The sequence below is a fragment of the Gopherus flavomarginatus genome, chromosome 3, assembly GCF_025201925.1.
Source record: "Gopherus flavomarginatus isolate rGopFla2 chromosome 3, rGopFla2.mat.asm, whole genome shotgun sequence".
In the NCBI taxonomy this organism is placed as follows: Eukaryota; Metazoa; Chordata; order Testudines; family Testudinidae; genus Gopherus; species Gopherus flavomarginatus.
The window spans coordinates 140,794,238-140,865,463 of record NC_066619.1 but is presented as its reverse complement, the minus strand read 5'-3'; the positions used below and the strand labels follow the sequence as shown (position 1 = coordinate 140,865,463).

General features: G+C 47.9%; 6 non-coding genes across 6 annotated transcripts; 2 read left to right on the top strand and 4 right to left on the bottom strand.

Moving 5' to 3' along the window:
* Window positions 1-3,614: 3,614 nt before the first annotated feature.
* Window positions 3,615-3,687, bottom strand: TRNAK-UUU (transfer RNA lysine (anticodon UUU)). Its single transcript has one exon. It is a non-coding gene; the product is annotated as a tRNA-Lys (tRNA).
* Window positions 3,688-4,978: 1,291 nt separating this feature from the next.
* TRNAM-CAU (transfer RNA methionine (anticodon CAU)) lies at window positions 4,979-5,051 on the bottom strand. Its single transcript has one exon. It is a non-coding gene; the product is annotated as a tRNA-Met (tRNA).
* A 6,147-nt stretch (window positions 5,052-11,198) lies between these two features.
* TRNAC-GCA (transfer RNA cysteine (anticodon GCA)) lies at window positions 11,199-11,270 on the bottom strand. The gene has a single exon. It is a non-coding gene; the product is annotated as a tRNA-Cys (tRNA).
* Window positions 11,271-19,938: 8,668 nt separating this feature from the next.
* Window positions 19,939-20,012, bottom strand: TRNAT-AGU (transfer RNA threonine (anticodon AGU)). The gene has a single exon. It is a non-coding gene; the product is annotated as a tRNA-Thr (tRNA).
* Window positions 20,013-35,312: 15,300 nt separating this feature from the next.
* Window positions 35,313-35,394, top strand: TRNAS-UGA (transfer RNA serine (anticodon UGA)). Its single transcript has one exon. It is a non-coding gene; the product is annotated as a tRNA-Ser (tRNA).
* Window positions 35,395-62,475: 27,081 nt separating this feature from the next.
* On the top strand, window positions 62,476-62,547 carry TRNAY-GUA (transfer RNA tyrosine (anticodon GUA)). Its single transcript has one exon. It is a non-coding gene; the product is annotated as a tRNA-Tyr (tRNA).
* The last annotated feature ends 8,679 nt before the right edge of the window (window positions 62,548-71,226 follow it).

Genomic DNA, 71,226 nt, shown 5'->3' with positions numbered 1-71,226 from the left:
AGCACCTCCTTTACCAGCCTTTTTAATTATGATGTCAGAGTTGTTTCTCAAATAAATTTGTTAGTCTCTAAGGTGCCACAAGTACTCCTCGTTCTTTTTGCTGATACAGACTAACATGGCTTCCATTCTGAAACCTATTAATTTATCTAGTTCTCTTTTAAACCCTGTTACAGTCCTAGCCTTCACAACCCCCTCAGGCAAGGAGTTCCACATGTTGACTGTGTCTGTGTGAAGAAGAATTTCCTTGTATTTGTTTTAAACCTGCTGCCTATTAATTTCATTTGATGGCCCCTAGGTGTTATATTATGGAATCAAGTAAATAACTTTTCCTTATTCACTTTCTCCTCACCACTCATGATTTTATAGACCTCTATCATATCCCCTCCTTAGTCTCCTCTTTTCCAAGCTGAAAAGTTCTAGTCTCTTTAATCTCTCCTCAGATGGGACCATTCCAAACCACTAATCATTTTAGTTGCCCTTCTCTGAACCTTTTCTAATGCCAGGATATCTTTTTTGAAATGAGAAGACCATATCTGTACGCAGTATTCAGGATGTGGGTGTACCATGGATTTATATAAAGGCAGTAAGATATTCTTTTAGTCTCCTTTTTTTAATGATTCCTAACATCCTGTTTGCTTTTTTGACTGCTGCTGCACACTGCGTGGTCGTCTTCAGAGAACTATCCATGATGACTCCAAGATTTCTTTCCTGATTAGTTGTAGCTTAATTAGCCCCCATCATATTGTGTGTATAGTTGGGGGTATTTTTTCCAATGTGCATTACTTTACATTTATCCACATTAAATTTCATTTGCCATTTTGTTGCCCAGTCACAGTTTTATGAGACCTCTCTGAAGTTCTTCACTGTCTGCTTTGGTCTTAACTATCTTGAGCAGTTTAGTATCATCTGCAAACTTTGCCACCTCACTGTTTACCCCTTTCTCCAGATCATTTATGAATAAATTGAATAGGATTGGTTCTCGGACTGACCATTGGGGAACACCACTGATTACCTCTCTCCATTCTGAAGACACCAATGGGCAAACCTGGAGAGAGAGGTGGCAGCCCTTTGATAGGTCAGCTGGTAGAGCAAAGGACTGGAGCCGGCACTCAGGAAGTCATCCTGACTTTGCCTTTCTGACTCCAGCTTGAAGGAGAGCTTCTTTTTCTTCTCCTTGCTGACAAAGAGCAAGAGAAGAAAGAAAGGTCAGTTGGGCCAATTTGGTGCACAAGTCCGTGCTGTCTTTTCCTGCTTGGGAGCCTGAAATGAGGGACTCGTGGTGGGTCAAGGCACTGCTGTGCTTCCAGAGAAAAGCCAACTGCTGCACACAAAGAGCATACCAAAGCATAGGAGTGAACCAGGGACCTCTAGATTGTTAATCTAACACTCTCCCAACTGAGCTGTCAGCACCCTAATGGTACTTTTTGGGCCTGCTATTTCTCTGTCTGGGATGTTTTTGTCAGCCCTGGCACACAAAAAGGGCATCATTGTGAGCGCCCATGAAGGCAAGATGAATTTTTGCCAGCCTTGCTCAGCTTGACTTGCTTCCTCATCCCATTCCTGCCTTAGATCCTGGGTTACCTGGTGGCTGAAGATGGTCCATGGTCTCAAGCAGTGCCAAAGCCTGACACAGTGCCCCAGGCAGCCTTTGCTCTGCACATGCTGGCCGTGCACAAATGGAAATACTTTAAAGCACCTGTCAGTAAGTTCTGGGGACAGTTGCTCACCTTCAGCAGAAACTCCCTAAAATTGGCCTATCACACCCAGTGGTACATTGACCTCTGTTCAGATTGAGCCAAAGGAGGGCAGGGTTCGCTGCTATGGCTGCCGCTGCTGTGAGGGCAGCCACTGTTGCGGATGAAGCCATCTTGCAAGCACCTTCCACCTACCCACCCATGGAAAATCCTGTAGGGTGTAAGGTGGGAATAGAAGAACACTGGGGGGTGCGGGACTTCCTAACCTCCTAATCAGCAGGTAAGTCTGCCCAGGGGTCTGTGATGGGATGTTAGATCGGTTGGGATCTGAGTTACTGCAGAGAATTCTTTCCTGGGTGCTGGCTGGTGAGTCTTGCCCACATGCTCAGGGTTTAACTGATGGCCATATTTGGGGTCGGGAAGGAATTTTCCTCCGGGGCAGATTGGCAGAGGCCCTGGAGGTTTTTCGCCTTCCTCTGCAGCATGGGGCACGGGTCACTTGCTGGAGGATTCTCTGCAGCTTGAGGTCTTCAAATCACAATTTGAGGACTTCAATAACTCAGACATAGGTTAGGGGCTTTTTATAGAAGTGGATGGGTGAGATTCTGTGGCCTGCACTGTGCAGGAGGTCAGAGTAGATGATCATAATGGTCCCTTCTGACCTTAAAGTCTATGAGTCTATGAGTCTACTCCTCCCCCTTCTGCCACCATCAGCCATCCCATACCCGGTGCTGCATCCGGTGGGGTCAAAAAAAATACAGCCATATCGGAAGAGTCAGTTGGGTTCTTTGCAGTTGCCCCATCATTCCCCTCGGGCCTGACCTGCCCTCCAGCTCAGCAACCACTGAAAATTGAAACACAAAAAAGTAGAGCCGTACAAGGCTTCAAAGCCCACCAGGCCCAACCCCCCTTCTAATATGGCAGAAAAGCCGCACTTCTCCTGACTAGGTAGGGACGTCCTATTGCCCCACAAGAGGTGAAAGGCCATTGTGTTCAGTCTCAGCAGCACTTGTGGAGCAGGGGAAACACATGGCTGAGGAAATTCCCCACAGATGGGTCTCGAGCATCACAGCCTTGTAGATAATGACAAGGTCCACTTACGCCACTGGCCAAACCATTCCTCACAGATCAGTAACCATTTCTCCCAGTTCGCGTTCCCCACCATGTCCCCAGCCGAACGCTAGAAGGCCCAGCTCATCAACCTGCCCACTCTTGCAGCCCTCCTCTTCCGCCCTGACAGATGGGGGGAGTATTGAGCCTCCCTCCCTTAGGCCCTTCAGCATTTCTGAGGAACACCAACACTGCCCAAGTGACTTTGGGCCAGTAGATCAACCAATAGGGCTGCCTCCTAGGCCAGGCTGCAGCCCACTTTCAGGACTCAGAAGAAATGCAGCTCGCATCCCTACCTACAGGACTCCAGGCACGGCCAGGCTTCTGGATCAAACGTCCTCTCTTGTGCTCAAGTCACAATAGCTAGTGGGCAAAAGACAGGCTTTCATGGCCTTTGAGAAAGCAAGATAGAGCCTTGGAAGGCCCAGCAGGGTTTGTGGCACAGGAATTGTCCTAAGATCCCATCGAGACTTCAACTCAGATTGCAGGATTCAAAGTCCCTAGTGCTGGCCCTTACACCATGGGACCAATAGGGAACCCTCAGAACTCTGCAGAAGTCTGGTGTGGATGACCTGTGCAGGCTGCCCTGCATTTACTCACCAAGTTGTCATGCAGCAGTTTGCTGCAGCTCCCAGAGGTCTTTCTTAATCCAGACTGAGAGGCCAGTGGGCATGTGAGGAAGTTGCCCCTTCAGTCCCAGGCAGTACATGGCCCTTCCTAGGAAAGGCCAAGTCCTGGGGAAAAAAAGTGATGTCAAATAACCTCCAGGAGAGATACCTGCTTTCATTTTCAGGGGAATTGTTCCCTTTTCACCTGACCAGGGACTTGAACCCTGGACCCTCAGATTAAAAGTCTGATGCTCTATCAGCTGAGCTAGCCAGGCTCACATGTAAGCCAAGCAAATTTAGTGCAGAAGAGAAACTAGTAATGAAAATGAAGGCAGGAAACAATACAGAAAACCTGCTACTCTCACTCTCTTAGCAGTCCTAGCTCCAGCCTGCTCCTCCATCCAGCGCCCTGAGGCCTTATTCTTTTTTTAGTTAAATATCAAATCCAGGAGAAAACACAGTTATACAAAGCAAAACGAAATCACAAACAGATATGTCATTGGAAATACAAAAATAAAAAAGGAAAATGCAATCCCCATCACTTTATCGTGTCTGGGCCATTCCTGTATCGAAAGCACTCGCTAAGGTCCCTGTGTGCTTATGAGAAACCTGGAGGAACTCATACCACAGCCTGAACATGAAACTCAACTGCTTCCAGGTGCTGCAGTAAAACCCTTTCCCTGCTGTGACATTGCACTCCATAGGATTTTATGAAAATATGCTAATGAGTGTGAATATAATGTAACTGGATTATGCTCTGTGCAAAAGGTCTCATGTAAGGTATCATTACAAAGCTTATAATCTACTGAGTGTGTTCATCCTATTTGTATGAACCGATCATTCCTGTATCTGAAACTAGAAATATGAACTATAACTCTGAGGTCCTGTTGTAATGATGCAAAGTGTGGGCCATTAATAGTGGTTTGGACTCTTGATGGCTCCCATTAACCAGGACAATAGACTGGAGATGGCTCTGTCCTGCACCGTCTGTGAATCAGGCCAGGAAGAATGAAGGCTTGGGGGGTCTCACAGGACATGTGACCATGTCACCTGGTACAGGAATCCATCTTAAACCTGGGGCTTTTCCCCAGGAGAGAAACAAAAGATTCCTGCCTTGTACCAAAGCTGTATAAGGGGGTGGAACTGAACAAACGTGGCTGCAGTCATGAGAAATCCCCAGCTATCACCTGAGCTGGAACAAGGACTATACGAGGTGAAAAAACTGGGCCCAGACAAGAAATAAGTCTGGTCTGCAAAAGAAGCTTATTGGAAGATCTCTGAGGGTGAGATTTGATCTGTATTGAGTTTCATACTGTATTAGGCTTGGACTTGCATGTTTTTATTTAATTTGCTCTGTGAAGAATGCAAGCTCCATAGAGAAGGAAAAGTTAATGCCTTAGAAAAATCTCTGTGTGTGTGTGTGTGTGTGTGTGTGTGTGTGTGTGTGTGTGTGTGTGTGTGTGAGAGAGAGAGAGAGATGAGTGGGAGGGTGTCTAGAAACCACTCTTTTCTAGTTTCTTTTCTCTGATTTCCTGTAGAAAATCTGAAACAGGGAGCAAAACCCATTGCCTTCTCTGAGGTTTAAACTCAGGACCTTCAGATTATGAGGCTGACATGCTGCCAACTGCACTAAAAAGGCTTGGAAAAGCTTTAGGCTCAGTGTATATAGGACCCTGCTACAGCAGTGACTGGGACAGGGAAGGAGCCAGGGATGTGCTGGAAAAAGCAGGGAGCTCTGGTGACCAGAGACTTTTCCTGGCAGCTTTCACAGCAGCAAAGAAATGAATTCATGCTGCCAGTGAACAATATACTGGAACTAATGGCAACTCAGGGGGGATATTTCCAAGCTGTGCACCTACTTCCACATTTTAGAGCTTACTTGCCTTTTCCTAGTAGGGCATTTTCCAGGTGAATTAAGCAAAGCAAGTTGGGGAAACTATACTGGTAATAGAAACCAGTGCTCTACATAAGGGTTGAACTCATAACCGCAGCAGTATTTCTCTTTGTACTAACCAGTTGCACCACTGCAGGTGTTTCTTAGACAAAACTGGGAAGCAGGCAGTTATCAGTCTCTGTGGGTCATACCTTTGCCTGGCGATTGTAAGGCTGATGCATCAAACCTAACTCAAGATGCAGCTTTTCAGCCATGAGACTCCAGTACATTTTAACAGGAAGAAAATCTCCTCTATTCTGGTTTAGCCCCATTTGACTCCTTCTGCCTGTCTTCTCCCCCACCTTGTCTCTTTCCTTCCCATTGGGGCCATACAGAGAGGAGCCCCTCTCAGTCTCTGTCACAGAGTCTTTATCCCGTAAAGGGAGGGAAGGGTCGCTCTAAAACACTGAGAATGGGGAGGGGAGGTGTGTCTGTGGTTAGGGGGAGAAAGGATGGAGAACTAACAATGGGGCCCAGAGACATTCCACCAGATTGGGGAGATCCCCTGCTGCCCCCCATCAGCCAGCTGTGGGAAGAACAATTTGGGATTGCTTGGGGAAGCCACCTTTAAAAACACAAGTGTAACATGCTAGTTACATTTTAATAAGACCAAAGCCTCCTCAAACCCAGGGTCATGATCACTGGAATGATTTTGTCCTGATATTTTACTGGCTGCAGACACAAAGCGAGTCAAATTACAGTTTCTGTTTGGAGTCAGTGCACACATGTGAATCTGGAGGCTTTTAATTCCTTAGGTTCTGCTGCCATTTCATTTCTGTCCTGTTCCAAGATTTATTGTTGTGCAAAGCAATGTTAGGCCCTTGGGAGTGTCCCCACTGGTCCCGCCTGCCACTCCTGGGCAATTTAAAAGGACCCAGGGACCCCTGCCACCAGCAGCAGCAGCAGAAGGGGACTAAGGCAACATCCTGTCCACCCTTGCTCCATGTGGCACACCACTCCCGGAAGTGGCTGGTATGTCCCTGCGGCCCTGGGGAAGGGGGGTCTCCAAGTGCTGCCCCCACCCCAAGTGCCAACTCTGCCAACTGTGGCAATGGGAGCTGCAAGGGTGGAGTCTGTGGGCAGCCATGCTCAGAGATGCCCCCGGCCCTCCTGCTTAGGGGCTGCTGCCAGAGGTGGGGTGCAGGTTGCTTTTGGGAGATGCCCGAGGTAAATGCTGCACCCCTCACCCTCTCCTGCATCCCCAACCCCAAGCCAGACCCCACACCTGCACCCAAGCTCCCTCCAAGAGCCTGCCCTCTGCACACCCTCCTGCAGCACAACCCCCTGACTGAGCCCAGACCCTGCACCCAAACTCTTTCTCAGACTCCAACCCCTCCCCCTCCCACACCCAAACTCCCCCCCAGAGCCTTAGGCAGGTGGGGGTGGGCGAGTGGGGCAGGACTTGGTCCCATTCTGGGCACCACCAAAAATTATACAAACCTGCCGCCCCTGTCCAGCCCAACCTTCTGCTGATGCACCTCAGCCCACACTCATGCAGGGTTTGAAGCTTCCATTGTTTGAATTCCAGGACACTGAGGGATTTCAGCTCCCCTTTGCCCAGAGGGAACCTTCACCCCACTCCCAACCAGGTTCTTGTCCATGGGATCACTGTAAGGAGGCTGGGTCCCTCAGTGTCTTTTCTCTCTCTACAACAGACCAAGGTGCAATAACTGGGGCATCTGAGCACCCAGGACCTTCTGTGGGGCTGCCATTCCCCTTCCACTTCTGTGGTCTCGTCTGTCATTGACTCCAGCCTTTTCTCTATCCATCATCAGCACCATCCCAAGCAAGCTGCACTCGCCTCAAAAAGACAAAGACTCCTGTGGCACCTTACAGAGTAACAGACATATTAGAGCATAAGCTTCTGTGGGTGAATCCCCACTTCGTCAGATGAATGTAGTGGAAATTTCCAGGGGCAGATATAAATATGCAGGCAAGAATCGGTCTAGAGATAAGGAGGTTCGTTCAGTCAGGGAGGATGAGGCCCTCTTCTAGCAGTTGAGGTGTGAACACCAAGGGAGGAGAACCTGCTTTTGTAGTTGGCTAGCCATTCACAGAATTCCCACTCCATTCATCTGACGAAGTGGGGATTGACCCACGAAAGCTTATGCTCCTGTACGTCTGTTAGTCTATAAGATGCCAAAGGACTCTATCACTTTTTACAGATCCTGACTAACACAGCTACCCCTGTGATACTCAAAAAGACAGTGTCCTCTGCTGGGTGTAAATCACTGACCTCTCTCAGCACTGACTGCACTGCTGTTTCCTTGCCTCTCAGTCTGTGCAGATGGGTCCTTTCTCTCCACTGCTGGAGGATTTGCCCTTCTCATGTACCCTGGTCCCAAGCAGCACAGCGGGTGGGAATCTTAAATGTGCAGAGGTGAATTAGGAACAGAAACCCCCCCAGACCTTCCATGCAATTGGCACTTGCCCCTCACTGAGCAGGATTGAAGCTTCTGAAGGGAGACTGTGGGACACATCCCCTCTGGGCATGAGCAAAGCAGCAGGGTGAAAAAGAACTTAGAGATTGAACCTAGGACCTCATACATGCAAAGCATACGCTCTACCACTGAGCTACATCCCCAATGGCAGGTGGGTGCTATGAGTTATACTCAAAGCCCTTCTGTTTCCAGATCATCCAGTGGCCTAAGAGCAGCATGGGGGACACATTCCCTGCTCTGAGGGCCAAACCTGCCACCCTGGAGATTGCTGGTTCTTAGGGGTCACTTTTCAGCAGGGCCAGATTCTATGTGTGTGGGGCAGAGATAGTGGGTTCCCTGAACTCAGGGTGCAGAGATACACTCAGCCCTCTCCACAGCATTGAGTGCGGGGGTGCTGCCACCTCCTGCTGGAAGGTAATGTGTGTGTGGGGGGATATGTGAGTCGCTCAACACCTGACCCTGAAAACACCTGGAGCTTCCCACAGCACTTCTACCACCAGGATCTGCTATTGCCACCTGCCTGTGAAGTCCAGCTTTCCCCAGCACATTCACTGCAGTGCAATTGGATCACTGTTTCCATGGCTGAACAGCAAAGAATCACTCCCAGTTTCCCTTCTATCTGCGGCAGGATTATTAGCCTGCGTCAGTGATTAATGAGGTGGCTCTTGTTGTAGATTGTTATTCATTCCCCACCTTGACAATTCACACAGTCCGTTTCCCATGCAGATGCCCAGCACCTCAGTGATCCTGGTAGCTGGGGTTTGGGCCTGAGACTTTCAGCATTCTTTCCCCTCCTCCATCTGGAGTGAACTCAAGTTTTTTCCCATCCCAGACAATCCATGAAATAACAACAGGAGCATAAAGTAAGAGGGGAGGGAACATCTCACTGCCAGGGCTGGATGTGCCCAGGGCCCCCTGCTTGTCCATTATTTCCATGGAATTTGGCCCCCTGCTTTGCACAAGGGACAGAGAAAGATCTTGCTGTTCCTGTGTCTGTGCAAGGAAAATAGTGCTTCTGTATGAAAGAGAGGAGGGAAATGGCCCCATGATGGGACAATATCCTCAGGATTAAGACCTAAGGACTTAGGCTGAGAACTGATAGAACTCCACCCATCTGGGATTTAACAAATTGTCTTCCATGGAGACACTGGGAACTTGTGACATTGATCCAGACTCTGGGGGTTTGGGCTGTTTTAACTCATGGTAAAAACAGGATCTTGATTCCAAGAAGGGAAAGAGGAGAAGCCTGATGCTGACTTTAGTCCCAGGCTGGGGTCTCCTGAATGATGGGAAACATCCTTTGCTGCTATCCAGGGATATCAGGCTACTGGCGACATACCAGGACTGGGATGTGAGGGGAATGTTGCCTGGACTTTATCATACAGGCCCCATCCTGCTTCTCAGAGCCCACAGGTGAGAATCTAGAGAAGGGTGAGTCATTTCTCAGCTGTATTCTCAGGAGAAGCCGGTAGCCGTCCTTGACCAGAGACCCAGGAGAGCAACCCCAGCAGTTCTGCAGCGATCTCTGGCTGCCAGGGGATCCAGCTAGGGGAGGGAGTGCTGGGGCCTCTGCAGTTTTTGCAGTGGGGAGGAGGCCAAACCGGTGGGGCTGTCTCAGGAGTCACAGGTAGCTTTGTTGGTGGGGGGGGTGAAGTGGGGACTACAGGATGTGAGGCTGGCTGAAACAAAACTGCACAAAAAACCTCCCCCTTTGCTCCAGTTAAGGCCTTACTGTGGCCTCTCCTCCTTTCATAAATATCTCCATATCTACCCTGGCTCTCAGAAACCCCCTCTCTCCTATGGGTATTTTCACAGTTTCTTCCTTTTTTCATGGAGAGAGCGAGAAAAACCTATTAATAGAGCTACCGACACAGTTCACAGCATGAAATACACAATTTTGTGTTCAATGAGTTGTGTTCCTTTACATAACGTGAAAAAATATGTTTTGGGCAATGCATGAAACAACCCACTTGATATAGTCAATGTACTACAGAATATTTAAAGGAGTTAAGAAAGATGTGTTATAAATTAACGTGTTGTGCCATTTACACACGCAGAAGACACAGAAGAAACTGAATTATTTGAGCTACTAAAATTTCTGCTTTCTCACAGTATTTTAGTTCTCAAGGTTGTTTTAATTTGCTTATTTTTTTGGAACTAGAAAGGGGGAAAGAGCACATTGAAGTCAGTGGAATTACCACAATGAGGGAATAATCTCATTATTTGTCACTAACAACAGCCTTTATTAACACAGAGTTAACTTTCACTGTGAATATCTCTTACCTTCCAGAACATCAAGTTCGGTAAAATTCAAACTCTGGAAAAACAGGGAATAGAGAGTGAGAGTAATTGCCCAGATAACCTTAACTCTGCCCTCTAGAAGAGAATCCCTGATAGCATATGAGAACAAGGAAAGGTTTGGGGACAAATTACATCTACTTCCCAAGAGTTTGTTTCTCCTGTAATTAATTGATCCTGGCCCCATCAGTTGATCCTGGCCTCGTGTCTGGCTGCAGAACTCACTATTTTTATCCCAGTATATTTAAAGATGAAACTGCTTTACAAAAGCTCCTTTATTCTAGGTTATACAAACAGGTCACTTCCCCAGTTATTTCAAGGAAACGGAATTTTCCTGACCCACAGAGCACTTAAACTAACATGCTCAAGGTCACACATTCCTTAGGAGAAAACGAAAGGGAAAAAAACAAAACCCACCAAACTGTTGCTGTTTCTACCTAAATGATCACTGAGACCAGAAAGTGAGATTGTGCAATTAACTGTCTGGTACCACACTGACTCTGCAGTTACTTGGATGCAGACACACCCAGCTCTATGTGTGGTAAATGTACAGAGACTCTGCGGCTGCTCATGAACTAGCAGCATATGACCTGTAAACAGCTGCCATTCGAATGTATCTGAAAGTTACAAGGAACAACGATCTGTGCTAAAGGAAGGTTGACATTGATTAGAGCCCCAGTTGATGCCGTGCGCACAAACAGAGGATTGAATGTGTAACTGGTAGTTTGATAAATCTTGGTTATTTTAGTTTTGTAACAGGCTCCTGTCCATCTCCAGTAGAGTTTTCAGTCCCAATGGCAACTTACTTACCAAATGTAATACAGACTAGTCCATTCCTCCCAAGTGGATGCGGTTCTTGTTCTTCTGTACATTGTAGCCTATGGAGGCCAAGGACCTGCAAATATGTTTTCATGTGCCTTTGTTTGATTGATGAAAACAAACTAGACACTTAGAGGATTGGAACTGATTTCAGCAGAGGGACATGTTTGTTAGGTTTTTATGCATTTGCACAGGAAAGCATTGAGTGTGTCCATGCAGTTCAGAGATCCCTATTTAGTGGGGCTCCTGAACATACTAGAAATGGAATTATTTTTATTGAAGAAACAAGTTTGTGAGAGGGCACTTAGATTTGAACCAAGGACCACTTGATCTGCAATCAAACACTCTACCACTGAGTTATACCCCCCTGACATTTACATAGGCAAGTCAGTGATCTTAAGGATTTTGAAGGACAGGCTCTGCCTCAGAGAGCTCCTTTTCTATTCCCACGCCACAGGGGGTTTAAAAATGGGGTTTGATTAAACTTTCTATATACATGTAGACACTACAGCTTGCACACCCACCAACATAGCTTCCCCCTACTGACATAGCTAGCACCTCTCGGGGAGATGGGTTAACTACATGGACAGGACAGCTCTCTCCTCTCCGCTTAGAGCATCTTCATTATTTATGAATAGGTGGGAAATAACCTCCTGAATGGACAGTATCCAATTTATCAATTATTGCTGTGTCTGCATTTAATATGGGTAACTGGTCATATTGGGCTGGATTAGTAGAAGCATTGTCAGCAGATCGAGGGAAGTGATTATTCCCCTCTGTTCAGCACTGGTGAGACCACATCTGGAGCATTGAGTCCAGTTTCACCCACCCCTCACTACAGAAACAAATTGAAGAGAGTCTAGGGGAGGGCAACAAAAATGATTAGGGTTCAGGGGACTTACGAGGAGAGGCTGAGGGCAAGGCCCCCCATGGGGGGGGCAGATGAGGCAATTTGCCCCAGGCCCTGCAGGGGCCCCCATGAGAATATAGTATTCTATAGTATTGCAACTTTTTTTTGTGGAAGGAGCCCCCGAAATTGTTTTGCCCCAGGCCCCATGAATCCTCTGGGCGGCCCTGCCCAGACCATGGTGCTGTTCCCCCACTCCCGCTTCACTTGTTCTCCTCCCTCTGAGGCCCCACCTGTGCTCTGCCCTCACTCCCATTTGGCCACTTCCCACCCCTGCTCTTCCTCTTTGGCTGAGGCCTGCTGGTCCACCTTTCGCTTGCTCCTCTCCTCCCCCAAGGCCTCCTCGCATCTCTCCACCCCCTACCCCAAGCTCTGCCTGCTGCCCACACCTCTCTGCCCCCTCCCCTGAGACTCACCCTGCCCATCACCCACACCTCTCTGCCCCCTCCCCTGAGACTCACCCTGCCCATCGCCCACACCTCTCTGCCCCCTCCCCTGAGACTCACCCTGCCCATCACCCACACCTCTCTGCCCCCTCCCCTGAGACTCACCCTGCCCATCGCCCACACCTCTCTGCCCCCTCCCCTGAGACTCACCCTGCCCATCACCCACACCTCTCTGCCCCCTCCCCTGAGACTCACCCTGCCCATCGCCCACACCTCTATGCCCCCTCCCCTGAGACCCGCCCTGCCCATTGCCCACAGCTCTCTGAGCCCTCCCCTGAGACCACCCTGCCCACACCTCTCTGCTCCTCCCCTGAGACTTACCCTGCCCACATCTCTCTGCCCCCTCCCCTGAGACTCACCCTGCCCATCGCCCACACCTCTCTGAGACCCGCCCTGCCCACATCTCTCTGCCCCCTCCCCTAAGACTCACCCTGCCCATAGCCCACACCTTTCTGAGACCTCCCCTGAGACCCACCCTGCCCATCGCCCACACCTCTCTGACCCTCCCTTGAGACCTGCCCTGTCCATCCCTCTCACTTCTCTGACCTCTCCCCTGAGAACCGCCCTGCTCACCACCCATGCCTCTCTGCACCCTCCCCTGCCCTGCCCACCTCTTGAACCTCTCTGCCCCTCCCCTGAGACCCGCCCTGTCCACCTCTTTCTTTGGTCATCTGTTGTTATTCCTTGAAACATCAAGGATGGAATAAAAAGCTGAGTTTACTCCAGGGTGAGGAAAGACAGGAGCCACCAACCCCCTGGCAAAGCTCAGTGCCCCAGAGAAAACCTGTCCCCTGCTATTGCAATCACTGATGTACTGGGGATATGACGGGAAAGGGACTGTCTGAATGATCTAGGCAGGAAATGGACAACAAGCTACAGCAACGTCATCAACCACAAACACACTCTCCTCATGTTCCAGCCAGAAGGGAAGGGAGCAGGAATTCTTGCTGTTCAGCCATGGACACACTTACACAACGGCACAGCAGTGTGTGTGTTGTGGAAGCTGGTCTGAGGAAACAACTGGAATTGATCACTCAGTGAGAACAGAACTAGAGTGCAGTGAGAGTCATATGTCAAGCAAGTAGTTGTGGCCATGTGGTTAAAGGCAATGGGCTAAAAATCCATTGGGGTCTCACTGTGCAGGTTCAAATCCTGCTAACTAGAGAGGCAGTTGTGGTTCTTTAGCTCCAAGGGAGCTGGGTCTTGTTTCACTTTCAAGCTATGCCTGCATTAAAGGGTAATGTGGCTTTAGTTAAGGTGTTTTAATTGAAGAGCTGTTGCATGTCCACCCTGTGTCACCAGAGCACATCCATGCTGGCATCTCTTGGATCACCACAGAGAGCAATGCACTGTGGGTAGCTATCCCACTGTGCAACTGGCTGCAGGTGCCTTGGGAAGGGTTTGCAATGCCTCAGGGGCTGGTACAGCATCACATTATGCAGGTTTCTGATGCACATTGTTCTATGGGCATCCCACTAGATTGTCAACTGCAGTGTGTGTGTGTGGGAGAGGCAGTGTGTGTTGGGGAAGACTGAGTATGTTGGCATCAGCCCCCTTATCTCATGGGCTCAGCTCAGCTCAGCACAGCAGTCTCTGTCACATGCACACACTGCTGCCTGCTTAGCTCTGTCTCAGGGATGCTGGAACAGGGGGTTTAGAGGGCCATGGCCCCACCACTCTTTACTGGCTGTTAGGACAAATGATGGGGGGGGAAGGTGCAGTCTTGGGGGGAAGAGGCGTTCTGTGGGTGTGGCCTCGGGGGGAGAGGTGGTGTGAATGTGGGTCCTTAGGGAAGGGGTGTCATGGGGGTGCCACAGTTCGGACAACGGTGCCCCCTCCACTGTAAGGAAGCTTCTGCTGTTCCTGTTCTGTGTTGGCAGAGCGGGAGAGAGCAGCATCCAAGGCAGTGACTTGCTCCCTGGGGCTCCGGCATGGGGGCTCGGGAGGTGATTTAAGGGGCCTGGGGCTCCAGCCGCTGCAGGGAGCCCTGGACCCTTTAAATCATCAGCCTGGGGAAGCCGGGCCGGGCTGGCACAGTGTACTGGCTCTTGCCAGTACCCCATACCAGAACATACTGGCTTACTTTCACCTCCGGAAGGTCCTCACATGGATCAATAACTGGTTAAAAGATAGGAAACAAAGGGTAGGACTAAATGGTCAGTTATCAGGATGGAAACAGGTAACTAGTGGTGTCTGTACTGGGACCAGGACTAGTCAACATTTTCATAAACGATCTGCTAAACAGTGAGCTGACAAAATTTGCAGATGATCCAAAACTACTGAGGATAGTTAAGTCCAAAGCAGCCTGTGAGGAGTTCAAAAGAGATTTCACAAAACTGGGTGAAAGGGCAACAAAATGGCAGATGAAATTCATTGCTGATCAATACAAAGTGATGCACATTGGAAAACATAATCCCAACGATACATAGAAAACGATGGGATGTAAATTAGCTGTTGCAACTCAAGTGGGAGATCTTGGAGTCACTGTGGATAGTTCTCTGCAAACATCCACTCAGTGTGCAGCAGCAGTCAAAAAAAGCAAACAGAATATTAGGAATCATTAAGAAAGGGGTAGATAATGAGAGAGAAAAACTTATTGCCACTACATAAACACATGGTACGCCCACATCTTGAATATCACGTGCAGATATGGTCGCCCCGTCTTAAAAAAAGATGTATTGGAACTGGAAAAAGTTAAAAAAAGGGGTGTGGAGTGTCTGCCATATGAGGAGAGAAAACAAGACTGGGATTTTTCAGCTTGGAAAAAGGGTGATTGAGGGGGGATATGATAGAGGGCTAGAAAATCATGACTGGTGTGGAGAAAGTAAATAAGAAAGTATTACTTATTCCTTCTTATAACACAAGAACTAGGGGGGTCACCAAATGAAATTAATAGGTAGCACATTTAAAACAAACAAATGGAAGTATTTTTTTCCACAACGCACAGTCAACCTGCAGAACTCCTTGCCAGAGGATGTTGTAAAGGCCAAGACTATAACAGGGTTCAAAAAAAGAGCTAAATCAATTCATGGAGGATATGCTCTGAGCCAGGATGGATAGGAATGGTGACTCTAGTCTCTGTTTGCCAGGAGCTGGGAATAGGTGACAGGGGATGGATCACTTGATGATCACCTGTTCTGTTCATTCCCTCGGAAGCACCTGGCTTTAGCCACTATAGGAAGACAGGAAACTGGGCTAGATGGATCCAGTCTGACCCAGTACGGCTGTTCTTACGTTTTTATGCTCCTTTCATACAGATGCCTGGGATTCTGCCTCATAATGTGTCCCTGAGGTCTCAGCCAAAATGCCCCCGACAGGCAAACACTCTGGGCTTCTGAAGTCTCTGCCCCCTACCTAGTGCCCTATGGCTCCTCCCTGACCCTTGCTGCTGCTCCTTGCTATAGACTGTAAAAGGACCAGAGGCAGTGCAGGAGCCTTCTGGAGACGCAGATCTGAGGCTTTGGGAGAGACACATTGTCTGAGACATCAGAGCGCTATAAACCATGCAGCCACCCCCTCAATCAGAGGCCTGTTCCAGCCCTGAGTCTGGGCTACCGCGATCCCTCCCCCAGAGCAGGGTGCCCACAGATTACAGCCTGAAAATAGGCCTGTGACACTAACTCCTGCTTTCCCTGACAGGGCCTCCCCTAGACCAAGTGGCATCCCAGGCAAGAAGTGTCTTCAGTGCCCGCTCCCCAAAACGTTACACTTTGGAATAGCTTATTTTTTATTGCATTTGTAGCTCAGGCCATGGCTACACTGGCGCTTTACAGCGCTGCAACTTTCTTGCTCAGGGGTGTGAAAAAACACTCCCCTAAGCCTTGCAAGATACAGCGCTGTAAAGCACCAGTGTAAACAGTGCCGCAGCGCTGGGAGTGCAGCTCCCAGCAATGCAAGCTACACCCGTAGAGGATGTGGAGTACGTGCAGCACTGGGAGAGCTCTCCCCCAGCACTGGCGCTGCCACCACACTCACATGTCAAAGCACTGCCGCGGCAGCGCTGCCATGGGAGCGCTTTGAAGTTTCAAGTGTAGCCATAACCTCAGTTCATGATTTTGATGCACAATGTGGATGCATGATTCTCTCTGTCATATCAGATGATAAATTTGCAGGCGAGGATCTGTAAACCTGTATTTATTCATGCCATGTATAAGTAAATAAAACAAATTCAATTCCTCTGAGCATATAGAAACTTCTTAATTTTGACAGTAACTGAACTGTACTAACATCTAGAAATGGAACTGTCACCAGCACAGGGTGAGCCAGTATTAAATAGTGTTACAGGAGGAGACAGTGTTAGGATGTTAACCCTAGTGCTTTAGGTCAAAGGTCACTTTTCTCGCCTTTGCCCTCATGAACTGAAGCGCAGCATTAGAGAGATCCAAAAATTGGCCAATGGGATTTTCAAGTGCTAAAATAGCAAGCGATATCGGTCTCTCATTGGCCAGCACTGATTGAAGATATGGTTTAATGAGCTGGATCTTCAAGGCAAGGGTGGCTCTGTCCACTGCCTTCCGTTGCACTGCTGGGCACCAAGTCCCTGTTGGCCAATATGTGAAGCTGGGAGAAGAGAGTGGGGTGGCAAGTGGCGGCAGGACTTTTGCCACCAGAGTCTAGCTGCCCAGCTTCCGCCTCATACCACTGGGCCCCTGTCGCCGTCAGGAAACCCAGGAACTAAGGCAGGAATAGAGCGAGGAAGTGAGTAAAGCCGAGCAAGGAAGGCAAAAGTGAATCTTGCCTTCCTGGGCCACTCCCAGTGACCTCCTTTTTCTGTGTCTCAGCTGACAAAAACATCCCAGACAGAAAAGCAGTAGGATAAAAAGAAACCTAGCAGCTGCTGAAGTAGTTCAGTGGGGTGAGTGCTAAGCTAAGCTAAAGGTCCCTGGTTCAATCCCAGGCCTTGGAATGCTCTTCTATCCCGCTGTGTGCAGAGTGGAGCTCTTCTGAAAGTGCAGTAGGTCCTTTAACTGCCCCAAATCCCTCATTTCAGGCTATGCAGCAAGAAAAGACAGCATGGGCTTCTGCACTGAGTTGACTCACCTGACCTTTTATTCTTCTCTTGCTCTCCCTCAGCAAGGGGAAGAAGAAGCAGCTCTTCCTTAAGCTGGAGTCACAAGGGCAACGTAAGGATGACTTCATGAGCCCTGGCTCTAGTCCTCTGCACTGCCAGCTGACCTATTGGAGGGCTGCCACCACTGTCTCTAGGTTTGCCCATCGTTGTGTGCCAGGCCGAGCACCAGCCAAGCGGATGGGGTTTCTGTAGTGTAGTGGTTATCTTAGTTGCCTAACACATAAAAGGTCCCTGGATCAAAATCTAGCAGAAACATATTGGCTTCCTTTTCCCCTTGCTGTCTAGGAAAGTGCTGCTTCTTCTGCTATTGGCCTGTCCCTGGGATAAACTCCAACCCCCGCGTGACAGAGGGTGCTGACGTCAGTGGATAAAGCACCTCGGCGTCAGTCTGGAGAACCTAGAGCAGTGCGGCGTGTCACCTTTTGGAGGCTTGTGGCTTGGCCTCCTCTGCCTTTGGAGGTTGGCCTATAGAGGCTGTCACTTCCTGCTGGCCTCCTTTGCATGACTTGCCGATAGAGGAAGTAGGCCAGGAATGGGGCAATAGAGGAAAGTCGAGCTGAGGAAGGCAGGGCAGAAGCTGTGCAGCTAAATGGGGTTAGTAGCATAGTCTGGGGAGGTGGAGTTGGCTGCTGGGAGGTAGAATCCTGTGCCTGCCTCTTGGCATCCCAGGGATGGCTACTTGCATCCCAGGAGAAGAAGGATGGTTCTGGGTGAAAGGAAAACAAGCAAAGCTGAGTCCAGTGGAGAATGGCTGTCCCTTTATGGCCCACCTGGGGGCATGATTGATGGCTTTAGAGGTGGGGACTGGGCTGGCTGTGAACAACTGGGATCCAGGAAACCCCCATCTGCCCTTCTGAGGGCCCAACCCATGGAGGTGCGGTTGGCTTCTGGGAGATAGATCCCGTTGCGTGCCTCTTGGCATCCCAGAGATAGCTATGTACAGGCCAGGAGAAGTGGGGTTCTGGAGGGAAGGAAAAGAAGCAATGGTGAGGCTGAGTGGGCTTCTTTCTGGCCTAGATGGTGGGCTGTGGGGGGTCTGGGAGTTACCTGTAAGCCATAAGTGGACTTGGTGCAGTGAAAACTGCTGCTTCATTCTGGCCGACCTGGGGGCACAATGCATGACTTGGGAGTGGCGGTGGGGGGCTGGCTGTGAGCAAATGGGATCCAGGAAGGCCCAGCCTGCCCCTCCAGGGACCCAGTCTTCTTCTTTCCTGCTATGGGGAGCCCAGCCTTAAGCCTGCCCAGCATGTGCTGCAGCTCGAGCATTAAGCCTTCCTGTGTGCATAACCTACCTACTGCCTAGTGTAATAAGGTGTAAAGTTTAGAGTGTGAATTTTTCTTTGGTAACTAACTTTGATCTTTTACGCCTACCACTTCTAATCCTCAAAACTCCATCTGTCTGTAGTTAATAAATCTGTTTTATGCTGTACTTAAACTAGTGTATTTTGCTTGAGAAAATTTGCTTGGGAAATCTCAGCTCCATTACAAGGTTGGTTCATGTACTATTCACAGTGAGGGAGGGGTGGACTCTGCATAATAAACTCACACCGATCAGGCTTCTGATTAAGGCAGGATGGTATGATCCAGGGTGCCAGGCTGCAGAGCTGGGGGGAATTGGCAGGAGGCTCTCTAGCGTTAGTTTTAGGAGTGGCTGGGAGAAGCATTCATGTAACTCTGTTGGATGTGCCCCTACCTGTGGATGTGTGTGTAAGTGCAATATGAGCCAGAGATTCGCAGCCTGTCACGGCATCACAGTGTGAGAGGGAATCCAGGCGGTGGGACACAGGGCTCAGGTTGCATCCCCTAGATCCCATCACAGACTTTCAATAGCCACAGCAGATGTTCACTGAGACAGAGAGAGAGATGCCAAATAGTGATCTCCAGGGCCTGCAAACATCAAACGATGAGGAATTCTGCACACAGAGAGGACCCTGCTAGTGGAAAATGCCTTTGGAAAAGCCCCTTCTGTCACCAGCTGTGGTCGTACAGTGCTCAGTGCTCTGCGTTGTAGCCTCAAGATGCAAGTTGAGTTACGATGACCTTTTCCTTGTCTCCAAGTTTCTTAGGTGCCTCCTTCCGACACTTGTCAGAAAAAATGACCGGTTTCTTTTGGAAGCATTTGCACTGCAAGGCAGAGGAAGTCTTCTCTGCTTCCTCAAAAGATTGACCAAAAGGTGGGAAGAGCAGACACATTTGGCAAGGCACCACTGGGTACTGCATCCCTAACCTCCACTTTACCTGGCAGGTGCCTTGGCCAACTTAGCCACGGTGCCGCTGTCTGGGACTTTTCTCCCAGCTGCTCCATTTCTCATCACTGACAATCAAAAGGAAGGTGACATGACCTCTGTGTGTGGACATCCTCAGCGAATCCCAAGGACGTGTGGTGCAGTCTCTTGTGTTGCAGCAATTGCAGTTGAAGCAACCGCCATCCCAATGCCAGTCACAGCAGCCTTTTCATCAGCTCCAGGCTTGTGATTTGATTCTTTCCAATGCTTCTCTCCAAAGAAGCCTTTTCCTTAAAAAGCAATTACTTGGATTCCAAGGGAGGTCTCTTCTGTTTCCCAGAGAGACACAGGAAAATGTGGGCGGAGGAGACAAAAGCCATACAACAAGGCACCACTGGGAGTTGCACCCAGGGCCTCCTGTTTACTAGATAGATGCTTTAGCCAGCTAAGCCATGGTGCCTGCCTCAAGAAAGTGTTTACAACTGTTCCATTTGATGGCCCAGGACAACACCTGCAAATTCCAAAGTACAGACGTTCCCCATTTCCCTCAAGGCTTGCAGACCTTGTGGTGTCTGGCTCTCCGTGCACAGAAAGCCACAGCTGAGTTGACAGAGGGCTTCTAACATGTGCTTCTCCCACCAGCCACTGTGATCATATAGTGGCTAGTGATCTGTGTTTCAGTCGCAGCAACCTCAGCTCAGTTCTGAGTCATGGTAACCTTTCCTTCAGCTCTAGACTTCTCATTTGCCTCTTTCCAAGTGTGATGGTGTGGCTGCCCCAAACAAGCAGGAGAAAGATTAAGGCAGCCTTGCAGAGGTGGCACAGAACTCAGCCAGTCAGGAAAGGGCTTATTGGGAGAGCCAATCAGAAGAAGGCTTGCTGGAGCAGCCCATATATAAAGGGCTGCTCAGCACAGCAAGAGTCAGTCACTCCTTGGAGTTTGAGAAGGGAGGATTGGCTGCCCTGAAGGAAGGAAGGAAGGAAGGAGGGGAGGGGGTGGGTGGGTGGGGTACCATGGTCAGAGTAGTGCTGGGTGGGTAAGGGGAGCATGAGTGACCTCCTGGCCGACTACTGCCAGACCGAGGCCCTGATACAAAGGCGGAGGAAGGTGCTAGGTCTGTGGGGAAGTGATCCAGGGAAACAGATGGTGGGGGTTGGAGTTGCACCCCATTTGCCTCAGTCACCACTGACACAGGTGGCTACACCCTGGACTGCAGCTGGCCACTGAGGCAAGTGTCTGGGTAGAGGACAGCTGCCCCCTGGAAGGGGGGAGAGACCTGAGTGGGGCGCAGCCAGAGGGCTGCGTCCATAAGAGGATACTGAAGTCCTGAGAGCGACATGGGTCCTAACGATAGAACAGATGGCAGCCAGACGCCACTGGATGAAGGCGCACCGGGGAACCAGAGCTAATTGCCAGGATGGCCAACAGGAGGCACTGCAGTGGTGAGACATGCGCCATGGCACCAAGACTCAGCCGCAAGGAAGGTTCTCTCCATCTTGAACCACCACTTAGAAGGATTCTGCTGACAGTTCTTTTCTTTTTATGAAAAGAGATACGAAAAAGGAGCCAACAGAGACATTAGGTTCAGCAAGGAAGAACTGTCAGGCCAAGCCAGAATTTCCTGGTTACTAGGAAGGCTCTTCAGCCAGCTCTTCCCAAAGACCCCTGTCCAGAGGTCTTTCAACAGTCACTGCAGATGTTCACCCCAAAGAGACAAAGAGATGCCAAAATAGAGTTCTCCACTGCCTGCAGCCATCAAGCTACCAGGAGTTCTGTGCACAGAGAGGCCCCTGCTGGTGGAAAAAGGCTTTGGTAGAGACTCTCCTGACACCAGCAGTGCTCATATAGCATTTAGCACTCTGTGTTGGGGCTTCAGCATCCCCAGATGCAAGTTCAGTTGAAGGATGTTTTTCTTGTCTCCACATTTGTCTAGTGGCTCCTTTCAACACTTGTCACCAAAAAGACCTGTTTCTTTTGCAAGAAATGTACAGCTAGGCAAAGGCAGTCTTCTCCATTTCCTCAAAAGATCACCAAGCTGTGGGGAGAGGAGGCACATTCAGCCAGGCACCACTGAGTGCTGAATCTCCTCTTTATTCAGCAGGTATCTGTGAAGGAGATAAATCTACACTGTGTAGAGGTCAATAATAGGAGTTTATTACACACAGCGTTGGTGGAGTGTCACCTTGCTTATTAGGTTCAGAGACACTGTCAATCAATTGATTACAAAAGAATATATAGGTTTTCCATGGGTGGGGGAAAGTGACAGGGTAGGCAGTTCCACACCCCAGGCTAGGTTTTGCAGCAAGACAAGATAGCACATTAGCCAGTGGTTAACGGGTTACATAATGTCTCCATCCATGGTCTCAAGTTAGCAAGTAACATTTAATTAATAATTTGATAAAATGTTATTAGTATAAAATATCTGTGTTGAATTCTGATTTGAGGTCCATAGGACTGGAGCAACTCCTTTGATGGTCCAACAGGTACATTCGTAGGGGTTAAAGCAAAGAAACAGTGACAATGTATGGCAATAAAGATTGTTTTCTGTGTGTCTAAAGGCAAGGCATTGGTCCCCGGGAAGGGAGGTGGAAGGATGCCATATCTTACACTGTCATGTGCCAACTTCTCATAAACTCAAGGTTGGATCTGTGGGAAGAATGTCTCCCTACAGAGGAGACTAACACAATAGGAAGAGGGATTCTTTGTTCAATCTGCAACTCTGAATAAGACACAATTCTTTAGTTCTTAGCTCCAACACCTGGCAATTTGCTGACCAGGCCTATCTTAGCAAGCAAGGCTTTACCCCAGCTTTCTCTTAGCTGATCACGATTTGCTAGGCCTCTGGTCCCTTGACCGTGCTCTGGACTTTGGGTCTGGAAAAGAGCTGGCACAATCCTTAGATCAGGTTGTTATATAAAATACACATGGTTTTGAACCCTTCACATCCAGTAATACCAAAGTTCTTGGTTCAGGCTTGTAGCAGTCATGGAATAAACTGCAGGTTCAAATACAGTTTCTGGAGTCCATCCACAGCTGGGATGGGTCATTCAGTCCTTTGCAGAGAGCTTCAGTTTGTAGCAAAGTCCCTCTAGAGGTATGAAGCAGGATTGAAGACAAGATGGAGACAAGTCATCAGCCTTTTATAGTCTCTTGCCATGTGGTCTTTGCTTTCTTTGTCCCAAGGACACTCTATTCAGCACGTGGCATAGAAAAAAAACCTTAAAGTTCTGTCCATAGGCAGGTCCCTGCATACCTTGCTGAGTCACAAGGCGTATCTGCCTTCTCTCAGTGGGTCAGTTGTATAACTCATGGTCCTTAATGAGCCATCAAGCAGGCTAGGCAGAACTGACACCAACTTCTCTGGCTGGAGTGTTCCTGGGAACTATAGCACAAGTTTGAAATACAGGCAGCGTACAGCCATTATTCATAACATCAAATACAAAAATGATACACGTCTAGAGATAGCATCATTATAATCAGCCAATCAGAACCTCTCCATACACCCCTTACACAACAACCTTTCTACAATATTGGCTGCAAACATATGAGTGGTTGCAACAGTGATCTATAGTTACAGATTATGTCAATAACATCACAGGAGGTGACACGGCATCAGTGAGACTGATAGTGGAATACTGCCTCCAGTTTTGGTGTCTTCATTTGAAAAAGCTATTGTGAAATTGGAGCTGGGGCAGCAAAGAGCCGCCAAATGTTCTGAGGGCTGGAGAAAAATGCCTTCTAGAGAGCTATTGAAAGAGGTCAACCTGTTTAGCTTATCCAAAGAAAATTGAAAGGTGACTTTATTGAAGTCTTGAAGTGCCTTAATGGAGAGAAAATATTGGGTATTAAGGGGCTCTTTAATCGAGCAGAGAAAGGCATAACAAGACCCAGTGGCTGGAAGGTGAAAAGAGACAAATTCATATTACAGCTAAGGCACAAATAGTCAACAACGAGGACGAATCAGCACAGAAACAAGCTACCAAGGAAAGTGGTGGATTCGCCATCTCCTGATGTCATTTAATGAAGACTAGATGTCTTTCTGGAATGTGTTTGCCCAAAATGTAGCTTTTGTGTCATACAGGAGGCCTGTGATATGAAGGGGGTCAGATTAGATGCTCTAATGGTCTCTTCTGGCCATAAAGTCAACTAATTTCTGAAAAAAAGACTGTAGCATTGGGAACAGCGTCTGATGTTTTCCTGTCTAGCCAGCTTGCTGCCTAGAACGAATGCTCCTTGAGTGGGGTGGTCCACAGGGAATAGCTCAAACCTCCAAAGTACCTGGCCAGTGGCAGGACATTAGCACAGCAAGGGAGGGGTGTGTGGTAGTGACATCACAAAGGCCTTTTGCAGGACCTCAGACTATTGGTCAAAGGTGTTGGGGAGGTGGTGACCTCACAGAGAGATGCTGACATCAGCCAGGCACGACAGGGGCGAGGAGCCAGGGAAACCTCAGAGACCCCTGTGGCTTTGTTTCAGCAAGTCTCCTTCTCAAGGTCTGTCTTTGAGGACTGAGAGTATTTGGGTTCACGTACGTGAGCACCAGGAGGAACCTCTTTCAAATTTTCTCCTTCCCTTTTAGTGATTTTACTAGAAAACAGCCGTCCCTGTTTAGAAGGTAAGAGCCTCCTCGAGGTTTGAAACCTGTTGAGTCTGATCCATCTGGTGACAGTTGAATTCTAGGCATGGAAAACACGAGCTTAAGGAGGCAGAATTTTATTCCACATCTGAGATTTTATCCCTTAGACTCACTGGGGACATTAGAGTTTGTCCTTTTGGTTTCACCTCTTCCTCCATCCCTCCCTCCCTCCTTTCTCTTTGTCTCTTGCATCTTTTGTCCTTTCTCCTGTTTCCCTCCCAATACCAGGAGAGGGGTGGGCGGGGGGGTGGGGGGTGTGTGTGTTGCAGGGGAGTGCTCGGCAGCTCCCACTGTGGAAGGTCCACCCAAAAATGTGGGGCTGAAATACTGCTCTGGCAGTGATCCCCATCAGTGACCTGGGCCATACTTTGGGTTCTCTGGTGAGAACCCTCAGCCTCCCATCCTCAGTCTTTACCCTGATTGGCTGAGCAGGGGGTTATTGACAGGAAGGAGACTCAGGTCCTTGTTCTTCTTTTTTAAGACCAAGGAAATAAGTCGTAACCAGTCATATGTTTGATGAATTTTGCTACTTCTCTGCATTAATTGTCTCTGAGCAGTTCATGATTCTCTCTAAACTTGCAGTTCTCCTCAAATACTTGCTAAATAATTACTGTGCACTGTTGTTGGTCTGGAGCTCATCTGAGAGCACTTTATTCAGGTCATTCAGTGTCTGAAATTCAAGATCTGATGGTTAGTTTGAAAATCAGGGCTCTTGGGTCCTACTCCCAACTCTGCCACTGACTGGCTGTGTGACCTAAGACAAGTCAATTCTCCTTTCTCATCCTTAGCTTCTCCCTCTTTCAAGCAGGGATAATAATGATCCGCTCCTACCTGCCTCAACATACACATTGTCTTTCCCCACACACAAACCGTCTCCACACTGCAGTTGAAAGGCAGCTGGCAATCTAGTAGGAGGCCCGTGGAACAATGGGATAGAGAAACCTGCATCACTGAAAGTACAGCCATGAAGACAAGACACACCAGCCTTCCCTAGCTGACAAAAATCAGACCTCCACAGAAAGACCCCTATCATGTCATACTCCAGCTCCCTAAGCCCTCAGCCACAACCACTTAACACAGGGGCCTTTCTACACTCTGGTTCTGTTCTCATTGAAGGGTCATTTCCAATGGTTTGCTCAGACCAGCTTCCCTAGCACACTCACTGCTGTGCAGCTCTGCACGTGTGGCCATGGCTGAACAGCAAGAATTCCTGCCCATTTCCCTACTGGCTGGAGCATGGTTAGAGTGTGTTTGTGGTTAATGATGTTGTCATGGTATAAAACCCCCACTCTGAACCTTAGCGTCCAAAAGATGGGGTACCAGCATAAATTCCTCTAAGCTTAATTACCAGTTTAGAACCTGTAGCGCTGCCACCAACCAGGAATTCCAGTGCCTGGTACACTCTGGTCCCCCCAAAACCTTGCCCGGGGAACTCCAAGACCCAGACCCTCTGGATCTTAACACAAGGAAAGTAAACCCTTTCCCCCACCGTTGCCTCTCCCAGGTTTCCCCTCCCTGGGTGACCCTGGAAGATCACTGTGATTCAAACTCCTTGAATCTTAAAACACAGAGGAAAATTTACTTTCCCCCCTTCTTCTCTCTCCCCCTCCCAGACTCTCCCTGAGAGAGAAAGTAATCCTAACACTGAGAGAAAATTAACCTTTCTCTTCCCCTTCCCTCCTTTCTCCCCACCAATTCCCTGGTGGATCCAGACCCCGTCCCCTGGGGTCTCCCCAGAATAAAAAAACAATCAGGTTCTTACACAAGAAACTTTTAACTAAAGAGAGAAAAACAGTAAAAATTATCTTTGTAGAATTAAGATGGAATATGTTACAGAGTCTTTCAGCTGTAGACACTGGGAATACCCTCCCAGCCTAAGTATACAAGTACAAATTAAAATCCTTCCAGCCAAATACAGATTTAAACTCCTTCCAGGCAAATGCAGAATTGCAAATAAAGAAAACAAACATAAGCCTAACTCGCTTTATCTACCTAGTACTCACTATTCTGAACTATTAAGAGCCTGTATCGGAGAGATTGGAGAGAAACCTGGTTGCACGTCTGGTCCCTCTGAGCCCCCAGAGAGAACAACAACCAAAAACTAACAGCACACACAAAATCTTCCCTCCCTCCAGATTTGAAAGTATCCTGTCCCCTGATTGGTCCTCTTGTCAGGTGACAGCCAGGCTTACTGAACTAGTTAACCCTTTACAGTCAAAAGAGATATAAAGTACTTCTGTTCTATTAACTCCTACTATCTGTTTATGACAGATGTTGCTGTAGATTGTTCATTCCCTGCCTTGGGAATTCAGACAGTCCCTTTCCCAACATATCTATAGCACATCAATCCCTGGCTGGATCTCCTGGGCAGTGGAAAACATCCCTTGTTTGGTGCTGCCAAGGGGATCATGCAGAGCTGAGACGCCCCTCAGCTTGGATCAAACCGGGATGTTCGATGGAATTTATCACAGAACCGTCCCTGCTCCCCAGAGCCCCACGGGGAGAATCTAGATAAGGGGGAGTCATTCCTCCCCTGCGCTCCCAGAAGAGCTGCTAGGACTCCTTCCTGCCAGCTACTCACCCCTGGATTCATCCTCAGCTCCTGGGATCTTTCTGCTCCAAAGGCTCCAGAGGCCTGGGGTGGTGAGGGCATCACTGCACAGTCTGAAACACAAGGGAGGTTTCTGGAATTGGAGGAAGGAGCAGAAAATGGAGAGGAAAGAAACAGAGAGAAAACACCTCATCTCTCTCAACTCCCCCTCCCAGCAAGAAATGTTATCAAGGACCAGCCTTAGGGGAGATGGTGCCCTGGGCAAAACTTGTACTTTGGCACATCCCCAATGCCCCTGGACGATCCCCTCCCCCTTTCCCCCCAGCTCCTGCACTCCCAACCCTTGCGCCTCCTTCACCCCTAACTCCTGCCCCCTCCTGTGCCCTAACCCCTACACTGTGTCCCCTTTACCCTTAACTCCTGCACTGCCCTCCTGTGCCACCAGCCACTGCCCCTCTCCTGCATCCCCTTCACCCTAATCCCTGCACCCCCTCCTGCACCCACGCGGGGACAGTGACCTGTGTGCATGGAGCAGCTGGCATTGCTGCCCCCTCCTCCCTGGAACCCTGCTCTTCCGGGCACCCCTAGGGGCTGCGGAGTCGGAGTGGAGGGGCAAGAAGTGACATCATCTGAGTTCCCTGCATCCAGGTCACTTTCCTCAGCCTCACAGCACAACCCAGGTGGGGAAAGTGACCAGGAAGCATGGAGCACATAGTGTTGCTCCTCACTCCCCCTAACCCTTTATGGGGCCACGGAGGAGCATTGGGGCAGGGGAGAGCAGTGAGCACCTTTGCACTGGCACAAGGTGAACTTTGAGCCCCTGGAGCCCTGGGCGGCTGCCGGGGGGGCCCCACCCCTAAGGCCAGGCAGGCTCCCCAGCAAGAACAGCAGAGAACACAGAGAGACTGGCCACACACTGAGCAGTGGTAGCCTGGGCGGCTTGTAATGGAGGCTCGAATGGGCTCAGCCTCCTCAAACCTTACGTCATCAAAGAGACAGTGGGTCCCATGACTAGAGGCCCTGTAGAAATTAGGTCCCCCTGGAAAAGTCTCCCCCATGTCAGCCCCAGGGCTGGAGGAGCTCTCACTCCATGCTATGGCCCGGGGGCTGCAGCAGGGGCACAGAGCTTCTCTGATCTCAGGGCCACAGCGGGGCAGGGGTAAAGGAGTGACAGGGTGGGGCCAGTGGAGGAAGGGGTGGAACAGAGGTGACAGTGGATGGGGCCATGGGTGGAAGGTGTGGAAGGGGGCGGAACCACAGACAGAAGTTGGGGGGCATGGTTTCAGTGCTGGGGGCTCCCACACTTGTTCTCCCTTTCCCTGGGCTTTGGCATCACTAGGCCCTGCTTAGCGAGTAGGGTTCAGTGGTCCCCAAAATGTGTGGCATGACTCCTAGGGGGACACAGGAAGATTCATAGCAGCCAGCCCCCATGGAGGGAGCACCACTCAGCCCCACTCTGTCCCAGCTCTTTTCCAACCCCAACCTCAGTCTGGGGCCCTGACTCCCAGTTCGGCCTCCACTCCCTTACCCCTGTCTGCACCCCTCTCTTCAGCAAGCAACAGCCCCACTCCCAGCCCCGGTTTTCGACTCTGGCTTCTGAGAGGCTACAGCCATGGATAAGAGGGCACAGTGTGAAATGTTTGGGGACCACTGGTTTAGAGTGACGTTCTCAAACACTTCTATGCAGTCCAATAAAAGCTATTCCTCGCCCACCTACCCTCCAACAGGACAGACTAGGTATGTTCTGCTGCCCTTCACTCATGCAGGAAGGATGATAACATTTCATACCACTCAGTGCTAAAGTGATTTGTAACCCGCCACCAGCCAAAACTGGTCATTTTGGGGAAGCGGCCCCATCATTCTGCATACCTAGGCAGAGTAGGTGTGTCTATGCAAACATGGTCTGTTCCTGAAGCCTTTCCCACAGCTGGTCACTAGGTGTGAGGGGGGAGCTCATTCAGCCCCTGCTTCTGCTTAGTATTTAAAAACATCTTAGTGTCCCTATCTTTGCTGGCCTTAGATTTCTCCTTCTGTCCATTTCCTAATGGCTGAGTGGTTAAGATGATAGACTGCTAGTCCATGGTGCTCTGCACAGTTGGGTTCAAATCGCATCTTTATCAGATGTCTTCACCCCTTCTTTACAGAAAACCATCTCCTCCTTTGGTACAATGACAGATCAAACAATGTTGCTTCCCGCAAACAAAAACCTGCTCAGAAACTCCCTTGCTTTAAATAAAATGTCTAAATCTCAGATTTCTAAAAAAAATTTCTTAGTCCTGTATGTCTTAGTTTTTATTTCAAAAGGTAACAGCCTCATAATCTCTCCCAAACACCCTGGGACCTCCCCAAATTATTAAAATACTCCAGTTCTCAGCAAGGCCACGACAGTGACCCACAGATAGAGTGTCTAGGCCAAGCTGTTCTGAAGGAGACAACTCAAACATTTTCTCCCTGCTTCCCTTGGCAAGGTCTGACTGGGAAAACAAAATTCCCCAAACTGAAAATTTTCTGCTGAAAAACCAATACTAGCTCTTTGGGGACTTTGGATTGAATGTATTATTAATATTATCTTCTGATTTCTGAATCAGTTTTGTCCTCCAGGTGTGTTTCCACCTGTTGAGTTGTGGGGGAGACATGCCAAGTCATGATGTCTCTACCCCTCTTTCATAGTTTCTTCCAACTTTCTAGAAAGCTCCTTTGTTATGATGTGAGTCAAGTAGTGTCCATTGTTGCTGTCTTATCTCGGCGAAGTCTGCATTGTACACGGTTCCTGGCATAGTCCTTGGGAGTGTAGCTACCTTTAATGGGCCAGCAGTGAGTCTGGCTCCTCCATTTTTGCACCTGAAATACTGGTGGTGGGCATTTCCCAACCTCATAACATATTTCTGTAATGCACACAGAGCAAACTTCATAACTTCCAAAACCAATGTGAGCACTTAGAATACAAGACGACATTAATGTTCAGCAGATGAACAGTTCAAGACTTTTAAAATGATACCTCACCAGGCAGACTTTGTTCAAAACGTATCTTCACTATATGAGAGTGGTGAATATGGGGTTTGCAGGGTGCTGCTTTGAGCACAACGTGCCACTCCTGGGCTTCCATTGCAATGGGAACGTACCCTTAGGGTCCTTCTCTCCTGGGATAAAGATGGCAGGATGGCTGGCCTGGGTCATATGAATTGGGCTCATTATGCTAAGGCTGAGAGGCTAAAAACTGCAGTGTGGATATTTGTGTTCACACTGAAGCCTGGGTTCAGAAACGCTCACCCCTCGTGGGGTCTCAGAGGTTGGGTTCAAGTCCATTTGTCTGCACTGTAATTTTATAGTCTTGCAGCCCAAGTCCCATAACCCTGAGTCAGCTGACTCAGGCTTTGAGACAGGTGCCCTGAGTGTTTTAATAACAGTGTGGACATAACATTAGGGTAGGTCTATAGTGCAATGAAAGACCCAGGGCAGGCTTGTGTCAGATTAATCAGGGTCATGTGGCTTGGGCTGTAAAGTTGCAGTGTCCGTGTCTCAGCTCAGTCTCTGTACCCTGCTCTAGGAGCCCAGAAGGTTGGGAGGGAGTTTAGCAAGTAGAAATGGTAAAACCGCAGGGAAGTATTACCCTGGACTCATGGCAGTTCTCCATTGGTCTGTCTGGTTTTGGGGCAGGGATAATAACTCTCAGTGGTGCCCTGTTGAGTGGCTTTTGGGGCACCTACTCTTGGCTGCTGTCAGAAGGACCTTTGGTCTAGCCCAGTGTGGGTTTTCTTATGGTTTAAATTACACACGCAGGCACTGATAACAGAGTTATTAAACGTTTGGGAGTTAGGAGCTGGTAGGTCAGTGGTCCAGTCCCCTCATGGATGATCCCTCCCTCTGGGACAGGAGCAGCTCTGAGCTCTCACACCAAATGCTCATTGTGGCTGCCAGAATCTGTGGGCAGCTCACCTAGTTTATGCCGAGGGTTGAGTCCTGCTTTGTGCCCAGTGTTAGAGAATGAAAATCCTAATCCACCCTATGAAATAACGAATGCAGCAGGACATGTTTTTGTCCCTGCCCCAAAGCAGACAGACCAATGGAAAAATGCCATTGAGTCCAGGGTAATACTTCACTGCGGTTTTACATTTTTGCTTGCTAAACTCCCTCCCAACTTTGAGGGGGCCCAGAGCCCAGTATTGAGCCTGAGCTGAGACATTTACACTGCAAATTTACCACCCCACGGCCAAAGCCTCAGGAGCCTGAGCTGGCACAGGGCAGCCCTGGGTGTTTCATTGCAGCGTGGACATAGCGTAGCATTATATCTGCACTGTCATAAACACACCCAAGTCACTATTCTCAAACCCTGGGTCAGTTGATTCAGGCTTGTGGGACTTGTGCTGCAGGGTAATAAAATTACAGTGTAGACACTTGGGCTTGAGCCCAGCCTCCGAGACCCCACAAGGGCTGAGGGTCTCCAAGCCTGGGCTCCAGATTGAGCCTAACTGTCTACACTGCAGTTTTTAGCTTCACAACCTGAGCCCCAGGAGTCCAAGTCAGATGATCCAGGCCTGCTGGGCCACAAGGATTTTATCATGTTATAGATGCCCTCTCAGGGTATGTCTACATTGCAATGTAAGCCCAGGGTTAGCAGAAGTCATGTCAGCAGCTCCAATGCATAAACATAAACCACGAGGAAGAGACCCACCCCCAAAAAAGCTGGGCAGTGTCCTTCTCCCTACGGTTTGTAAGTCCAGCAACCAGAAGTTCTTTAACATGAGCTATCCCCTCTCTGCACCCCACTCACACCTGTTGTCCTTAGTTAGTGCAAGCCCAGAGGTGCCTCTGTACAGTTCACCTGCCATCCTGGGTGTAAAAGGGGGAAAATAAGAAGGCACCGTACTCACTATGTTGTCTAGAGATTCACTCATCCCTCCACAGTCACCCTGTCCTAACATTGATCTAACCCCTAAATTTTAGTATTAGGACCCAGGCCCCAGCCCACTTGGCTTTGGAACCCATGTCCCCTGCCTAGCAAGTGCTATTGAATTGAGGGTGAGTCCCTCAATCGGGGTCTGCCGAGCACAGTTGTGCTGCCCTGAATTGACACAATAAGGATAACAGCCCTTTATTTCTCCTGCCCCTATAACATGGAGACTGGGAATCCAACACCAGCCAAAAGTGATCATTTCGGCAAGCAACCCAACATATTTCCAGCATACTGTAAAATCCACATGTAGATTCATACACAAAACCTTGCAAGAAAATCTTCCTGAAGGGGTCTGAAGCACCTGCTGCTGGAGGAAAGGAGAGGGCTGTGGGTTGCGATTGAGGAGCAGCGTGAGGAGGAGGGTCCTGCGGGTTGGGATTGAGGGGGCTGTGGGTTGGGATAGAGGAGAAGGGTGAAGAGGAGTAGGCTCTGGTTGGGAGTGAGGAGCAGGGCGCATAGGAGGGACTGAGGGTTGGGATTGAAGGGCACTGGGAAAAGAGGGGACATGGGTTTAGGCTGAAGAGCATCGTCATTTGGGGATCCAGCAGGATAGGGGAAGGCAGCAGGTGATTCCAATTCCTTAGGGATATTCTCTGTGTGTATGTGTGCTTGTGCGCGTGTGCATGTGTGTGTAGGGAAGGAACATGCTATATGCCCAGAGGCCTTTATTCTTCCAGGCTTGTGCAACCCACCCCAGGGGTGGCTGCATCTCAGTGTTGGGTGAGGCATCCTTGGCTGCATCACCTCCTAACCACGTCTCTCTCTCCCTGCAGATGACCCTGCAGCACTCGGCAAACATCCGCAAGATCATGGGGCGCTTTGAGCATTGGGCAGGCAGGGGCCAGGTGCCCAGCTCCCCCTCAGAGAATGGGACCCAGCCCTCCCTACTTTTTACAGGGATTAAAAAAGGGCAAAGGGGGGCAAATCAGAGGAGGGGGTGGCCAGGGTCTGAGCAGGGGGTGGAAATTGACTGGTCAAGGTGTCAAGCAGCTGGAGGCAGAGTTAGGAGATGGGCTGAAGGGCAAAATCAGGGACTGGGGAAGGAGCTGGAGTTCAGCCCAGGGGGAGGAGCTGCCAGAGGGTTAAACCCCGGCAGAGGCAGGGGCAGAGAGGTAACAGTTACTCCGGGGGGCTGAGACTCCAGTGTTTGCAAAAACAGAGTGGGGGAGCAGAGAGGCTTTTCTATTTCTCCTCCCACAGGCAGAACCTCTCAGCACGGGCTTCCCAGGGCTGGGCTCTTAAAGGCACAGGCATCCCACTGCCTAGACACTGCAGCTCCTCTCTGATGTAACCTACTGAGGTGCTGCAGTAGGAGACTCAATTCAGTGAAACTGGGCATTCCCTATACACCCCCCAGCCAGGGAGCTGTGCATCCCTCCCCCGAATTTCCCCAACCCCCCCACAGCACTCAAGTAGTTACATGCAGCACTGCCAATGTTGTCACTGGTTGCAAATCTGAATGGAAATTGAAATGTTAACACTCACTTTAAAAGCAGATACAACATATGAAAAATACTTGTACCTGAGAAAGTAAAATAGGTTTGGAAAGTCTGGACAAAGTCGGGTTTCCTCATCCAGCTGTTGTGTTTGCTGACAAGGTCGGTGCATTGGTTTTGGCAATGTTGGCCAACCTTAGAATTTCAACTGTTGATTTGTAAGCGAGGTGTGAATGAGCTCTCCCCTGACAGCTAGTGATGACCAGGATTGGAGGAGGCTTTGGGACCAGACTGTATTTACATGAACTCACCTACTCTGCTGAGGTATCCGCAAACAGAGCTGGGCTGCCTCTGCTCTAGGTGCCCAGAGGAGGGAAGGTATGTGGGGCTCTAGCCTGGGAATCTTCTTCCCTCCTGCCAAGCCCTGACTGTTAATCCCAGCCCTGGCACTCCTTTTTTCAAGCGCCATGTGGGCCCAAGGAAAAGTGTGGCCAGAAGCACAAGGGCCAAGCTTGTGGGCATCAGGTGAAGCAGCAAGAATCCCAACTATCAGAGTAGCAAGTTCTAGAGCCCTAACCCCTTGTGGCCATGCCAGCCAAAGCCCTGGCTCTAGGAGGTCTGAGTCACACAGCAAGAGCAGAAAGATTCACTCTTACACAGCTGGAGACATGGAAACTGAGCACTGTGAGATCTGAGGCTTTACCACAAGGTCCCACTGAGATTTGAACTCAGATTGCAAGAGTCAGAGTCCTGAGTGCTGCCCATTACACTATGGAACCAGCTTAAGCTGATTTCTCTGCACATCGGTGATCCTCATGGGGCTGGCTTGTGTAAGGGGGCTCTTGGCCCTTTACTAAAACTTAGTGTGTGTGTGTGTGTGTGTAGGTTGGCTAGTTCCCAGCACCAACAGAAGGGGGAAGGATCAATGAGATATCAGGACCCTGAGACTGACAGTCCCCTGGGCAATGGGGAGAGGCCAAAGCTCCAAGTTAGCCGCACTGACAGGCCAGGCAGTGTAATGAGGGAGTCACCAGGCCAGGGGGTCCCATCCTCCGTGTGAGCTGGAACTGTCTGGGCCAGAGTGGGGCAGAGCTAAGGAGAGAGCAGGAGCCTGAGAAGAGCCAAGGAGCAGAGCTGCAAAGGTGTAGTGCCAGAAACTGCTCCCTGTGGGAATTTGCTACCTGTAGCAGTTACTGAGACCTGAGGTTCTTATTTGCTGACTTGTCCTAATTAGCTAAAACTTGACAGTGGTTTCTTTAGCAAAGGCCAGTCCCTGGCCCCTTGGTCCAGACATCCTCATTCACAGCAGGCTAAGGGGACCAGATGTCAAAGATGAAATATCGGGATGTGGGGGGCGGACCAAAAAAAAAAGCCGGAGGGCCCCCCCACCGCCAAGCGGCAGTGGCAGAGCCGCATCTCCACCCAACTCTCGGCTCCAACCCCCGATACAACCCCAGCTTCCCCGATCCCTTCGCTTGTGGACCCAGCCTGGGCTCCGAGCTCTGCGGCCGAGCTGCGCTCCGGGCCCCTCCTGCAGCTCCCGGGTAAGGGGCGAACTAGGTAGCTGGGCCCGACCCCTCCCGGCAGGAGTGTGTCTGCGCCACGTGTGTCACCGCCCCCCGCCCACCTGGCTCCAGTCCCACTGCACTGCCCTGCAGGCTGCAGGGCTGGAGCAGCCTCCGTGCTGTGCTCCCGGCCATGGCCATGGCCCGTGTGCAAACCTGGGAGGGAGGAGGAATGCCAGGGCTGGGATTTGGGGAAGGATCCAATGGGGGAAGGAGGGGGCGGAGTCGGGGAGGCAAGTGTCCCTGCAGACTCTGCCTGTGTGCCAGAGTATAGGGCAAAATTGTTTGTTTGTCCAGTGTTCCGACTAAACATTGGTCGGGACACGAAACAAACAAACAAATATCGGAACAGTCCTGATAAAATGGGGATGTGTTGTCACCCTACATCAGGCTTCAAGTTGAGAATCATTTCCCATTCCCGCTCTGTGGGAGGGGAGACTTTTAAACACGCTCTCTGTGCGACTGCACATGGCTAAGCAAAGAGAACAAACCCCCAATCCCCCCTGTGCTTTGGGAGCCAGGTTTGCAGTGGGAATTCTGTAGTTCAGATGATTTCACATCTGGGTATTGTGATTCTTTACCAGTTTCTCTGGCTTTGTAGCAGTTTTGTGCTCCCAGCTGTGATGGCTGAGTGGTTAAGGTGTTGGAGTTGAAATCTAATAGGGTTCCCCTGCACAAGTTCAAATCCTGCTCACAGCAAGGCCTGTGTTTTAGCCAGTCTCGCACCCAGGCAATACCTCTGTACTGAAACCCCAGCCCTCCATTAAGGGTACTGCTGCAGTGTCGCTGAGAGCAGAGCACCCACACAGACACCACTGAAAGACAACAAAAGGGTTACTCACCTTGTGCTGTAATTATGGTTCTTTGAGAGGTGTGTCCCTGTGGGTGCTCCACTATTTTCCTCCTTCCCCTCTGTTTTGGAGCCCTGTCATAAACAGATAGTTAAGGGTTAATAGGACAGAAATACTTCATGTCTCTTTTGCCTGTAAAGGGTTAGCAAGATCAGTGAGCCTGGCTGTCACCTGACCAGAGGACCAATCAGAGGACAGGATACTTTCAAATCTGGATGGAGGGAAGTTTTGTGTGTGCTGTTAGTGTTTGGTTGTTGTTCTCTCTGGGGGCTCAGGGGGACCAGATGTGCAACCAGGTTTCTCTCCAATCTCTCTGGTACAATCTCTTATTTGTTCAGAATAGTAAGTACTAGGTAGATAAGGCGGATTAGGCTTATGTTTGTTTTCTTTATTTGCAAATGTGTATTTTGCTGGAAGGATTGTATCTTTGTTTGCTGCAACTTGTATTTGTGCTGGGGGGAAGATTCTCTCTAGTGTCTATAAGCTGAAAGACCTTGTAACATTTTCCAGCTTGATTTTACAGAGATAATTTTTACTTTTTGCTTTCTTTTATTAAAAGCTTTTCCTTTTTAAGATCCTGATTGTTTTTTTTAATTCTTGTGTGAGACCCCAGGGGATGGGGTCTGGACTCACCAGGGAATTGGTGGGAGAAAGGAGAGAAGGGGGGAGGAAAAGCCTGATTTCTCTCTGTGTTAGAGTCACTGTCTCTCTCTCAGGGAGAGTCTGGGAGTGGGAGAGAAGGGGGGAAGGTGGATTTCCTCTCTGTTTTAAGATTCAAGGAATTTGAATCACAGCGATCTCCTAGTGTACGCAGGGAGCGAAGAATCTGGGAGGAAGAAAGGAGGGGAATGGTTTATTTCCCTTTGTTTTAAGATCCAAGGGTTTGGGTCTTGAGGTCCCCAGGGAAGGGTTTGGGGGCCAGAAAGTGTCCCAAAACACTATATTTTTGGGTGGTGGCAGTGCTATCATTTCTAAGCTAGTAATTAAGCTTAGAGGGGTTCATGCAGGTACTCCATGTTTTGGACGCTAAGGTTCAGAGTGGGGAATCAGACCTTGACAAGCCCTTACCTATGAGCTCTGTGGTAGAGAAGGAACCAGGGGCAGTTTGCGCACTGCTATATTGACTTAATGCAGAGCACAAGATGGGGAGAGTGTATGTGTGGGCCAAACAGAAACTGCTACCTAAAATCTCCGATGTGAGGCCCAAGGGTATGAATACACATAGCATGGAGCAACACACCCCTCAAATAACTGCAGTTACTGCACAAGGTGAGTAACCCTTTCTTATCCCATTTTACACTCAAGGCCCCAAATCAGCTAGAATCAGGCTTAACTTTAAGTGTGTGAATAATCCCATTATTACAAGTCACTCTCATACTCAGACATTTTTTCCAGCCCTCAAATAATTTTTGTGGCTCTTCTGCATCCTTTCCAGTTTTTCAACATCTTTTTTCAAATGAGGTCACCAGTAGTTCAGGCAGCCCCACAGCGAGGTGCACTGCCTGCCAGCCGCTGCTGAAGTGGCCCAGGGCAGCTGGTCCCAGGGACCACCTGAGCAGCAGCTGGTAGGGCAGGCCCCAGAGACTGCCTGAGCAGAGGTCCCTCGGGCGGCCAGAGCAGCTGGTGCCACTTGCCCTGCCCCCTCCCCTCCAGCAGCATCCCCACTAGGATTTACTTAGGGGTACTTGTACTATAAGTCATGAACTAGTCATGGTGAATTTTTTTGTTTATTGCCCGTGACCTGTCCACAACTTTCTCTGAAAATACCCGTGATTAAATCATAGCCTCATGCATGGTACAGGGGTGACTGAGCGAGGGTTTAAGGTCTGTGATGTACTGGAGGTCAGACTATGACCCTTCTGGCCTTAAACTCTGTGAATCTATGATTTTCTGTAAAATAGCAGCTCTCTGCTAGTATTAGAGAGGACCATCACCCCCCAGAATCTCACCTCTTTCACTCTTCTTTATTTAGGAAATCTGCAATATGAACTGGAGAAAGAGAGAGGTAAGTTCCTGAGACAAGTTCCCTGAAATAACAATAGGAATAACCCAGTTAATTAACAACATGAAACCTCACCTCCTTCTTCCTTTTCTCCTCCAGAGATTCTGCGCTCTGAGCTGGAGAACAAGGGAGGTAAATGTCTGGGCTCTCAGGAGGCTTGAATGATTTTCTCTCACTGTACATAATTAGACAGACTTTGGCTTTTGTCTCTGCGCTATCTGTTAGGAGAGGCTCTGGGAATCAAACAGACGGGGAGCTCTGACTAATCACAGAGTGGGGTAACTCTCCATAGATAAGGTTGCTGCTCAGTTTCCAGCATAAGCCTGATTTTAGCTTCCTCCTTTCTAATCTGCCCACAGGAGAGTGTCCATATCCAAACCTGGTGGGTCTGCTTGGGCCAATGTACCCTTTTGCTAAAGCATTTAAAGGAATGGCCGGGTGGGGGGATCCTGATGCCCTGGAAACAGGGGCTCAGCGCAGTCTCAAAGTCTCCTACCACTCTCTGACACTTAGAGACACAAACTCAATGAGAAGAAGCTAACTAATGTTGCTAGGCCCATTCACTGAGATCCAGTGTCCAGGGCCAAGGATTAGCTCATTAAACCCTCACTTCCATGTTATCAGGGCCTAGCCCCTTGCCAAGCTGCCTGGCACATGGGGAGTGTAGAGACTACACCACAGGTAAGCCCAGCTAGGGCAGGGCCATGGGAGCCCAGCAACGGTCAGATGCCAAGAAGGGGGGTGTGATCCATGGAAAGATCTGTGAGGATGGAGCTCGGGCCAGGAGACCTGGGCAGAAAGAGGCCAGCGGAGAGCACAGTAGAGAGGGCAAAGTGGCCCTTTAAAAGCACATTCCCTAACCCAGGAGCTGTTGTAGAACTGACTGCATACGATGTCTCTGTTTGCAGGGAAATCCCTGGCTGAACTTGATAAGTGCCATGTGTCTCCTTTCCCTCATATGACATTGCATCCTATGTCAGCAGTCCATGCTCTGGGGACTGCTCACCTCTTGTGTGTTTGATTTCAGGCTGGAGTAAAGTCAGCAAAAATGCAGGTAAGCGAAGCTGGTATTTTAATGACAGACACACACGTGTGCACACACACACATGCACCACTCTGCTGCCCAGCAGATGCACACATGCCAGAAGTAACAGGGAAAGAGCAGTATGGTCAATGAAAAGACCAGATTTGTCCCTGGTTTCCTTGCATGAAACACATGCTCATACTTAACTATGCAGTCACGAGTGCTCCAGTGTAATTACAATACCTCAGAGTGCTCCTGAGGCCGGGAACTTACCCACTGTCAGTTCGGGGGGTAGGTGCTCACAGAGGTTGGTAATTATGGTTCAGAGTTGGGGTTTTACTGGACACACATGGTGAATTCTCATGTGTTGTGATGTTAATTGATTTCATGAACTAGAATGATTCTAGGAAACTTTAAATTACCTTAACAGGCTGCGGGTAATTGTCTTAATGCTTTTTGGACTCTGTTTTTACAGAGTTGTCAATCAGTAGGCCTTTGGCCAATTCAGTTCAAATTTGGTAGAAAAATTCTTCCTCAGACCCAGACCAAATCTACCAGATTTGAGCCTGATACGACTCTGTGGGTGTTAGAATAGAGGGCTCCCAACTCAGGCGTAGATTGGAGACTCAGTTGTGGTCTTAGCTGTGGAGACGTGGTAGCAGCCCCATAGCACAGATTTTGTAGCAGGTGGCTACTGAGTTCTTTTAACGGATGAAATGATGTCTGTGTGTGTAACACCTGAGCTCATTCCTCACAGTGACCTCTGTAGAGGTTACAGACAGGCCCAATGGGAGCTAGAGGCATCTCCAGCTCTTTCAGGGGAATCATTTGCCCCTAGAGCGTGGTAGGAGAGCTGCAGTGAAATGCAGAGAAGCAGGTCCCCGGGAGGTAGAGGCTGGATATCAGAGAGTGTCCTAGCTAAGACAGAGCTGTGGGGAGGATGGGAAACAGCCCCAATGAGCCTAAGCTCCAACTTGTGCTGGTGATGGTGGGTGCTTGACCCCACCCCCGCACCGCCCCATTCTAACTCCTTCCCCAAATCCCCACCCCAGCCCTCCCTCTGCCCCAAGTGCACCGCCTTCTCTCTCCTCCCCACTCCCTCCCGGAGCTTGTTGTGCAACAAAACAGCTGTTTGGCAGCGGCAAGCACTGTGAGTTGGGGGAGAAGCGGGGATGCAGCGCGCTCAGGGGAGAAGGTGGAGTGGAGGTGAACTGGGGCAGGGGACGGGGAGCTTGGCTGCTGGTGGATTTGATGTAGCTGTGCACTACAGGGCCCTGGGCTGTAACCCAGAATTGAGGTTGGGACTGGATTCCTCTACCAGCCCAAGGAGGAGCTGGCCTGGGAGACTCCTCTCTCTTGGGCCATTGCTAAAGTGCCAGCCCCTCCCACCTGGGGAGCTCACCTCTCCTCCGGCTGGGTTCCCATCCAGTTAACCCTGTGAGGGCTCGGTTTGCTCATCCTGTCCCTGAGCTTTTGGCACCAGGCCCATCTGTGACCCCTCTGCTCAGAGTAATTATATCTCAGGTCCTGTTAGTCCCCTGAGGCTGGTCAGTCAGCTCTGGTATTGGCTGTGCCTCTTGGGAGGGATTTATCTGACAATTCCTTCAGGGAAGCCTCTGGGTGATTCCCCTTCTGCACCGATGTGGGCCTGTCTCCCTGGGATTCCATTCAATATCCCGATCTGCTGTCTACAAACTCATTAGCTAGCAGCCCTGTGTGGCTCAGGTCCTTCGGCCTCTTGTCCACAAACCACATCCTCAGGTCAGCGGGACAGGTCGCTCCAGCCCCATTAGTTCAATCCCGTCCTCCTTGGTCTGGGCCTCAGCCCCATTCACCCACTTGTGGGTGTATTTCCCCCATCCGCGTGACCAGTTCCAGATAGGTCATCCACTGGGTCTTCTGCACACTCCGGAACCTTTTCCTGTACGCCTCGGGGGTCTGTTCAAACTCGCACAGCAGGCCTTGTTTGAACAGTTCATAGTCCCCTGTTTCCACCTCATCCATCTGGCTGAACTCTGTGGCTTTGGGAAGCCTATCTTCAGGGTCAAACTGGTGCACATTGCAGGCCTTCTCAAAGGCAGAGAGGAAGGCATCTTTATCATCACTTCCTTAAACTGAGGCTGTTTAACTTCCTGCTGTGACTAAGTAGTGTTGAGGTTTGCCACTATTACTGCTTAGTCCACTTCATCTTCTGTATGCTATCAAATAAGATACATACTGCAGCAGGTTTAAGTTTTGGTAGTTTAATTCTTCCTGTGTTTCTCTTCACATCCACTTATTAAAAATCTTGGTTTCTTGATAACACTTGACAGATTTAGGTTCATGTTCTTAAAAGGTTAAATTAGTTTAAAGTCTCTCTTTGCGTGAGATAGTCGGTTGCTAGGCATCAAGTCTAGCATTATGCTGTGTAAAGTCAGAGGCTTTAACATAACCTTAAACATGCCTTAAACTGAGGCAACTATCTCAGCTCCACCAATGGGGAACTCGGTGAGGAAGGTCCCTTGCTGGTCGGGTAGTGAATTCTGGGGCTGCCTGACTGCTCCCAGCCTCTCTTGCAGCCCCGGCTGGCTCAGGAGTCGGTTCCTTACAGTGATAATTCTCTTCCAACTGGGCAATTAGCTGAGCCCTGGTGAATTTTTTTCAATGCGCAGCCCTCTCTCTCTGCACAGCTGTATGTCCTTCTTAAGGAGATGGTTATAGGCCATCTCCATGCTGTTCCTAAGGGTTCATGGACTCACAGGCCTGTGCTCTCTCAGCTCCCCATGAGCCCTGGGAGGAACCCCTTCAGTGCGACAGCCCTTCTTGGGGGTCCACTCTCTATCGGGGGTTAAGCCGCACCTCTCGGAGCCTCCAGCATGCACATCTCTTGCTAATCTCCCTTTGTTTTATTGCTCCCCAGTCACTTACTGCAGGATGCTCTGTCCACGGGGTGCAGTTTGATCCCACCACTGCCACCTGTTGTCATGCAGTCACCGGGCAATGCTCTGGAACTACTCCATATGAAGCCAGTCAGGACTCTGGGGGAGCCTCCTCTCTTTGAGCATACTGTCTCCAGGGCAAGAAGTTTACACAGCTTTGACCTTCCTGGGTCTGACCTTGGAGCATTCAGTATCCCCTTTTTACACTGATGGACCAGTTACTCAAGGGGATGGAGAATTTTGCCCTGGCATATATTGATAATCTCGGCATTTGTAGTCATGTGAGCCAGGTTAAACAAGTGCCAGACTGGCTCTGGGATGCAGGTCTGACTATAAAAGCTGGGAAGTGCAAGACGGGGATGTCGGAGGTGTCATACCTGGGCCACAAGGTGGGGAGCAGTGTCTAAAGCCAGTGCCGGCCCAGGTGGAAGTGATGAGATTTTGGGCCGCTCCTGAGACTAAAAAGCAGGTCCAGGCTTTCGTTGGGATGGCAGGCTACTACCAGAGGTTTGTGCCCCACTTTAGCTCCATAGTCACCCCAATTACTGAACTGAAGGTGGTCTGAACCGAGCAGTGCCAGAGGGCTCTCGGTGCTCTGAAGGAGGCTGTCTGGTCAAGGGCCTGGTGCTGGTAAGCCTGGATTTTGACAAGCCCTTTATGGTGTTCATGGATGCCTCAGAAAAAGGGCTGGGTGCAGTGCTAATGTAGGTTGACAGAAATGGACTGACACATCCCATTGTGTACCTGAGCAGAAAGCTGCTGCCTGGGAAGCAGGATTCTGCACCCATAGAAAAGGAATGTATGGCCATGGTGTGGGCCCTTAAAAAGCTGCAGCCATCTATTTGGGCGGCGCTTCACTGTGTTTACTGAGCATTCGCCCCTAATGTGGCTACAGCAGATGAAAGAGGCCAAAGTAAAGCTCCTGAGGTGTAGTCTCCAGCTTCAGGATTATAACATGAAGGTGGTCCATGTTCAGGTGAGCGCCGACGCATTTTCCTGGAAAGTGGCCCCGCTCAGTTTGGTCTTGGAGGGGGGAGATGTGATAAAGACGTGCTTTATTCATATTGTTATGTTGCATGTGAGCCTTACTGTTGTATATTAATACTGTGTGTTGCTTAGTTTCCCAGAGTACTGCAATAATAATTAGTTGGTGGTAAATGGGGGTGTGCTTTTGCTGAGGCCGTCAGGACAGGTAATCGTCACTCTGTCACTCTGAGCTCAGAAGATGGCGGCCTGCAAGGATTTTTATGATTAATATTTGCCACTCCAGGCTTGTATTACACTCAAAGCTTACAGCTTCTCTCTGACTTGGGCTTGGTAAATGCTGCCAACATCCAAATGCAACCTCCTCCCCTTTTGATGGTCGATAGGAAAATTTACCAACTCAGTGTTTGGATATAACAACCGCAAGGCCAGCGGGGGGCCGGGCCTGCCGATGGCCGCAAGTTTGACCTTGGATTGGTAACGCTGCCACCACTCAAGTGGAGAACCCCTGTGAGAGCCCAGAAGTGGTGGCAGCGTTACCAATCCAAGGTCAAACTGCCAGAGTGGGGAATCAGCCTTGACATGGTTGCAGAGGAGTCGGATCATTTTGAGCCAGAAGCACAGAGCTCAGGATTTTAAGAGGACACATTTTTCCTTTTGGGGGCCTGCAAAGCCAGGGAGTCTTTTTTTCTTTTCCTTGTCCTTTCTTTTCCTCCTGATGGGGAGCAGGCATGCATAGGGTTCAGCCTACAAAGCCAGGGAGTCCAATAAGCATTTTTTTTTTTTTTTTTTTTTTTTAGACTCTTCATTTTAGATAATGAGATGCGGTGGGAGGGATCACAAACCTGAGAAAAGTTCATTTGAACACAGGCTTAATATTGAGGAGCAGTGCTTGTAAATGTATTGTGGGCAGGTTCTGGATACATACCCTCTTCCTCCCACCAAAATCAAATCAAGTTTGTATGTGAGTGCACACATACCAGATTGATGGGATCTGGGCATGCTAATTACAAACTACTGTAATTGGTGTGTGTTAAGGGGTGCCTGCAATCTGGGTTACTAGGAAGGAGGGCACCAATCTGGCCTCTTCCAACATGACCATCTCCTACATTACACATCCACAACAAGAAGTTTTCTGGAGGAAATGTAACCCGATGAAAGAGAGAAGAAGAAAAGGGGGCCATGTTCAGGTGTGGTGCGTGGTCTGTTAGAATGGAAAGTCTAATGATCATTCAGTAATTGTTGTTTTTAATATGGGAGTACTGCAAACTGGGACACTGGTTCATCAATGTATTTATATATGTTCCCAACTGGAAGCACTAACATCTGTGGACTGGGTGATACACTTTGTTAGTCACATGCATATGTACTCTGTGGAACTGGGGCTTTAAGGCTGGACAATTACAGGTTTTTTTCTGTTCTCGTTCTTCATTTATTTACTATTTGGTTAAACAGGTATTTAATTCAAACCACTACTAGTATAGGTTGCCATTTTGTATAAAATAATACTTTATTTATAAATAAATATCTTTGTAAAATACATAAATAAGAGCAATACATAAAAAATTGACTTCCATAAATATCCTGTCACACATAAATAGTAGCAACATCTTTTAAAATTCCACTGCATCTCATTTCACATGATGTATAAAATATCAATAGATTTCAGATCGTATTTCTAAAAATTTTGGTTTCCAAACTATTTTGTGAGTTTGTCTTATAATTGAAAATTTTCTAATTCTACTTGGATTCTCTTGCCAGCACTGAGGCTGAACTGCTTCTCTGTTAGGAAATAATTGCTATCTCTTCATTTTCATGCTCCTAAGCTCTAGGTTATAGAATATCAGGGTTGGAAGGAACCTCAGGAGGTCATCTAGTCCAACCCCCTAATCAAAGCTGGACCAATCCCTAGACAGATTTTTGCCCCAGATCCCTGAAGGGCCCCCCTCAAGGATTGAGCTCACAATACCAGGTTTAACGAGCCAATGTTCAAACCACTAAACTATCCTTCCCCCCCCCCCCCCCCGCCCGGGGCCTTTCTTCCTGGTCAGAGAATCCCATTTCCTATCATTGCAACCAAACATGTCTCCAGATGCCCAACTTGCTGAGGAGTCTAGGTTGGAATCTCTGAATGAAAGTCCCACCTCAAGTAGCTTAGGAGAGATTTTTTTTTTTTTTTGCAAAAGCAGCAGGAAATGCTTTGGAAGATTTTCTGGATTGTCACCTGGGCACTTTCCTTCAGGGACACTCAGGGCTTGAGAACCTCTTGGGACCACCCAAAATCTCTCTCTTCATTCTAACATTATAACATTTTTCTTTTGGAAGTTGTTCTTGTTCACATTTGTTCTGCTGTTATACTGTGGTTATACTGCATGTTAGGGTTCAGAGATGAGATTTGATCAGAGAAGAGTTGAAGCACATACATATACAGCAAACATATGTTAGCAATGTTAAAGGACCAATCCTTCCTTTTAAAATTCTTAATTGTTTTGTAACTTTTTTGATATCCTTCATTCATAACGGTTTTCTAGTACATAAAAGGTTACTGCAAGCAGGTAGGAGGGAGAAAAATTGTTCTCCTTAACCTCTGAGGATAGGACAAGAAGCAATGGACTTCCAGAAGTCCCTTTTACTGAGCCCGGGTCGCGGCAGCGGCAAAAGGGGCTCCCAGAGTGTGTGAGGAGCCGGAGAAGGAGGGAGGGAGGCGGAGTCCCCTGGAGCCGAGCCCAGGCTGCAGCAGCGGCGAAAAGGGCTCCCAGAGTCAGGGCTGCCCGAGGGAGAGCAAGTGGGGCAATTTTCCCTGGGCCCCACCGGGGCCCCCACAAGTATGTCGGAGGCTCCTCCTCCTGTCTCCATGTCCCCCCCATCACCCGGTGTCTCAGCTGGCAAGGGGGTGGGGCTGCAAGCTGCAGCCGAGCGGCAGGAACTCAGGCCCTGCTGGAACACCATGCCGCTGCAGCGCTGTCCGGGAGAGGGGGTAAGCAGAATGGTAAGGGGCCGGGGCCAGAGACGGGCACCCCCCTGACCCTAGCCCCTCTGAGCTGGGCACCCCTGACCCCATCCTACCCATGGCCCTGACCCCCAGCTCCGAGCCCAGCCCCTCCGAGCCGGACACCCTCTGTCATAAACAGATAAGTAAGAGTTAATAGAACAGAAGTACTTCATCTCTCTTTTGCCTGTAAAGGGTTAACAAGATCAGTGAGCCAGGCTGTCACCTGACCAGAGGACCAATCAGGGGACAGGATACTTTCAAATCTTGAGGGAGGGAAGTTTCTGTGTGTGCTGTTAGTTTTTGGTTGTTGTTCACTCTGGGGGCTCAGAGGCACCAGACGTGCAACCAGGTTTCTCTCCAATCTCCCTGATACAAGTTCTTATAGATTCAAAATAGTAAGTACTAGGTGATTAGGCTAGTTAGGCTTATGCTTGTTTTCTTTATTTGCAAATGTGTATTTGGCTGGAAGGAGTTCAAATTTGCATTTTGCTGAAAGGATTTTAATTTGTACTTGTATACCAAGGCTGGGAGGGTATTCCCAGTGTCCATAGCTGAAAGACCCTGTACCTATTCCATTTTAAATTTACAAAGATAATTTTTCTTTTTTCTTTCTTTCTTTAATTAAAAGCTTTTCTTGTTTAAGAACCTGATTGTTGTTTTTTATTCTGGTGAGACCCCAGGGGCCTGGGTCTGGATCCACCAGTGAATTGATGGGGAGAAAGGAGGGAAGAGGGAGAGAGAGGTTAATTTTCTTTCTGTGTTAGGATTACTTTCTCTCGCAGGGAAAGTCTGGGAGTGGGAGAGAGAAGGAGGGGGAAAGGTGCATTTTCCTCTCTGCTTAAGATTCAAGGAGTTTGAATCACAGTGATCTTCCAGGGTAACCCAGGGAGGGGAAGCCTGGGAGAGGCAATGGTGAGGGAAAGGATTTACTTTCCTTGTGTTAAGATCCAGAGGGACTGGGTCTCGGGGATTCCCGGGCAAGGTTTTGGGGAGACCAGAGTGTACCAGGCACTGGAATTCCTGGTTGGTGGCAGCGCTACAAGTACTAAGCTGGTAATTGAGCTTAGAGGAATTCATGCTGGTACCCCATCTTTTGGATGCTAAGGTTCAGAGTGGGGAATTATACCATGACACCCCCCGACCCCATCTCCCCACAGCCCTGAGCCCAGCCCTTGTGAGCCAGGCACCCCCCAACCCCGAGCCCAGCTCCCCACACAGCCCTGGGCAACAGCAGCACCACCCCTAGGCAGCGACAGCCCAGTGGCATCAACAATCACCATCACCCAGCAACAGCCCATCATGTAATTGCAAATGTTTACATACCATTAAAGCATTTATGTTTTTAAATAATGTATTTAGTGTATTTTCAAATTATTACAAATTAATTTTTGAATGTATTTCACTAGTTATTTTTTACACTTCCAAATACATGTTACTATAGTATTGCAACGTATTTTTTTTTTATGGAAGGGGCCCCTGAAATTGCTTTGCCCCGGGCCCCTGAATCCTCTGGGCGGCCCTGTAATTGTCAGTCTGGGAGTTTATCCAATAGGCAACTTTCCACTAAGGCAGCTATTACAAATCAACAGCAATAGACTTTTCTAACTAGATTATTGATCAAAACATCCTGAGCCATCCCTGTTTGTAAGATACAAACTAATTTTTTTCTAGTTACTTTGTTTACTGAAGGCATTTGAAATAAACAATTAGATTTCCCTCTTTAAAACATTCACATCAGCCTTTTAAAGTGGTCAAGGAAAGTTTCCTGAAATTAGGAAGCTACTCAGTCCACTGTTGCCAAATTAAAATGGGATAACTAATGAGTATATAACAACTTACCCAGATCTCCCACAATCACTTCTTGTACCTTTAAAAAAAATCTGTTGTTCTTTCAAACAAAACCAACCCCCACTCACAACATATTCAGCTGCCACAGTGGTGCACATTGTATAAATATGTACACAAAGGTGGAGATAGTTACACATACTGGACATTAAGATTATTTTTCTACTGTGCAGAGGTTCCTTAGTTTCTCTCTCTTGGTAGGTTGATAGACCTGGATTGGGTACTTGAATTTCATACCTACTTTTCTCGTTTTCCCAAATTCACATTACTCCTGGGGGAATTCTGCACACAATAGTTTAAAATTCTGTATATTTTATTTGTCAAAAATAACATAATATAGTCACACCAGTTTCAATTATTTTTGGTCATTTATTTCAAAATACCTGTCAGCAAGTATGTCTCTAACAATACAGACAACAAAAATGATTCAGGAAAGGTTTTTTTGACAAATAGATTCCGTGCTAGGCATATTAATACAGAACTCTGAGTAATAATTCATTTAAACTACAATACAGAACCATATTTCCTGCATGCCTCAGAAGCAGTTTAAAGACTTGGGGGAGTCAGGGGTAATGGAGGAGCTGAGGGAGTGGGAAGTAAATTGCTGGGAAGGAGTCTGGGTGTGAACTTGGAGAATTGTTGGGTATGGGTGGGAAAAGTATGGAACAGGTTTTCTGGTGCGGGGTAAGGAGAGATTCCTCCATGTAGACCCTGGCTGAACCCTTGCTTCTCCCATTCAGTCAGGCACATCTGCCCTTGTTCCCATGCGTTCCTGCACCCTTTTGTGTCTTGGCATCCCCTATCCACATATATCCTTCCACACCCCCTCCCGCTATCCTCATGTGGCCCTACACCCCTCCCCCTGTCCCCATATGTCTCTGTGCCCCCACCCAGCCACTCCCCAGTCCCTATGTAGCTCTACATCTCCTCTCCCACCACAATATGGCCTTGGACCTTCCTCCCCACTGTGGCCCTGTGTCTCCAATCCCATTCAGCCCCTGCCCCAGTCTGTCCTCCCCAACTAGTCCTTATGAGCCCCTTTATGACCCGCCCCCCCCAGCAGCAGTAGCATAGCTGGGGGAGAGCAGGGGAGCGGCTGCTCCCCACTGAGCACATTCCCCCAAAGTGGTGCCTTTTTAATTTTTACACTCACCCCAGCAGTCCAGGTCTTCGGTGACAATTTAGCGGTGGGTCCTTCAGCTGCTCCAGGTCTTCAGAGGCAAGTTCTTCAGTCTTCAGCTGCAAGACTTGGGGTTTTCTTTCTTTTTTTGCCCTTCTCTGCTTTGGAACCTTTTTTAATGTGTTCGCTCCACCTGCTGGTAGAACCTGCCTACGCCACTGCCCAGCAGCCCCACACTGTCTGTCTCCCCATAGCCCCTGTCTCCTGACCTGGCCCGCTGCAAAGAAGGCAGGCTCTTTCTCCTCCCTCATTGGCCTGGAGTTGCTGCTGTGGTCTATTGCCACAGCATCCTCTGGTGGACAAAAAAGTCAGGACTGAAGAAGTTATTTTCTGCTGAGAGCTGCTGCTGTTCTTGTGCCACAGTGCCCTCTGGTGGGGAAAAATGCAGAACTGCAGCAACACTTTGGCAGAGCTTTTTTCTATGCAAAAAATTAAAAATGTATGACTCATTAATCATGTGCATGCACATCTTTCTAGTTTTTGAAGAATGGGGTTGCCTATATGGCCAACCCCTATCTCACATATGTTGCTGAAAGGTCTAAAACTACACAATTGGGCTCTATTCATTTTTTAAAAATTGGATCCTATTTTTGTAAAGGGATCAGAGGTAATTGTGGGAGATTTGCATTAATTATTTATTAATAATCCAATATTTTGTCTTTGCATGCACTGGATTAAGCAGCTTCATACTTTTGGGAAATGTCCTGATTCCTATTTGAAAGACTAATGTAACTATTTTAATTTCAACAGCTATTACACTGCTGACTGCTACTTTTTGCTCACCTTGATGAGTTGAATTTGAACAAGATATGGCCTTTGTTGTATGAAGAACTGTACATAGAGTTAAAATGCGTAATTTCCCAGGATTGCGTATGCATGAATGTATGTTATCTTTTTTCCCTTCTGTAGTAGTGGATTTGTCTTGCTTTCATTTCTTTAGATGCACTATGGAAGTGGTCATACAAGTGCAGGTGTTTCTCCTAAGATAATGAAGGGCCATAATCCATTTAATGCCGATGTAAAATCTTAACTGCAGTTTCTGCTAAGAACTTTTCATATAGACCCTGAGTCCACAGCTTGGCCTGGGCCATGAGGGCTGGCTAACAAACAATACATAGCTAAGAGAAAGCTGGGGTAAACAGATAACTGTGTGTGTTTCAAGTCATTGAGCTGAGTCAGCATAACTCCGAATGTAATGGGCATCCTTATCATGAGTTATAGATACATGAAGCACTTAGAGAGGCCTCATGGTTACTCCCCAATGCAGGGAGAAGATAGTGGTACAATACCCCTCAGATCCCAGACAGAGTTCAGGGAGAGGCCTAATATGATTGATATAAGTTATGACACCTTCCCCTCACAGATGTATGCCAATCCTAGCTCACAGAAATGCAAAGGTAAACTTATAAACAATTGTTGTTATTAAGAACTAATTACTACTTTTTTGCTTTAAATCTCCATGAATGTACCTGTTGGTCAACTGGAAGAGCTGCTACCTCAATCCCCTGAACTCCAAAATTAGGATTTAACCCATACACTTTAATAGACATAGTTTGGGGGTAATTACCTATGTGTCAGCAAGACATTAATTTGGGCCATGAGTGGCACCATTATGTAATCTTTTACACCATTGGTTTATTGTGCTTCTCTTGTTTTGCTGCTAGAACCTATCCAGGGGCTTGAGAAAAGCCATCCCCATTGCTTCTCTCTGCCCAATGAGCACCCTATATAATTTATTGTAATTAATTGTTCTGCAGTGTCTCTGAGCCTAATAATCAAGATGATACTCTGCTAGCGCTGTGCGTAATAAACTCCTGTGCTTGACATCTACATGGTATGGATGTATGTTCCTTCAATAAGAAGCTGAGAAAGAGAGAGAGGGTGGGAGATCAAAGCAGCACAAAAGTTGTAAGCACAGAGAGAAACTTTTCCTCTTTCTTGCCCACGATCTTGAGATTCCTAATATAATAATTCCTATAGGCAGATCACGCATCTGTGTGACATACACATATCTGTCTATATGAGGATTTCATCTTCCATATGAGGATGTTAACAGATTAAGCCTCACAACACACCTATGAGATTAGGAAGTATTATAATTGCAGATTGGAAGCTGAAGCACAGAGAGATCAAGAATCAGCTTTGGAAATGAGGCTCAAGGTCTGGACACTTAAATATGTGTGCACAATGACATGTGTAAATGGGGGTTTAGATACCTAAATAACTATTGGCATATGCTGTTGAAGTAACTGCATAGGCCAGGACCTCTCCCCACTACAACTTTGGCCCTGCATAACATATCCAAGGTCACACAGTGAAATGTCAGCAGAGCTTGAACTAGACCTCACATCTTCTAAGTCCCTGACCTGGGCCTTAAACCACAAGGCCTAACAACCCGAGGCAGAACTTTTCAGATTCTTTAGCTGGCTGGACTGAGGAAACAGTATTTTGGCTCTGCAAACAGACCACTAGAAAGAAGGATACGAGCCAAAGCTAGCTCATCTTCTTTCTTTAACGAAATGTGCACTGCTCAATGATGCAGCACCCTCCCATCCCATACTCAAGGTGTGCAGTGACCTTAGTATTTGTATTGATAGTTTTCTTTGTCACAGGATTTCTTTTCATGATCCACACTTTGGCAGAAACAAGAACGAGGGAATCTGCTGCAGTGGCTTCTTTACGTACATACATAACTGACTCTTATTGGCACAAACTACAATAATGATACCAGTTCAGGTCTGACTTCTTTTGTGATCCCACTTTATATCATATCTCAGCTTACTATTGGTGGGCCCAATCCTGCTGTGATGCTCCCTGGTTCCTGATAGGAAGGACACACTCGAATTACTCATGAGACAATGGAGTTGATAGGCCAAATGGGCCCATCTCAAAACAGGGCAAACTGCAAAAGGCAAAAATGGGCCACTCATCTGGACAAGCTGAGGGATAACGGTGCTGCAAACAGTTCAAGCAGCTTTAAAAAGCTTTAAAAGTTACTATGTCGGAATCAGGAAAAAATATTAAAAAAAAAAAGAATTGCTAGCCCTAGAGGTTTTTATGGTGTTGATCTCCCTTGCAGATTCTCTGACGGCTAACATGGCCTGAGTGCCACAAGAAGCTGTTCCCACGCTCACGGCATTCATAGGGCCTCTCCCCTGTGTGGATTCTCTCATGTTCAGAAAGGCCTGAGCTCTTAGTGAAGCAGTTTCCACATTCACTGCATTCATAGGGCCTCTCCCCTGTGTGGATTCTCTGATGGGTAGTGAGGTTTGAAAGGCGATTGAAGGTTTTCCCACACTCACAGCATTCATAGGACCTCTCACCTGTGTGGATTTTCTGATGCTTTATATGGGTTGAGTAGTCACATCAGTTTTTCCCAGGGTATGGCAACACTTGCAACTTCAAAGCGCTGCCACGGGAGCGCTCCCGCTGCAGCACTTTGAAGTGCGATTGTGGTTGCGGCACCAGTGCTGGGAGAGAGCTCTCCCAGCGCTGCAGGTACTCCACCTCCCCGCGGGGATTAGCAAACAGTTCTGGGAGCCGCACTCCCAGCGCTGGGGCACTGTTTACACTGGCGCTTTACAGCGCTGTAACTTGCTGCGCTCGGCGGGTGTTTTTTCACACCCTTGAGAAAGTTGCAGCGCTGTAAAGCACCAGTATAGCCAAGGCCCACACTCAGCACATGTATTTTTTCTCTTTCCCCTGAAGATTTCCTGCTGTTTTCTGGTTTCCTTGAGGTCTGTCTGAGTTCCCCAACAGGAAATACATTTACCTACTTTCTCCCCTGGCTGCTTTACCTGCTCTCTTTCTGGTCTGTGCTGAATGTCATGGGATTTTTCCTACTTATGACTCCTGGACACATTATTTTTCAATCTTTGTGATAATTCTCTATGTTAATCCATTTTCTCAACATTTTCCTCCTGAGAATTCTGTTCCTCTTTCTCACGCACCATTGCGTCACCTGCTGTGATAGAGACAGAAATGTCAGACAGGGATGGAAAGGGGAAGGCCAAACCAAAACAAGTGCTGGAGAGAGGTCAAAGAAAAACCAGGAACTGAACTCCCCCAAACTTTTCCCCCAAATGTTGCAGTAGGATTTTATGTTTATGTTTTATCTGATTTAGAATGAAGGATAAAGAATAATTATGTACCATGCATTAAGTGTATTGGCGTATGATCTGATCACATCCTGCCAACCACTCTTTTTGAGTAACAGAAAGGAATGGCTAATGGGCCAATGGGTAGAGATACATCAGCCAGAATCTGAGTCTGGACTGATTTCAAGGCAGTAACAGACCTTTGAGGATCACCAATTTGTTGCAGGTTTAGCATTTTAAAATAAGTAAAAGAATGCCATGGCTGTTTTCTTTTGCATTGCAATTTGATGTTCCTGTTCAAAATGTTGTGTGTCAATTAATTCTGGTTTGTGTGTGAATGAGGAATGTGTGTGTTAAGAGGTAAGTGTGAAGGCCATCGCTGAACCAGATGTACAAGGGAGGAAGCAGCAAGAGATGCAAGGGTGCCAGGAAGCTGCAACACGCCCCTGTTGAAATGCCAGAGGAGGGCTGATTGATGACTCTAAAGATGAGACAGGCACCTATCAGTGGGTAGAAAATAGCTGTGATCAAAACCAACTTGGGATAACTCCCTGAGGAACTACTTGATGAAAGATCAAGATGAAGGATGAAAAGGACAATTTAAGAAAACAAGCACTCGTCAAACAATTCATTACAACATGATGGTGCAAAACTCATTGGTCCCAATGAAGGAAAATCAGTATTGTCAGGGAAAAGACCATCACCTTAATGATTTGATCAAACAGCCTGAGGCTCCTTTATTTCATACAAGCATATATGCAGGGAGAGACAGCATAGACCCCATGCAAAAGGCTAGCTGCTCTACATGTTACAAATTTTACCAAGCTTATAAAGTTTAAAACTGCAAAATGTAGCACGCTGGTTACACATGTTATTTGCCTTATTTGGAATGTAATGTTGATAACAAGCAAGCTGACCAATTAATTCTTCATCTATGGCAAAACCCCCATTTTCCATCTATGCCTTTTCCTGTTATTGTCTTTGCCAATCAAGTCTGCGGTTTGACTGTTCTAGCACCTTTTCTGTAGTCCCGACAGCAAACTCAGCTGTTCTAACTTAACAGATCTTCTGGTTGCCCTTTATCCAATTCTAGTTCCTCTTTTTGGGGCCCTGACCACATCCTTCTGCCTCGGCATGCCCTTTATAAAAGAAAAAAAACAAGTTTAGCAGAAGTTAAAACTCTTGCTCCTAGCTAAAGGCTTTTAGGCCTACTTTTACTCTATTCTCAGCAAAAAGCCTGGGGCCTTGGGTAAGGTGAGGGGGGGCGGGTTTACCTATCAGTATATAACCAGGGTGCCTTGCCATGAAACTTTGGGTTCATTCTGCCAAGACTTCCCCAGAGGATTGTATTGCAACCGACAGAACCCAGCTCCTCCTACCCATGATCAAACTAGCTGGCCACTAGGTTGATCCGGACTCTAGACTGGTAACTATAACATCGACTGGCGGCACAGTGTGTGTGTGTAGTGTGTGATTGAATGCATATGCTAATTGTTGTAGCTCCAATAAATGTGGCATATTGCCTTTTCCCCTGAAAAAGATCCCGTGTGCTTCTTATAAGCATAACAGGATAACACCCACAAGGCAGCTAGCTAGCACATCTTGCAGGGACTGTTCAAATTAAGTTGTTCATCAAGACACACCTGGTTGACAATGGACCATGGGAAAAGAGTGGACTGTCATCATGTGGACTATCTGGAATCTAGGTAATGGCTTCCTGCAATGACTGAGGGAAATTGGGCATGAACACGTGACTTGCACATGTGACTCCAAAATCCATCTTGTTGCTGTAATTTTCCACAGGAAGAACAATGGGATGCCCTACACATGGCAAAAGTATAAAAGGTCCTAGAAACACCTCCATTTTGTCTTCAATCCTGCTTCTTACCTCTGGAGGAACTTTGCTACAAACTGAAGCTCTGAACAAAGGACTGAATGACCCATCCCAGCCATAGATGTACTCCAGAGACTTGACCTAAGCCAACAGTTTATTTCATCACTGCTACAAGCCTGAACCAAGAACTTTGCCATTACTGCATGTAATTGATTCCCTTAGCCAATTTTACCTCTCCCCTTTCTTTCTTTTTATGAATAAAGCTTTAGATATTAGATACTAAAGAATGGGCACCAGCATTATTTTTGAATAAGATTTAAGTTGTATATTGACCTGGGAGTGGCTATCCCTTTGGGATCAGAAGAAACTATCATTTAATGACACTGGTTGTAAAGAACTACTCATCTCTGAATCCGGTGTTTTTGGTGGTGTTATAAGAACCAGAATGCCTGAGAAAACTGCCTTTATGTTTTCTTGTTGGCCAGTGTGGGAAACAGGAGTTTACTTTAGTGGCTGGTTTGATCTATCTTATAAAGGAGCAGGAGTACTTGTGGCACCTTAGAGACTAACAAATTTATTTGAGCATAAGCTTTCGTGGGCTATAGCCCACTTTATCAGATGCATGCTACGCTCAGATAAATTTGTTAGTCTCTTAGGTGCCACAAGTACTCCTGTTCTTTTTGCGGATACAGACTAACACGGCTGCTACTCTGAAACTTATAAAAGAATAACCACCAGTTTTGGGTTGTTGTCATAAACAGATGGTTAAGGGTTAATGCCTTTTTTACCTGTAAAAGGTTAAAAAGTTCACCAAGCCTAGCTAACACATGACCAGAGGGACCGATGGGGGAACAAGATGTTTCAAAAGGAAGGAGGGATGTTTTTCCTTTGTTTAGAGTTTCAGTTTCAGGAATGAAAAAGATCAAGGAACAGCTTCTTATCAGAGTAGTAAGTTTTAGAAAGGAATTAATAGGTTTATGTTTATTCCTTTGTAACCTGTCTTATGCAATTACAGGTAGAATCAAATTAGATATTTTTTTGTGTAACTAAATTTGTGCCCAGGGGAACATCCTCTGTGTTTTGAATCTGTTGTCTGTGAGAGTAGCTGGTATGGTAATCTCTCCCAGAGGATTTTTGCTTTACCTTTCTTTTCCTTAATTAAAAGCCTTTTTCTTAATACCTGATTGATGTTTCCTTGTTTTTAGATCCAAGGAGATTGGATCTGGACTCAGCAGGGATTGGTGGGAGAAAGGAGGAGGGATGGTTAATTTCTCCTTGTTTTAAGATCTAAGGGATTGGAGCTGGACTCACCAGGGAATTGGTGAAGGAGTCTCTCAAGGCTACCCAGGGAGGGGAAGGTTTTGGGGAGAAAGGGAGTGATCCAGACACTGAAAATTCTGGATGGTGACAGTGATACCAGATCTAAGCTAGTAATTAAGCTTAGAAGTGTCCATGCAGGTCCCCACATCTGTACCCTAAAGTTCAGAGTGGGGAAGGAACCTTGACAGTTGTGTTTGCCCTATTTCTCAGCAGTTCGTCCTGAATTTGGCATCCTCAGTTGTGACACGCTAAGGCTTGGTGACAAAGTGCCAAGGGAGGGGTCTGGGTTGTGGATTTAGAGAGTTAGGTGACCCAACCTTCAGACAGTCTCCCTTGGGACCACCCTCTTTAGGGTACGTCTAAGGTGCATCAGGGAGTCGGCCGCCATCAAAATCCCAGGTGCGGAATAAAATTCTGCCTCCTTAAGCTCATGTTTTCTATGCCTAGAATTCAACTGCCAGCAGATGGATCAGACTGAACAGGTTTCAAACCTCGAGGAGGCTCTTACCTTCTAAACAGGGACAGCTGTTTTCTAGTAAAATCACTACAAGGGAAGGAGAAAACTCGAAAGAGGTTCCTCCTGGCGCTCACATACGTGAACCCAAATACTCTCTCAGTCCTCAAAGAGAGACCTGGAGAAGGAGACTTGCTGAAGCAAAGACACAGGAGTCTCTGAGGTTTCCCTGGCACATCGCCCTGTCCTGCCTGGCTGACGTCAGCATGTCTCTGTGAGGTCACCACCTCCCCACCACCTTTGACCAATAGTCTGAGGTCCTGCAAAAGGCCTTTGTGATGTCATTGCCACACCCCTCCCTTGCTGTGCTAATGTCCTGCCCCTGGTCAGGCACTTTGGAGGTTTGAGCTACTCCCTGTGGATCACCTCACTCAAGGAGCATTCGTTCTAGGCAGCAAGCCAGTAGTTTTGGATCATCTGCAAATTTTGTCAGCTCACTGTTTAGCAGATCATTTATGAATATGTTGACTAGTCCTGGTCCCAGTACAGACACCACTAGTTACCTGTTTCCATCCTGAAAACTGACCATTTAGTCCTACCCTTTGTTTCCTATCTTTTAACCACTTATTGATCCACATGAGGACCTTCCGGATGTGAAAGTGAGCCGGCATGTTATGGTATGGGGTACCGGCAAGAGCCAGTACGTTATGCCAGCATGGCCCGGCTTCCCCAGACTGGTGATTTAAAGGGCCCAAGGCTCCCTGTAGCACCTGGAGCCCTGGGTCCTTTAAATCACCTCCCGAGCCCCTCTGCCGGAGCCCCAGGGAGCAAATCACTGCCGTGGCAGTTGCTCTCTCCCGCTCTGCGAACACAGAGCACAGACAGCAGAAGCTTACTTGCCGTCGGGGGGGGCACCATTGTCCGAACTGTGGCACCTCCCTGACACCCCTTCCCTAAGGACCCACACTCACACCACCTCTCCTCCCGAGGCCACACCCACAGAACGCCTCTTCCCCGGGACTGCACCCTTTCCCCCTCCCCCATCATTTGTCCTAACAGCCAGTAAAGAGAGGTGTGGCCATGGCCCTCTAAATTTCCTGTCTCTCCCCCCCCCCCGCCAACACAAGCTCTCTACCCCACCTTGCACATTGCAGTTGAAAAGTAGCTGGCAATCTAGTAGGATGCCCATGGAACAATGGGATAGAGACCTGCATCATGTGAAGCTGTACCAGCCCGGGAGGCATTGCAAACCCTTCCCAAAGCACCCTGGAGCCAGTTGCACAGTGGGATAGCTACCCACAGTGCACTGCTCTCCATGGCAATCCAAGAGATGCCAGCATGGATGTGCTCTGATGACACAGGGGCATAGGGTGGACATGCAACAACTGTTCAATTAAAACACTTTAACTCAGGCCACATTAATCTTTCATGTAGACATAGCTTAAGAGTGAGACAAGACCTAGCTCCGTTGAAATTAAAGAATCACAACTTCCTCCATAGTTAGCAGGATTTGAACCTGCACAGGGAGACCGCAACAGATTTCTAGTCCACCACTTTAACCACTCGGCACAACTACTTGTTTGATGCTGTTAGAGAAAAATGCAGTTCTCTCTTTTTTGTTTGGGTGCAGCAAAATCAAATACTTTATTATTTCTCCAGCAATTGCAATAGAGGGAGGGAGTGCCCTAGGACACTGGGTCGCCCCTGTCCCGGACAGGTCTCTCAACAGGTAAACAATTACAGCAAGGATTTATACCTTTGTTACAGACAATAACAAGCAATTATACAGATAATAATGAGCAACAGCTGCATTTTGTTTATACATGGGCTATCCTGCTATCTTATTTTCCTCACTTCTGGGTGCCAGTCTATGTATTTGATTATCAGTGCAAGGTCGTGATAACTTCTCACTCAGTTCTTTCCTACTCACCTCACACAATCCTTGCTTCTACAAATCTCACGTCATTAGGGTTACAGCTGGCCTAACTCTTGCTAACAGACTGACATGCATTAAGATCCCCTACAAATCCTTGTCAATTCTTTTCCTTCTTCCACAATGTGTTGCTCTCACTACACTCTAGTTCTGTTCTCACTGAGTGATCAGTTCCAGTTGTTTCCTCAGACCATCTTCAACAACGCACACACTGCTGTGCCGTTGTGTAAGTGTGTCCATGGCTGAACAGCAAGAATTCCTGCTCCCTTCCCTTCTGGCTGGAACATGAGGAGAGTGTTTTTGTGGTTAATGATGGGGCTGTAGATTGTTGTCCATTTCCTGCCTAGATCATTCAGACAGTCCCTTTCCCGTCATATCCCCAGTATATCAGTGATTGCAATAGCAGGGGGCAGGTTTTCTCTGGGGCACTGAGCTTTGCCAGGGGGTTGGTGGCTCCTGTCTTTCCTCACCCTGGAGTAAACTCAGCTTTTTATTCCATCCTTGATGTTTCAAGGAATAACAACAGATGACCAAAGAAAGAGGTGGACAGGGTGGGTCTCAGGGGAGGGGTAGAGAGGAGTGGGTGGTGGGCAGGGCCGGTCTCAGGGGAAGGGCCAGAGAGGTACAAGCAGTGGGCAGGGCAGGTCTCAGGGGAGGGTCAGAGAGGTGCAAGTGTTGGGCAGGGCTGGTCTTAGGGGAGGAGGCAGAGAGGTGTGAGCGATGGGCAGGGTGGGTCTCAGGGGAGGGGGAAGAGAGGTAGGAGCGGTGGGCAGGGCAGGTCTCAGGGGAGGGGCAGGGATGTGTGGGTGGTGGGCAGAGTTGGTCTCAGGGAGGAGGCAGAGAGGTGCGGGCAATGGGTAGGGTGAGTCTCGGGGGGGGAGGCAGAGAAGTGTGGGCACGAGGGTCTCAAGGGAGGGCTCAGAGAGGTGTGGGCAGGGCGGGTCTCAGGGGAGGGGGCAGAGAGCTGTGGGCAATGAGGAGGGCGGGTCTCAGGGGAGGGGGCATAGAGGTATGGGTGATGGGCAAGGTGAGTCTCAGGGGAGGGGGCAGAGAGGTGTGGGCAGCAGGCAGACCTTGGGGTAGGGGGTGGAGAGGTGCGAGGAGGCCTTGGGGGAGGAGAGGAGCGAGCGAAAGGTGGACCAGCAGGCCTCAGCCAAAGAGGAAGAGCAGGGGTGGGAAGTGGACAAATGGGAGTGAGGGTAGAGCACAGGTAGGGCCTCAAAGGGAGGAGACTGAGGGAAGGGAGTGAAGTGGGGAAACAGCACCATGGTCTGGGCAGGGCTGCCCACAGGATTCAGGGGGCCTGGGGTAAAACATTTTCAGGGGCCTCTTCCGTAAAAAAATTTGCAATAATCTAGAATACTATATTCTCATGGGAGCCCCTGCAGGGCCTGGGACAAATTGCCCCACCTGCCACCCCATTCAATGGCCCTGCCCTCAGCCTCTTCTCCTAAGTCCTCTTCCCCCTAATTATTTTTCGTTGCCCTCCCCTAGACTCTCTCCAATTTGTTTCTGTAGTGGGGAGAGGGAGTGTGAAAACAGGATGCAATGCTCCAGATGTGGCCTCACCAGTGCTGAACAGAGGGGAATAATCACGTCCCTCAATCTGCTTGCAATGCTCCTACTAATCCAGCCCAATATGACCAGTTACATTGGTCTACAATTTTTGAGAAGTCGTCTGCTTCAGAGATAAAATGATATTTATTATGTTTTTTGATGTGCTGAATTCAAATATGACAATTAAAACAACTGATTGGCTACTGTTTCTAAGATATTTAAGTTTTTACATTTTATGTCTATGTATATTGTGAAGATAGTAGAATTTTAATCTTAAATTGTAAACCTGTCTTTTCATGTGTTTATGGTTGCTTTCCATGATAATATTTCACCTGTCCTGTTTATGTAACACTTTAAAAATCAGCAAAAGTGTTATAAACATAAAATTTATTATGAAACAAAAGGCAAAAAACTATTCTGTACATAGTTTAGTCCTATTCAATGTCTACTCGGCGCTTCTTGGCTTGTCTCTTGTATTCATTAAATGGAGCATCTCTTGTCACTGTCCAGCAATAGTTTGCAAGCATTGATGGGCTCCATTTGCCCTGATAGCCTGCCAGGAGATTCCACTGCTGTAGACTGGAGCCCAACAGCTCTGCCTTACTCTTGGGTAGTTCCAAATCCCTAACAAGGTCATTCAGTTCACCTTGTGTTATGAGGTGTGGTTCAGAGGAGGAGGATGGGAGAAAATGTGGGTCCTGTGATATTGATGGTTCAGGACCAGAAGTTTCATCCTTTTCCTTTTCCTCATCTGACTCAAGTGAGAAGGATTCTGGTGCATCAGGAACCGGCAGTCCTTCTCCGTGGGGTACTGGGCGTATAGCTGATGGAAGGTTTGGACAATACACAGTCCACTTTTTCTTCTTTGACACACCTTTCCCAACTGGAGGCACCATGCAGAAGTAACAATTGCTGGTATGATCTGTTGGCTCTCTCCAAATCATTGGCACTGCAAAAGGCATAATTTCCTTTTCCTGTTCAATCACTGGCCAAGATTTGTTGCACAAGTGTTGCAGCATATGTGTGAGGCCCACCTCTTGTCCTGATCTCCAATTTTGCAGCCAAAAGAAAGGTGATAGGCTTTCTTAACCAGAGTGGTTAGACTGCGCTTTTGTGATGCAAAAGTCACTTCACCACAAACATAGCAGAAGTTATCTGCACTGTTCACACAAGTACGAGGCATCTCTGCTCACTTTGGTTAAACAGAAATGTGTCCCTTTGCAAAATCAGACACTGACAAATAAGAGAGCACGACACTGTATGATTTCGAGAGCTGATATAGGGCAATTTGTTCAGTAGAGTGATGTAAGCTTCATTATGATTGCATCCTCCATGACTTCTAGGAATAACATGATGCAATTCATATCATGTATGACACAATACCAGCTTCAGATTGCATCATTCATTGTTTTGCCTAAAAAGCAAGTACTGTCCAAACCCAGTCATAGATTTAGTCATAGATCCAGTCAAAGATGTATTTTAGTCATTTCTGGTTTAAATTGAGATCCCTTCCCTTTATAACTCACTTATCCTCCGCCATTCCCAAGTCAAGGGTCGTATATACTGACCCAATAGCATATCTTGAAAACTAGAGCCAATCAACAATTTTAAGCATCATTTTCGTTTTCAGTGACCCAGAATTAGTAAAGTTGGACTACATTTATTTCAGAAGCATTTTGGCTGTAGAGCAGTGTTACCCATATTGAATGTAACCACAGCAATATTTGATAAATTGGTTCCTGTCCATTCAGGAGGTTATTTCCCACCTATTTATAAATAATTGTTAGACCTGAATAAAGATATTGCAGACAAAACCAGGTATGCCAACCTGACTAAAGTCAGGCTAACAGGTTTTTTGGGTAATTCCTGTCAGGGACTCTAACCCAGATGGCAAAGTTCGTTTTCTGACCACGAGAGAGACAGGCAACACCAACAAGGTCCGATCAAAAGCTCTTTATTGACAAGTGCACGCATCTATAGAGAGCAGCTCATCTCCAGAGAGAACCAGCCTGCTCTTTACATCTTAGTATAAGCCTATATAGACAGTTCTGTCGCATCATAAATTATTTACAGGAGCAACCCACCCCCTTCTTTTAACAACTAGAAACTAGACACTTTTAGTATACTTGTTTTACAGCATTAGGTGATTAACAATGTCTTAGCAAGCACCAAAAGTTAGGAATATAGGGGAGTTAAAACAGACAGAGAACTGAACCAAGGAGTGAAAACAGGGAGGCTGGGATTTCTTATCAGTTCTTCAAAGGAACTGTTCCTAACACCGCACAGTTGGTACTATACCAGGGATGCAGCCTCTTCCTTATCTCACTTTTTCCCAGCACTTGTGAGGTATGCTGCTGCTTCTCAGTGTTTTCCACTAAGGAATGCAAGGAACTCTAACCCAGACGGCAAAGTTTGTTGTCTGACCGCGAGACAGACAGGCAACACCAGCAAGGTTTCATCAAAAGCTTTTTATTGACAAGTGCATGCATCAATAGAGAGCAGCTTGTTTATTAAGCCAGAGTGATTAACATAATGAAGATGCTCTAAGTGGAGGGGAGAGAGCTGTCCCGTCTGTGTAGTTAACCCATCTCCCTCAGAGGCGGTAGCTATGTCAGTGGGGGAAGCTATGCTGGTGAATGTGCAAGCTGTGGTGTCTACATGTATATATAAAGTTTAATCAAACCCCATTTTTAAAAGCCCTGTGGTCTGGGAATAGAAAAGGAGCTCTCTGAGGCTGAGCCCATCCTTCAAAATCCTTAAGATCACTGACTTGCCTTGGCAAATGTCAGGGGAGTATAGCTCAGTGGTACAGTGTTTGGCTGTAAATCAAGAAGTCCTTGGTTCAAACCCAAGTACCCCCTTACAAACCTCCTCCTTCATTAAAAATAATTCCATTTCCAGTATGTTCAGAAGCTCCACTAAATAGGGGTCCCTGAAATGAATGGACACACTTCATGCTTTCCTATGCAAATGCATAAAAACCTAACAAACATGTTCCTTTGCTGAAATCACTTCCAATCCTCTAAGTGTCTAGGCTTGTTTTTGTCAATTAAACAAAGGCACATGAAAACTCATTTGCAGGTCCTTGGCCTCCATGGGCAACAATGTGCAGAAGAACAAGAACCACATCCACTTGGGAGGAATGGACTAGTCTGTATGACATTTGGAAAGTAAGTTGCCATTGGGACAGAAAACTCTACTGGAGGTGGACAGGAGCCTGTTACAAAACTAAAATAACCAAGATTTCCCAAACTCCCTGTAACACATTCAAACCTCTCTTTGCACACATGGTATCAATTGGGGCTCTAATAAATGGCAGCCTTCCTTTAACACAGATCATTGTTCCTTTAACTTTCAGATGCATCCAAATGGCAGCAGTTTAGAGGTCATGGGCTGCTAGTTCATGAGCAGGAGCAGAGTCTCTGTAAGTTTACCAACCATAGAGCTTGTTATGTCTGCATCTAAGTAAGTGCAGAGTTATTTCAATGGCTCCTACACTGACACCTGCTGCCCTTTCTGTCTGGTTAATTGCACTATTTGGAACCTGCTCCTAAAATTGCACCCTTTCTGAGAGTGTCAAAACTGCCCAAGGAAACCCCATTGGGTTTCAATGGCAGCGCAGGCAAGGACCTGATGGGACAGCACAGGGGTTTCAGCATTCCTCCTTCATGGTAGGGTCAGAGGTTGCTACTAGCATGACTGTGGGGTTCTATTCCTGGCTGTGGGAGGAAAGGGGTGTCTAGTAGATTAAAGTAGGGGCCTCAAAATCAAAGAGGAAAACCTCTCCCTTTTCAGCTTCAATGCACATTGAACAAGAACATGGCTTCTCATCTCTTAGGTTTCAGAGAAGCAGCTATGTTAATCTGTATCCTCAAAAAGTACAGGAGTATATATGGCACCCCAGAGACTAACCAATTTCTTAGATTCTGTTGCCATCATGTGGCCATTTCATTTCACTTCTTATTGTTAAAAGGTTTGGGTACTTTGCACAGAAACGTTATTTCCTTGGGAGAGATGGAGAAGTGGAAGCTGCATTGATTTAATCCTCTGAAAATTAGATAAAGATTAAAATATTCCCCAGACAGCTCATTCCCAACCAATCTCCCTCACTGCTGCCAGCGAAGTTCAGTTCTGTCCCACGGCCCCAAGAACTGCTGGGTGCAAGTCCTGGGTCTGATGTGCAGTAAGAAAAAAAAGAAAGATAATGGATGTACCCTCTCTCCTAGAACTGGAAGGAACCATTGAATCCAGCCCCTTCCTTCATTGGCCAAACCAGACAGTGTCTGCATAGAAGAATAAATGGACACAAATCAGATGTCAAGAATTATAACATTCAAAAGCCAGTTGGAGAACACGTCAGTCTCCCTGGTCACTCGATTACAAACCTAAAAGTCGCAATATTACAAGAAAAAAACTTCAAAAACAGACTCCAACAAGAGACTGCTGAATTGGAATTAATTTGCAAACTGGACACCATTAAATTAGGCTTGAATAAAGACTGGGAGCGGATGGGTCATTACACAAAGTCAAACTATTTCCCCATGTTTATTTGCCCCCTACTGTTACTCACACCTTCTTGTCAACTGCTGGAAATGGACCATCCTATCACTACAAAAGGGTGTTTTTCTCCTGCTGATAATAGCTCTCCTTAACTGATCACTCTCATTATAGTGTGTATGGCAACACCCATTTTTTCATGTTCTCTACGTATATATATCTATATCTTTCTCTATATCTATCCCTTCCTACTGTATTTTCCACTGCATGCATTCAGGAAAGCTTATGCTCAAATAAATTTATTAGTTTCTAAGGTGTCACAAGTACTCCTATTTCTTTTTGCAGATAAATTAATGGAGGTTAAGTCCATGAATGGCTATTAGCCAGGATGGGTAAGGAATGGGATCCCTAACCTCTCTTTGTCCGAGGGTGGAGGTGTTAGGTGCAGTCCCTCTGGAGCACCTGGCATTGGCCACTGTTGGCAGATAGGATGCGGGGTTGGATGAACCTTTGGTCTGACCCAGTCTGGCAATTCTTATGTTCTTATGAAGGGACAGGCAGACCTCTGCAACAGAGTTTCTGTAGTGTAGTGGTTATCACATTTGCCTAACATGCAAAAGGTCCCTCATTCGAAACCAGGCAGAAGCATAATGGCTTAATTTTCCCAGCTCCTACTAGCCTGTCCCTGCTGTTGTAGGAGCAGCAGTGATTTCTATGCTCAAAATGTCTGTTATACTTCCCCTGCTCCCACTTTTGTCTCCTCTCCCTCGCTGAATGCCTGTGAAGTGGCTTTACCCCTCCCGCTGCCTCCTGGACTACTCGAGGGATGAATGGGCTGGTTAAAGAGCAGAAGAACTTCCAGGTAGACAAGGTGTCTGGGACTCTAATTAGGCAGCACTTGCATAACCAGAGCATGGCCACTGCCCAAGGTGGAGTGTGACCAACCAGATGCAGCCAAGTCATCTCTAGTCACAGACCATTTGGTGCAGGTCCTTAAAAGGGGAAGGGACCATGTGCTCAGGAGTCACTCACAAGCTTGTACCTCCAGTGAATGCCCTTTGCCCGACCGCCTGGCCAGTGGTTCTCTGTGTTGTATTTCATTGTGCCTCACGAAGTCTTACCTTCATCGCACAGTCCATAGCTGCGCTGTGGGACAGTTCCCTTGCAGAATCCTGACATCTCCAATGCTGTGCCTGTCCTGGGAGCATGAGTATGCAAGTGTGAGTGTGACAGTCAGTATAATGAACCTGCTGCTTTCTGCCAAACTCTGGAGGGTCATTAGTCCTCCCTACGCTTACTAGCGGGCCCAATTTTGGGTAACACCTGTGATAAACTCAACCCCAGCAGGATAGAGGGTGGTGAAATGAGCTGAGAAAAAGCCTTAGCTTCACTATGTCCCGTACGGTCCACAATGGAGCTTTTTTTGGATTCTGGGACTGCATGGTCACCTGTGCTGATCGGCGCTCCACGCTGGGCAAACTGGAAATGAAGTTCAAAAGTTCGTGGGGCTATTCCTGTCTACCTGGCCAGTGCATCCGAGTTCAGATTGCTGTCCAGAGTGGTCACAATGGTGCACTGTGGGATAGTGCCTGGAGGCCAATACCGTGGAATTGCAGGCACGCTAACCCTAATCCAACATGGCAATACCAATTTCAGCACTACTCCCCTCGTCTGGGAGGAGTTCAGATATCGGTATTAAGAGCCCTTTATATCGATATAAAGGGCTTTGTTGTGTGGACTGGTGCAGGGTTAATGTGATTTAATGCTGCCAAATTCAATATAAACTAGTAGTGTTGACCAGGCCAGAGAGAGCAGCAAGTTTCCCCCTATTGTTTCTTGCTCTTGTTTTTTTCACTAGCTTTTCCTCTGCACCAAGTTGTTCTTGTCTGTTGTGAGCTTGGCTAGCTCAGTTGGTAGAACATCAGACTTTTAATCTGAGGATCCAGGATTCAAATTACTGGTCAGGAGATAAACTACTCCCCAAGATCTTAAAACTGTCTTTCTGGAGTCCTCTTTGATGGTACTATTTCTCTTCAGGATTTTCCCTTTCCTCAGAAGGGCCTTTTTGTGTGTGGCTTTGAAGGGGCAACTTCCTGACAGCCCCTTTGTCCTTGCAGCCTGGAAGAAGAAAGGCCTCTGGGCATATAGCATGTTCCTTCCCTGCACGCGCGCACACACACACACACACACACACACACACACAGAATATCCCTAAGAAATTAGAATCATCTGCTGCCTTCCCCTGTCCTGCTGAATCCCCAAATGAGGATGCTCTTCAGCCCAAACCCATGTCCCCTCTTTTCCCCAGTGCCCCTCAGTCCCAACCTTCAGTCCCTCCTATGCACACTGCTCCGCACTCCCAACCAGAGCCTACTCCTCTTCACCCTTCTCCTCTGTCCCTACCCACAGCCCCCTCCTATTCCCAGTGCCCCTCAATCCCAACCCACAGGCCCTGCCTCCTCACACTGCTCCTCAGTCCCAACCCACAGCTCCCTCCTTCCCTCCAGCAGCAGGAGCTTCAGACCCCCTCAGGAAGATTTTCTTGCAAGGTTTCCTGTATGAGTCTGCATGTGGAGTTTACAGTATGTTGGAACTATTTTGGGTTGCTTGCCAAAATGATCACTTTTGGCTGGTGTTGGATTCCCAGTCTCCATGTTATAGGGGCAGGAGAAATAAAGGGTTGTTATCCTTATTGTGTGAATGGAGGGCAGCACAACTGTGCTCAGCAGACCCCGAATGAGGGACTCACCCTCAATTCAATAGCACTTGCTAGGCAGTGGACAGAGGTTGCAAAGTCAAGTGGGCTGGGTCCCAATACTAAAATGTAGGTGTTAGATCAACTTTAGGACAGGGTGACTGTGGAGCGATGAATGAGTCCCTAGGCAACATAGTGAGTATGGTGCCTTCTTATTTTCCCCCTTTTCCACCCAGAATGGCAAGTGAACTGTACAGAGGCACCTCTGGCCTTGCACTGACAAAGGACAGCAGCTGTGAGTGGGGTGCAGAGAGGGGATGGTTCATGTTAAAGGACTTTTGGTTGTTGGACTTATGAACTGTCGGGGGAAGGACACTGCCCAGCTTATTTAGGGGGTGGGTCTTTTCCACATGCTTATGTGTTGGAGCTGCTGACATGACTTCTGCTAACCCTGGGCTTATGTTGCAATGTAGACATGCCCTGAGAGTGCATCTATACTGTGATAAAATCCCTGTGGCCTTGCTGGCCTGGATAATCTGATTTGGATTCCTGGGGCTTAGACTGGAGCCCAGGTTCGGAGACCCTCACCCCTCGTGGGGTCTCAGAGGGTGGGCTCAAGCCCAAGTGTATACACTGTAATTTTATAACCCTGCAGCACAAGCCCCACAAGCCTGAATCAACTGACCCAGGGTTGAGAATAGTGACTTGGGTGTGTTAATGGCAGTGTAGACATAAGGCTAGGCTATGTCCACACTGCAATGAAACACGCCTGGCTGTCCCATGCCAGCTCAGGCTCCCGGGGCTTGGGCTGTGGGGTGGTAAATTTGCAAAGTAGACATCTCGGCTCAGGCTCAATACCGGGCTCTGGACCTCACAAGATTGGGAGAGAATTTAGCAAGCAAAAAACATAAAATGGCAGTGGAGTATTTCCATGGACTCATGGCATTTCTCCATTGGTCTGTCTGCTTTGGGGCAGGGGACAAGAACACGTCCTGCTGCATTCGTTATTTCAAAGGGCGGTTTAAGATTTCATTCTCACACAGGATGCCACAAAGCAGGACTCAATCCTCACTGGAAACTAAATAGGCTGCCCGCAGATTCTGTCAGCCACAATGTGCCATTTGGTGTGAGAGCCCAGACCTGCCCCTGTCCCGGAAGGATAGCGTCATCTGCAAAGAGCTTGGAACACTGACCTATCAGCTCTTAACTCCCAAACTTTCAGTAACTCTATTGTCAGTGCCTGTGAGTGTAATTTAAACCATAAGAACAGCCATACTGGGCTGGACCAAAAGCCCATCTAGCTCTGTGTTTTGTCCTCTGACAGTAGCCAATACCAGGTGCCCCAAGAGTTACTCAATAAGGTATCATTGAGAGTTGAACCCAAGATCGCCTGTTTACAAGGCAACTGCTTTAGCCAGCTAAGCTATAGTATCTTCCTGTGGCTAAAATACACTGTCTGCTCAAACCTGACTCTCTGCCATTCCCCACCAGGGCCTGACAAGCTTTGCATGTGTTTGGATTCTGCAAAGCAGAGGAGCAGGTGACGTTTTTCCTTCCAAGTCGTGTGTGTGTGTGAATCTTTGGCAGGTCTGCACTACAAAGTTACTTCATCATCATTATATTGCTCAGGTGTGTGAAAACACACATCACTCCCTCGGTCGGCAGCTTGTGGCTGGTGTACACAGTGCAATGCCACGTCTGGTGACAAAACTGCCCTGTTTTGGTGACAAAATAAAACCCACCTCGACGAGAAGCCTAGAGCTTTTTGCAGCAAACTTAAAGCGACAAATTGTCAGTGTAAATGCTGCTGGTCATTATATCACCATAACTGGCCTCCACCAGCATCCCATAAAGTCTGCCGTGAACTCACCTGCCCTGCATTCCTGCTACAGAGGCTGGGCCCCTCCCCTTTCATAGCTCCAGAAAGTTCTAACAGCTGAGTCGCTATCTACACTGGGATTAGTTGATGTAACTGCATTACCAGCCTAAGTAATGTAATTACACCAACCTAATTTTGTAGCGTAGACCTGGCGAAAGAATCACACACACACCTTGGGAGCAAAACTTCACCTGCTCCTCTGCTTTACAGAAGCTAAACACAAGCAATGCTTGTCAGGGCCCAGTGGGACTTATCAGAGAGTCAGAGGTGAGCACGTATGAATTAAATAGCAGCAGGCACCATGGCTTAGTTGGTTAACGTGCCTGTTTTTGTAAACAGGAGATCCTGGGTTCAACTCCCAGTAGTGCCTGGGGGAGTGGCTTTTGGGCACCTGGTATTGGCTACTGTCAGAAGACAAGATTCAGAGCTAGGTGGACCTACTGTTTAAATTACACTCAAAGGCATTGATAATAGAGTGACTGAAAGTTTGGGTGTTGAGAGCTGATAGGTCAGTGGTCCAGTTCCCTCAATGTGGTTTTACCATTTCCACTTCCTAAACTCCTCCCAACCGCTGGAAAATTACAATGCAGACATATGGGCTTGAGCCCAACCACTGAGGCCCCATGAGGGGCGAGGGTTCCTGAATTCAGGCTTCACTGTGAACACAAATATCTGCACCACAGTTTTAGCTTCCTCAGCTTTACATCCAGGATCCCAAGTCAGATGACCCAGGTCAGCCCTGCTGCCATCTTTATCCAGGAGAGATGGACTCCAAGGGTACGTCTCCATTGGAATGGAAGCCCAGGTGTGGCACACTGTGCTCAGAGCAGCACCTGGAGGCCCCATATTCACCACTCTCATATAATGATGACATGGTTTGTACAAAGTCTGCCTGGTGAGGTATCATTTCAAAAGTCTTGATCTGTTGAACATTAATATTTTGTTGGACTGTGTGTGCTCGCATTGGTTGGGAAGTTATGAAGTTTTGCTCTTGTGCATTACTGAGATATGTTATGAGGTTGAGAAAATGCCCCCCATCAGCCTTTCAGGTGCGACAAGGGAGGAGCCAAACTCGCTGCTGTCCCATTGAAGGTATCCACACTCCAAGGACTATGCCAGGAACCGTGTACAATGCAGGCTTCTCCAAGATAGCACAGAGACAATGGACACTGCTTGACTCACATGGTAGCAAAGGAGCTTCCTAGCAAGTTAGATGAAACTATGAAAGAGGGGAAGAGACATCATGACTTGGCCTCTCTTCCCCACAACTCAACAGCTGGAAACACACCTGGAGGACAAAGACTGAACTGATTCAGAAATCAGAAGAGAATAATAATAATACTTTCAAACCAAGTCCCCAAACAGACTAGTATTGGTTTTTCAGCAAAATTGTTCAGTTTGGGGAATTTTGTTTTCTCAGTCAGAGCTTGCCAAGGGAAGCAGGGAGATAAAGTTTGAGTTGCCTCCTTCAGAACAGCTTGGCCTAGACACTAGCTCTGGTTCACTGTTCTGGCTTTGCTCGAGTTGAGGGTATTTTAATAATTTGGGCGGCTCCCAGGGTGTTTCGGGGAGATGATGAGGATGTTACCTTTAGAGACAAAAACTAAGAAATACAGGACTAGAGATTTTATTTATTTATTTATTTATTTAGAAATCTGGGATTTAGACATTTTATTGAAATCGGGGGGGGGGGGTTCTGAGTTTCTAAGAAGGTTTTTGTTTGCAAGAAGCAACATTGTTTGGTTTGTCATTGTAGCAAAGGGGGAGATGGTTGTCTGTAAAGGAGGGGTGAAGACTAAATGCATCCAAAAAGAAGAGGATTTGAACCTATGCATACAGAGAACAATAGATTAACAGTCTACCACTTTAACCACTTGGCTATTTCATCTGAGTGGTCAAGAAAGAGACAGTAGGAGAAATCTAAGGCCAGCAGAGATAGGGACAATATGGACTTTTTAAATATTAAGCGGAAGCAGGGGCTGATTGAGCTTCCTCCTCACATCTTGTTAGGAGCTGGGGGAAAGACTTCAGGAAACAGACTGTGTTTGTATAGACATACCTACTCTGCCTAGCAATGCAGCATGATGGGGCCACTTTCCTAAAAGGACCGGTGTTGGCTGGTTACAAATCACTTTAGGATTGAGTGGAATGAAATGTTATTATCCTTCCTGCATGAGTGAAGAGCAGCAGAACATACTAGCCAGTCCTGATGGAGGGGTAGGTGGGTGAGGAATAGCCTTTATTGGGCTGCCTAGAAGTGATTGAGAACATCATCCTAGAACAGTGGTCCCCAAATATTTCACACTGTGCCCCCTTATGCATGGCCGTGGACCCTCGGAAGCCACAGTCAAGAACTGAGGCTGGGAGCGGGGTGTTGCTTGCTGGGGAGAGGGGTGCAGACAGGGGTAAGGGAGTCCAGGCCAAGCTGGGAGCCAGAGGCCCAGGCTGAGGATGGGGTTGGGGAAGAGC